This window comes from Diabrotica virgifera, chromosome 3 (assembly GCF_917563875.1).
Source record: "Diabrotica virgifera virgifera chromosome 3, PGI_DIABVI_V3a".
Lineage (NCBI taxonomy): Eukaryota > Metazoa > Arthropoda > Insecta > Coleoptera > Chrysomelidae > Diabrotica > Diabrotica virgifera.
The window spans coordinates 230,179,946-230,252,034 of NC_065445.1; the positions used below are offsets into that span (position 1 = coordinate 230,179,946).

Sequence of the window (72,089 nt, forward strand, 5' to 3'; positions counted from 1 at the left end):
TGTTGGTATACCCATCATAAAATACTGATGCAGATGAAGTTTAATGTCCTTTAAAATATACGGTTCCCTTAATCTGGCTAAAATATATCGACTATTAGAGTTATTGGTTAATCTAACTCTTGGTGGGGTCAATGGATCCAGATTAGTCGATGGTTCTAAAGTATCTTTCTTAATGAAATAAATATGGGTATGGAACGGATTCTTAGTTTTGCAAATTTCGATGGCCTGTTTGTCTATTTGTATGTTTGTGCTCTGAACTTCATTTTTGTTGTTTCATAAACTGCTATTTGAATTTTCCAGGCTAATAGGACTTCTGATATCCTTCGGATTCTTATGTGACGTTGGTTCGGAATATGAAGATTCGATAGACCATTTAATGTTTACACCAGGTGGCCAAATTCCCTTATTAAATAATAGGTTATTAGATGTTCTAGATTTTATACCTATTTTGAATGAAGAACCAGTTGTTGTGTCGGCATCTTTAAGGAGGGCATAACATCTTATATATTCCTTGACACCTAGCTTCTCTTTAATTTAGTGAACCACTTGTATAGGGGTGTATATTGGGCTCAAGTTACTAATAACTACAAAGTGACACTTATCTTCTGTAATTTTTGACTTTTGCTCTGGACTTGCTTCGAAATGTTGAGGCTATTCAGTTTGGGTACTTGAGGTGGCATAACATGTATTTTTCTCCAATACCTCTTTTTTCGTTGGTATGGTAGATAGACTTTTGGTAAGATTGCTCATTTGCTTCGATATTTCATTGATGTTTGAAGAGAGGCTTTCTAATCCCAACTTAATATCAGTTGAATTTGATTCTTGGATTTGAACCCTAATAGTCTCATCTAAACCCCCGAAAAAAAACTGACGATATATTGTAAATATCATGTTCCAACTGCCTAACAGATTTTAAAACCTTTTCAGGATTCAGCAGGTTATTTAGTTTATGGATCTCGTCAATTTTTTTCGTAAGATAGTCCAGGGTATCATTTGGTATATAGGGTGTGAATATATCGATCTAGTATATACCACAGATGTGTTGTTTAAGCTAGTCCGCTTTAGTAGAACTTCAAGATTGTTAAAGTTTGGAGTAGGGAGATCTTAAATAAACAAAAAAAATGAGCAAAATCGTTCTGCTTCTTTTATTATGCTTATTGTTAAAGCTAAATAAAATAAAATATAAAATCATTGATTTATTAATAAAACTAATATATAAATATTTACAAAAAATCTTATAACAAAAGTTATAGACCCAATCGTCTAATGAATTCCATACCAGCCGGTCCTCCATAATTTCTAGCTGTTTCTGTGATAATTGTCCTTGTAACTCCTTCCACAATTTGGCTGAAAATTTCTGCCAAAATATCATTTGAAGTGGGCCTATTAATAGGTCTACTGGGCCGATATATTGGGCGCCTAGGTGGAGGTGGTCTTGCCGCTATGTTATTGCTAGCACTGGACCATAAGGTGTGGGCATAATTTTCATTTAGCATAGGTGGAATATTGGGAGTAGCTGGTCTTGAAGCTGGTGATGGTGGAAATGGAGGTTGTGATATTGATGGACGAGGTATTGACAGTGGAGCACGTGGTAGTTTTTGCGGTGGTGGAGGTGGTAGAGGTATTGGTGGTAGTGTTGTCGTTGTAACAGCAGCCTGTTTGGTTGTCAACGGTGAAGGTTCATCGTCATCCTGTATTTCATTATCGGAGGTGTCTTTGTCATCAAAATTAGGATCAAACATTGCCAAGACATTATCAGGAATGACAGGTCTTTCAAAATCATCAAATTCTTTGCTATTTTTTATTCGTTCATTATCGATGTTCGAAAGTGATGTTGGAAATGACGGTTTTGTTTGAGTTAACACGGTTGATTCAGTTTGACTTGATAGTTTAGTCCCTTTATCTAGTGTATGTCTAATAGCGTCACTTGTTTTTGTTTTTAAATTATTTTTAAACGAAGCCGTATTTTCTACTGTTTTTTCTTTAACATTTAAAGGTTCATTATCTTTTTTGGAATCACTCTCCTTTACTGTATAACTTTTTACATCTGATTTTTCTGGAAAAGGCTTATTATTGAAGTTACCTTCTTCAGGAAAGCCTATTCTACTTCCCAATTTGATTTTGTTTGTTCTTAATTCAGAGTCTGTTTTAGTTTCATTTTCTATAGAATTTATTGTATCAAAATAGTTCTTTATAGTATTACTTCTAGTATTACCGCCTCCTTTAATTCTGACATCGATAGCAGGATCCTTGATTCTATCTGCTACTAAATAGTTATCTTTCAGCAACTTCATCTTGACGTCAGAGATGTCGTCGTTATCATATCTATATTTTCCTGTAACTACAGCTTTGTTAGCTTCATACACTTTTCTTTTATCTTCTGGTGAAAGTTTATTATACATCTTCCTACTCATCTCCAACCAATCGTCTATTAGAAGAGTATTTGGTTGACGATTCAAAGGAGCAGGTGGATTAGATGGATCTGGAGCCGTTAAGTAGTTGTTTTCTTTAAATCCTAGTGTAGGTGGAGCGGACAAACCATTTGGTATATAAGGAGGTAAATCTATCGATCTAGTATAAACCACAGTGGTGTTGTTTAATCTAGTCCGGTTCAGTAGATCTTCAAGATTGTCAAAGTTTGGAGTAGGGAGATCCTGATTTGACTGGGTGCCAATGAAGGGGACATTGTTTTGCGATGGAATGTTGTTGATTGTGTCCTTCAAAAAGCTATACACTGACTTGCTAGACTCTGAAACTAAAAATAAATAATTGAAACTATTTTATTTTCTTTTTTATACAGTGCGTCCATAAAGTAACGCATAAATTCATTATTTTGTAAACCGGCGACTTTAAGGAAAAATCCCGAACCAGGTCGATTTTTATTTTTAAATTACGATTTTTTGGCATATACAGTGGAACTTGGATATTACGGCCTCGGTAGTTACGTCACCTCGGTTGTAACGTCAATTTTTAATAGGTCCGGCCAAAAACTATTCGATAACATTATTAAAACCCCGGTTTTAGCGGTAAAAATAAAGTAACCCTCGTCTATAGCGTCATAAAATTTTACTGTAGGTTGTTGTTTTTCCATTTTATGAAGAAGAAAGTGCAATGTGTTTGCACTTTGCGTCGCAAAGCTTTGCAATGCAAATCTTTGCGACATTGCTCCTTCCAAGAATGTGAGAAAGGCCCATTGTCCCTTTGCATACAGTTATGTGAGCTTTTGGCAGTTTATGATTTCTTATTATTTGTCAGTGCCATCATAAAGAGTCAAATTTTCTGCTGTAATAAAATAGTGTAAATAATGCTGTAATAAAATTTTGCCTGGTTAAAATTTCATTTTTTTCTACCTCTTTTATAACGTCACTCTGATATAGCGTCATTTTTTTACTGGACCCTTCAATGACGCTATAACCAAGTTCCACTGTATATCATACCAGTGACGTCATCTATCTGGGCGTGATGACGTAATCGATGTTTTTTTAATGAGCATAGAGGTCATGTGATAGCTCATTGAAAAGGGTATTCAATTCAATTCTCTATTCAATAATATAAATATTAACATAATTTTTTATAGAGGGTGTTCAAGAAAAATTTTTTTAATTAAATTTATTGAGACAAAAAGTAGAATGTATGTAATTTATTTAATTCAAAATACATTTTACTGTGGTCAGAAAACAGGGAAAAAATGTTTATTTGACAAATAAATATTAATTTTCGCTTAAAATCAATGTTTAAAGCTGCCACCCACCTGCCTCTTAGCACCTTGAACATTTCGTTTAAGCTAAAATCAATGTTTATTTTTCAAATAAAATTTTTTTCTTTTTTCTGAAGGCAGTAAACTGTATTTAGAATTATAAATAAATTACATACATCCATTTTTTGTGTTAACTAATTTAAATAAAAAAATATTTTTGGACACCCTGTATGAATATGTATGTTAATGTTTATATTAATGAATAGAGAATTGAATACCCTTTCAAATGAGCTGTCACATGACCCCTATTCTCTTTTAAAAAAATCATTGATTACGTCATCACGCCCAGATGGATGACGTCACTCGTATGATGTATATGCCAAAAAATCGCAATTTAAAAGTAAAAATCGACCTGATTTGGGATTTTTCTTTAAAGTCGCCGGTTTACGAAATAATGAATTTATGGATTACTTTATGGACGCACTGTTATATTAAAAATTGTATACCTATAAAAAATATGAATATTTTTCTATCCTATGGGAGAGATGGAAGAGCAATGGGAACTTGTGGAAAATCACAAATATAAGCCTTCACACAATATTCAATGGTGCAAAAGAACAGAAATAAAGAAAATATGGATGACAGAGAAAATTCTAGACATGAAACAGGGTAGGCGCAAAATTTCGGGCTCCTAAATTAAAAATAAATTATCCATTTTTTTTAAACTCCTTTATTCTCTTCTTGATTGATATATTTATTTCTTTGGGTGATATTTATTTCTTTAGATATGAGGATGATCTAATATTAATACTGGATTATAAAGGTAACTATGGCATTCTTTGGTTTTAAATACCAAAATGAGAGAGTGATATTATTGCTGAGTGTTTACATTTTGGGAGAAATAGAAACTGTCAGGCAAGCCGCACACCAAAGAAACATGAAACGAAAAACATGAAACATGAAACGTGAAACATGTAAAATAAAACACTGCTACACAAATCTCAAAGTCCGCCTACCAATGAAACGAGTGTGATTCATGCTCATGACACATTTTTATTTTCGGAGAATTTCATAAATGGCCGGACGTATATTTGTTTAGCAGTGTTTTATTTTCATGAAACGTAATTTACGTTTCATGTTTCTTTGATGTGCGGCATGCCTAAGGCAGGCACATCAAAGAAACATGAAACGTGAAACATTAAACGTGAAACATGAAACAAATAAATTTTAAAAAAGTAACCGTTTCATGTGATAAGCTAATCGATAAAACAAAAATAAAATTTTTATAGTCGGCAATCGATAGTGACGTGGTCGTTGCTGTCGGCGCCGCTCTTTAATTGCTTTTTAATCGGTACCGCCCAAAATCCCGACAGCCAAAATCCCGACGGCCAAAACACGGACACGCCAGAATCCCGACAGGCCAGAATACCGACAGGCCAGAATCCCGACATGCAACAATCCTCGCATAAGTAAAAATTCCGACCACTACATTTGGTTTAGTAACAAAAATTAAAAAACAGACGACCATAAACAAAAAACAAGAACTAAATGTAATTATATGTTAAAAAGAAACTTATCAAACCTGTCGGGATTTTGGCCTGTCGGTATTCTGGCGTGTCGGGATTTTGGCCGTCGGGATTGTGGCTGTCGGGATTTTGGCTGTCGGGATTTTGGGGTAGACCCCTTTTTAATATCAAATAAACATGAAACATGAAACAAATAAATTGTGAAGAACGAAACCGTTTCATGTTATATAGTGTAGGAAACAAAGGTTGAACTTCGCAAATAAGTCCGGTTATATTTTTTTTCAGTATATTAAGGGGTGATTTTAATGAGACTAACTTTTTCTTAAAAGATTTCGCCCCCCTTTAAAGGGGGTAGTTTGTCGTTTTTGCGAAACTTAGCCCTTCCTGTACGTCATTACAAAAAATTCCTCAATAGAAATATGAAGAGGACTATATTTCCTACAATTTATTCCGCGACAGCATATATCTATCACACACCGTTTAGCCTAGGTGGCGCCCCAAATTTTTAAAAAAGATTTTTTACAAAAAAATTATTTTTCCCTAACCGTAACGGGAACCAAGAAGCAACCCAGCGGCAATTAATCACAAATAAATTTCTGATTTTTTGGTATAGGTTTCATTTAAGGGCAATTGTCCATTTTTTAATTACAGGGTGTTAAATTTTAAAAAGCCCCTTTTTATATATACCATCTGAACCGCTTATGCTAGTGTAAAAAAACTTTCAGCGATTATCCATGTACAAGTATTATTTACAAATTTGTATAATTCACCCCCATATTTTCCCCGAAACCACCCCAAAAAAAAGGAAAATGAATAAAGAAAATATGCAAAAATTCACTCTGGGCCACCACTGTGGCTTTAAGGCGCAAAGAAAGTTAAATATATATCGGTCATAACATGTAGCAGACAAAGTGTTCTTTTATTTGTCATAAGTGTATTATTAATAAAATGAATAGGTGACGAAAAAAAAAACAAAAACTGGAGCCCGCCAAAGCATTTCTGAGATTTGCGGCGCCATTGTGCCGTAACGGTTGCTTATACGAAAAAAATGCATAGTACCTTATTTGTAGAGCAACTAGTGATCTTTAATTCTGTATAAGTTTTGTTTCAAAAAAATATATAGGTAATGAGAAAATCGTAAAAACATGCTCGCCAAACTTATTTTCAGGGATAGGGGTAGTTTGCGCAGGGATGTTGCAATAACCATAATATATAAATGTATTTATAAAAAACCCTACTGATGGCGTAGGATTTTTCCCTACCCCCTTTAAAGGAATGAAACTGGGTGTTCCGGGGCAAATCTTTTAAAAAAAGTTAGTCTCATAATAAGCACCCCTTGATATACCAGAAAAAAAATAATACCGGACTTGTGTCGAGTTTGCGAAGTTTAATCTCTGTTTCCTACACTAATATACTAATCAAAGAAACAAAAATAAAATTTGTATAGTAAATAATGGAGAGTGCTGATGAGGAGGTCGTTGCTGTTTTGGCAACTTTTTTATTATTATCCAAAAATCATAACCATAGTACATAATATTTGGTTGCAAACGAAATAAATAATCATCTTGATAAATTTCAATCATTTTATAGAATGAGTATTCAAATATTTACATTGTTTTATTGTGGGTCTTGAAAAAAAACGATATTTTCTTGTTATTGTCTATTCGAGTACCACTTCAGGTTATAATTATTGTACAACCCTTCGTTCTGCTCCACCACAGAATCCAATACAATATTAAGTTCTTGGTCGGCATTCATTTTACGCATGTAGTTAATTAGTTAAAACAATGAAACTGATATCGAAAAATAGAACACGTCCTATTTCATGAAACAGGTTTCAAGAAGGTAAAAATATTCATGGGCATGAATCACAGTCGTTTCATAGATATGCGGACGTCTATTTGTTTAGCAGTGTTTTATTTCCATGAAACGTGTTTCACGTTTCTTTGGTGTGCGCCTTCGGAAGATAAAAATGTTTCACACGCATGAATCACACTCGTTTCATTGGTATGCGGAGTTCTATTTGTTTAGCGTTGTTTTATTTTCATTAAACGTGTTTCACGTTTTATGTTTCATGTTTTACGTTTCATGTTTCTTTGATGTGCGGCCTGCCTAAGGGAAATATTTCCATGTTTATATATTCGGAAATATTTCTTCCGAAGAAGAATAACATTTTTATCACTCAAAATAGAAACAATGTTAAAAGAAATTCAAACTTATTAAAGTCGATTTAGAATCATAATAATGACAAAGAAAGAGTAAAAGAATAATATGATAGATATATCTGATACAGTGGCGGCTGGTCAGAGGAGTCCGGGGTCAGAGGAGGCAAGGGAGGCTTAGCCTCCTCATACATTTTTTACACATGCTACACTGTTTTGTTTACTTTGCTATTTTGCTTCGCGTTGGAGATATCGGAAAAAGTTATTTGAACAAGTTGTTCCAAATAATATTCTAACCGCACATACCAAATTTCATCACAAAATTCGCACTTTTAGTTTTTTCATTATCTGTAGTCAGGATCCTAAAACTGGACCGGAGGCTGCTGTCCGGAAAGTCTCACTTGCTAATGCTCCGCGCAGCCCAGCAGCGGTTAAGGAGATCCGGTCTCGTTAGCGCTGCATTAATCGCACACGCTGCCCGGAGATTTAACAAGGGCGGCTAATCGGCCAGCAGCCTCCGCTCCAATTTTAGGATCCTGACTACAAATAATGAAAAAACTAAAAGTGCGAATTTTATGATGAAGTTTGGTATGTGGGGTTAGAATAATATTTGAAACAACTTATTCAAATAACTTTTTCCGATATCTGTAATGCAAAGCAAAATATCGGTAATTTACCGTGTTTTTGTATCCGCAGTAGGCCGCTTTTAGAATTAAAAAACTTCAGTTGAGTATCTTAAAAAATGTGAACCTTCAACCTGTATGGACTGCAAAACTTCAAATCTGTATTTATTTTGATATGCATATCTACTTAAAGAGATATAATTGTTAACAAATAAACGACACAAACTTTGGTAATGCACTTTTACAATTAGACTAACTATTTTTAAAATGATATGATATTATGAAATTATGAATTTGATGATATTATAAAATGTAAATAAAAAATGGTCAAAAAAATGAGGCCTTAAATTAGATTTTTTTGCGGATTTTTTTTAAGTGCAAATTTGTCTAGATATTTTACAGTTAGGTATAGCCTCCCCTATTGTAAAAATTACGAGCCGCCACTGATCTGATAAATATATAGTGAGGGGCAAAATTATTATGGAATAAATTCATTTTCTCTAGAATGGGCGATTATGGAGATGAATCCCGAAACCGAATATCATACCGAAAATCCCGATAAATATATATCACACTAGTGACGTCATCCATCTGGGCGTGATGACGTAATCGATGATTTTTTTAAATGGGAATAGGGGTCGTGTTGTAGCTCATTTGAAAGGTTTTTCAATTCTCTATTCAGTAATATAAACATTAACAGCATAATTTATACAGGGTGGCCAAAAAAATAATTTTTGAGTTAAATTAATTGGAGCAAAAATTAGAATGTATAATATAATTTATTTACCTCAAAATACAGGATGCTGCTGTCAGAAAATAGAAAAAATATTTATTTCACAAATAAACATTGATTTTCGCTAAACTAATTGTCAAACAGCTTACCACCTGCCTCTTAACAGTTTGAACATTTAATTTAAGCGAAACGCAATGTTTATTTGCCAGATAAACATTGTTTTCTATTTTCTGACATCAGTCAAATATATTTTGAGTAAAATAAATTCTTCATACATTCTTCTTTTTACGTCAATTAATTTAATTCAAAAATTATTCTCTTGGCCACCCTGTATCAATAATGATGTTAATGTTTATATTACTGAATAGAGAATTGAACAAACTTTCACATGAGCTACCACACAACCCCTATTTATATTTAAAAAATCATCGATTTCGTCTTTACACCCAGATGGATGACGTCACTAGTATGATATATGCCAAAAAATTAGAATTTAAAACTAAAAATTGACCTGTTTCGGGTTTTATCTCTAAAGTCGTGCATTTTAAACAAAATGAATTTATTCCATAATTTTGCCTCCCTCTAAAGAAGAGTATATATGATATCCGAAGGAAAAAGGATAGAGGTATTTAAAAAAAACTTTTGTTGGGGCAATAAAAAAACCAAAGGAAATACTGTACCTTCATTAGTATTCTCTACAGAATTAGTTGTTGCTGGATGATAATGTAATTTCGGAATCTGTATCCAACCCTCCTTGATATTGTCACTATTTTGAGTAAGTTTTTCATTATACTCATATACATTCGTAACAGTTTTTTCATTATTTGTTTGTGTGTTAACAGGAATTATTGGAATTACAGGGTTAACTTCATCATCATCGGATATTTTTATGTTAGTAGAAATAGTTTCTGTATTGGTTCCTTTTTGAAATATCTTATCTACTTCTTCCTTCAAAGCAGAATTGTCTTGAGTAATAGTTGTTTCAGAAGTCTGAATAGCAGGAGGAACTGAAATGTTAATATCTTGTGTATCTTTTACATATTCATCTGTATCTTTGGATATTGCTTTGGACATATCTGTAGATTCTTTGCTATCTACGATACTAGTTAAGGGAACTTTAACAGACATTGGATTATCATTGGTTAAAGTAGTTGTGGGACTACTTGTATATTTATATATTTTTCCTTTTTCTGATGTCACTAGATCGCTGTCTATTACTGTATCTTTAGACGGATACCTTGTTGGTGTTCTTGGCGGGTATGGAATAAACTCCACACCTTGATTAGGTGGACAATCCGGATCTTGATATACATTCAGAAATTTCACTTCTGCCTCCTCTTCAAAAGGAACGTGTAATATAAAATCACCATCTTGACTACGTTGGAAATTAATCTGGTGAGCTGGTGCTAAGAAAGATTGAATTAGATTGGAACCTTCATATTCTGGATTATAATATCCTCTAGATATTCCCATAAAAGAGTCCATGAAGCTTCGTTTTTCTCGATTTTTAGGTAATCCATTGAGGAAGTTTGGAAAGCACAATAACATAATGTATAACGACGTCCCAGCATTCTGCTGGATCTAAAAGAGAAAAAGTAGGTAAAATTCTAGTTAAATGATAGATTATTTATTTACAGGTACCCAATATTAGTACGCTTATGTACTTAGTATCTCATTCAAAAGAATTTTTTGTTTATTCTAATAGGCCCGAAAATAAAGCTGAAAAAATGGCAAAACCTCGCAATTTTTTCGTCCAGCATCGATTTTTACAAAAAATTTGGGTTACTTTACTCTTTAGTTAATTTTCTATATTGAGCCGTTGTACGCTTTTCGTTTTTTACGGGTGAAAACTACCCCTAATTGTAAAAAATTATAAAATAACATTTTGATCTTTAATATGGTCAACATTTGGTTTTTATTAGATAAATAATGATTGTTTTAAGCTTTAGGATATAATATCATAATATTTCAACCCTCAAAACCACCCTTGTTGGAGTTATATATGAAAAATTTATTTATCGTAAAAGAATGATTTCTGCTTGCATCGATTTGCATAAAAACTTGAGATTAGGATCATCTCACCCTGTACTTCATATTCTGTATCTTGCTCAAGGGCGTTGATTATTTTTAGGGGTGTAAACTACCCCTTATTGTCAAAAATTATATAAAAATTTTGTAAACCTTGATATGGGTAAAATTTGGTTTTGACTGGTTACATAGTGATTGTTTTATGCTTTAGGATATATCATAATATTTCAACCCTTAAAAACCACCCTTAATACCATTGCAATTTTTTTAAGTAATTTAATAGATCTATACATCTAGAGAAAGTAGAACATAGTATAACCATTGTATATCTAGACCAATAACGTATTATTGCCGAAAAGTCAGTTCTGTGGTATTATGTACATTGAAAATGATCTATTACGATTTTTTCCCAAGCTCCTTCATTTTTGGTGATAAAAAGTTTTTCAAAAACGATTTTGTAGCGTTTTTAAAGAGCTACAAGACTGTGTAAATTAAATTTCATTAGATGCCTTAGTTTTTAAGTGAGGTGAGTTTAAATAGCTCGAATAAGGGGGTATTTGCTCGTAAATAGAGGTTTTAAATAGCTATACCTCGCTAAATATTCACTGTAAAGAAAATCTCTGCACATGAAAACTTTAGTTACTAAAGAAACTACAATTTCGTACTGTATCATTTTTTTGGTATCTCCAATATTTTCTGATATATTTTGAAGAAAATGGTAAAAAATACGAAATTGCAAAAAATCAATTTATCTTTAAACTAAAATTTTTCTAAAATTATGCCTTTAGGTAAAAATAGGTCAAACTTCTTTTACGTATTGATAGTACATATTAGAATGAATTACAGAAGGGTGAAAATCAATTTTAATTGAGGGTTGTTAGGGGGTTATTTTCATTGATTTTTTCGTAGAAATAAGTAGATACCGACCTTATTTTGATCATAAGTCGCTCAATTTTTATGCTATATTCTTTTTTTCTTTTTTTTTAAGGTTTAATTCTATGCTTGAAAAAGATTTGGTAAGTTGTTCTCGAAAAATGCAAAGTTTTTCCGTTATTTGGCTTTACATATTTCAGATTGTGCATTTGACGAAAAAAGCTAACTTTTATCATGTCGTTTCTCTGTTTCTGTTGATCGTAAAAAAAATATTAAAAAGAGATTTTATTTGTGTTTCTAATTGATAAAATTTTGATATCTACAGGTTTTTTGATTAAATGCATGTTTTTCGAACAAAAGTCGATTTTTTCGTCGAGAAACTGTTACTTTTAACCGCGAATAACTCGAAAAGTTTTAGTTTTACCAGAAAAACGTAAAGAATATTTTTGTTTTAGAATTACATTTTCCATCGATTTCCATGGTTATATTGTAATGAAAAATTCCCACCCCCGAGATGGGGTGGCAACCACCCTCAAGGTTTTAGCCTACAGCGGCATGATATAGAAAATGATCCTTGGGTTATTCCCTACCCTCTGTGAAAATTTCGAGTAAATCCATGCTGGACGAAAAAATTGCGAGCCAAAATGCTTCATGTTCTGGCCTATAAGGGATTTTTGGCCCTCGGTAATAATGTAATATTTCATTGCGTTTAAATTTTTCAAAAATGTTTATTAGTTTTTCAGGATTAAAAAATTCATGCATTTAAAAAGCATTCGACTGAAATTCTGCGCCTACACTCTTAAATCGTTTGGGGTTAGTTAATACAGAATTATTTTGTTCCATTTTCTAAAACTATTTCATTGTGGCATCTCAGCTTTTGTCAAAGAAACTAAAATTATAAAATAAAATATTTATTTTTAACTTTCCAAACCAGAAGCCATTTTTAAACTAAAATTTTTTGTTTATATAATAAAGTAAGTTGTTTTTGTTATTTTATCCCTTTTGTTTCTATAGCTTAAGTTGTTCATAGCTCTTCCCATTTTTCCTGAGGGAAACGTACACAGGGTTAAGGATAACTGAGATATAGACATAGAAAGAGAGAAAAGAAGTACAGAAACCAATTTACGTCTGCTTTATATGTTTTGAAAAGGCGTTTGATAGGATTTAACATGATAGGCTGTTTGACTATCTAGAAATGATCGGAATGAATGATAAAGACTTTTATAACATCGATATTGGGATCCAGAAGCTGCTTCTATTCCAGTAGACGGCAAAGAAACAGACAAAATTTTCATCCAAAGAGGTGTCAGACAAGGTTGTGTGTTATCCCCAACTTTGTTTAACGTATACTCGGAAATAATATTTAACGAAGCTTTGGAAGGGCAATGTGGAGTTCGAATTGGGAGACAAACTATTAACAACATCAGATATGCAGATGAAATAGTAATCATGGCTGAAAGTATCGAAGGTTTTGAATTCCTTATAGAGAATGCTATATTGACTATATGCTCGACACTACAGAATGCTCCAATAACGGAGCAGAAATACATAAAAGACAAAGTTACTTGCAGTTAGTAAACAAGGCGTTGGCCCTATGCGACGAATTGTTGGGAGATATAGTAATGGATACAGAAAACAAATTGATGGTAAGTTACTTGCAGTTAGTAAACAAGACGTTGGCCTATGCGACGATTTGATGGGAGTTATAGTAATGGATACAGAAAAGAAATTGATGGTATGGACAAACTATATAGAACAGCTGTTTAACGACAACCGAGACACAATAGATAACGAATATTTCGTTGAAGAGACTGGACCAGAAATAACAGAAAGTGAAGTAAAACACACCATTAAAGAACTGAAAACTGGGAAAGCTGTAGAACCGGACGAAATACGGACATAAATATTTGAACTTATAGCCGACTGCAATATACATGTAATTGTCGAATTATTTAATATCATATACAGAACAGGTATATTACCTAAAGAATGGCTTCTACAACATTCGTGACTATACCGAAAAAGAGAAACGCCAGACAATGTTGCGAACACCGTACCATCAGTCTAACGTGCCACATACTCAAAGTATTTCTAAAGATTATTCATCGTAGAATATACAAAAAGTTAGAACAAGACATTGGACAAACTCAGTTCGGATTTAGAAATGCTCAAGGAACCAGAGAAGCATTATTTGCAGTAAATGTGTTAATACAGAGATGTTTAGATGTAAACCAGGACATTTATCTCTGCTTCCTAGATTATAACAAGGCATTCGATACGGTGAAACATAATCCATTAATAAAACTACTGAGAACAAAGAACATCGACACACGGGATATAAGAATAATAAATAATCTGTATTATGAACAAGAAGCTGTCATAAGAATAAATAATTTAAACACCAATAAAATAAAAATCAAAAGAGGTGTTAGACAGGGCTGTGTCTTGTGTCACTGTTTAATGCATAGTTAGAAGAAATATTCAAAAAAGCATTAGAAGATGAAGTAGCAGACATAAAAATAAATGGCCTACCCATATGTGAAATTAGATACGCCGATGACACAATACTAATAGCAGAAACTATTACAGATCTACAAAGAATTTTAGATAAGGTTGTTGCAACGAGTGAAGAATTTGGTCTGTCACTAAACATAAAGAAACCGAAATTCATGGTTATATCAAAGAAAAATATTCTAAGAAAAAGAAACATAAATCTACACGTAAATAATAAGACGATATAACGAGTTCAGAATTATAACTATTTAGGGACAAACATTAGTGAAACAAAGGATTATACCAAAGAAATCCGAATTAGAATAGAAAAGGCTAGAAGTGCATTCACTAATATGAAACAAATATTATGTAGTAGAGACCTCAGCCTAAATCTTAGAAAGCGAGCACTAAAATGTTATGTATTTTCTGTTTTTTGTATGGTGTGGAGACATGGACTCTCAATAAACAATGCCTTAATAGATTGGAAGCATTTGAGATGTGGACGTATCGAAGAATGCTGAGAATCTCCTGGACAAACAGAATAACCAATGAGGAAGTACTAAGGAGAATACAGAACAGCAGGGAGATACTGGATTCCATGAAAATAAGAAAACTTCAATACTTGGGTCATATAATACGTGGTGACAGATATGAACTTCTAAAATTAATTATGCAGGGAAAGATTCAAGGAAGGCGCAGCAGAGGAAGAAGAAAAATGTCCTGGCTGAGAAATCTCAGAGAACGGTTTGGATGCAGCTCAACTGAACTCTTTCAGGCTGTAGTGTCAAACCTTCGTCACGGAGATGGCACGTAAAGAAGAACGAATTGCTAACAATGAGCCTATTGCAAAAGTTAACCATTTTAAATACCTAGGATGTTGGATAAACGAGACACTAAATCTTGATGAAGAAATTAAAACTCGTATAGAAATTGCAAGAGTAGAAGTTACAACTAAGAATCATAGGTTCCTAAAATGGTATATGTATCCTGTATTACTATATGGATGTGAAACCTGTAAGTAACCTTCGTTTTCGAGCAGAGATATCCATGTTACAATAAGTTAATCTATTAACATCGACCTAGGGTTGTTTCAAAATTTAAATAGTATTTGTAAATCATGAACACTTCAGTTTTATAAACACAAAAGTGGGCTAGTTTCAAATACAAAATTAAAATTCTTCACTGAGGATGGTCTGATAAGACTGAATACGTTGTGTAGTTGTATAGTACATTTGAAGAGTCAGAGGGAAAAACGATGAATGTCAATTTTTGTTATTTTGCGATTTTTGTGCAATCCGTTAGCTTAAAAAGAGTACTATCAACCTGTGAATGGCCAAGGGGAAATAAAGATGATAATCGTCTTAAAAGCACGTGAGAAGATTGGACGCAAGTGGGAGAAACAATGAATATGTAACTTCGTTTCTCATTTTACCGAAAATTCTTGGAGATACACATTCATCGTTCTTCCCCCTCACCCTTCATTTGGATAATTTTTTAAAAGTCTCTAAAACATAAAATATAGCATTATACAGGGTGTCCCGAAAAAATTGGTCATAAATTATACCACACATTCTGGAGTCAAAAATAGTTCGATTGAACCTAACTTACCTTAGTACAAATGTGTTCATAAAAAAAGTTACAGCCCTTTGAAGTTACAAAATGAAAATCGATTTTTTTCAATATATCGACAACTATTAAAGATTATTTATTGAAAATGAACATGTATCGTTCTTATGGCAGGATCATCTTAAAACAAAATTATAGTGAGATTTGTCCACCCCATAAAAATTTTATTGGGGTTTTGATCCATTAAACCCCCTCAAACTTTTGTGTACGTTCCAATTAATTCATTATTGTGGTACCGTTAGTTAAACACAACGTTTTTAAAACTTTTTTGCTTCTTAGTAATTTTTCGATAAGCGAGTTTTTATCGAGATGCGGCTTCTTTTTTAATATATTTACATAAAAAATTGTATGGGAGTTTTATTCCTTTAAACCCCCCAAATGTTTGTGTACGTTCCAATTAAACTATTATTGTGGTACCATTAGTTAAACACAGTGTTTTTAAAACTTTTTTGCCTCTTAGTCTTTTTTGGAAAGTCACCATTTATGGTGATGAATCTTCTTTTTCAAAATATACCTAAAAATGTGAATTATGCAGGGGTTTCATTAATAATTGTCCATATAGTAACTGGAGAAACCTTAGCACAAAATACGAAGATGTAACCTAAAACACTTAAATAAAATATGGTTCCTTACTGAGTTACAGGGTGTTTTATCTAAAAATTTAAGAAGTATTTTTGCTTAGTATTTTTGCTTAGTGCTGTACATACTACTAAATTATGTTAAACAAACGTTGCTGTCTATTATCAGAGGCGTACGACGGGGGAAGTGAATGATTGACCCTTTCCAAATTCTACGCCACTGGTGGAATTGCTATCTTAATTCAATTTTTTAATTCTCGAATACTTTCTATGAAAATAATATACTCTTCATTCGTAACGATAAAGTCATTAGTTTTCGAGATCTTTGAAGTTAAAAATGAAACGACACGGTTATTTTGATTAATGTATTGTGTCGCTTCATTTTTAATTTCAAATATCTCCAAAACTAATTATTTTATCGTTACGAATAAAGAGTATATTATTTAAATAAAAAGTATTGGAAAATAAAAAAATTACACTGAAATAGCAATTTCGTCAGTGGCGTAGAATTTGGGAAGGGTCAACCAGCCACTATCCTCTGTCGTACGCCTCTGGTCTTAGCTAGAAAAATTTATTTATCTTAATTTAGTATGGTGTACAGTACCTACGCTTTCTGCCAAGTATGATAAGGGTACGCAAAATAGTTTTAAAGTACTGGGTACAAATCTTTTTTAAATTTTAATCATATGAATCATATCATAAATAAATCAAAATAACTGTGCCTTTTCATATTTAACTTCAAATATCTCGAAAACTAATGACTTTCTCGTTACCAATGAAGAGTATATTATTTACGTAGAAAGCATTGGAACATCTAAAAATTTCACTAAAATAGTAATTCCTCCAGTGGCGTAGAATTTAAGAAGGGTCAACCATTCACTATCCCTTGTCGTACGCCTCTGGTAGTATTCAGAAACGTTTGTTCATACTTTATCATAATTTCATCATAATTTAGTAGGGTTTATAATAGCCGCACTTTCTGCCAAGTATAAAAAGGATACGTCGAACAGTTTTAAAATGCTGAGCAAATATAGTTTTTAAATTCTTAGATAAAACACCCTGTAACTCAGTAAGGAACCACATTTTATTTACGTGGTTTAGATTAAATCTTCGTATTTTGTGCTAAGGTTTCTCCAGTTACTATATGGACAATTATTAATAAATAGAGAGCGGAATATATGCAACACAACATTACCAAAATATGCGCATATATATGCATTACTTTTACTACAAATATGCAGGTATTTTTTCTAAATTTGTCTAAATATGCAAACGCATATTAAAAATACTCAAAAATAAAACAATATATTAAGTCGTAAGATCTTCAGAAAAGTTGCCTTCAAAAATACGTACAACTTTCCTCAAACAATCGAAGCCCTCATTTTTTTCTAAGACATTTTTTAATTTATTTCTAATTGTAATCCCTGTATTTCCGGGAATTTTTTGACAATGAGCAGAAAAAATGTTAACAAGATTAACCGAATCACTTAATTGTAAATTCCTTTGTTCTAATGACTTTATTAGATCTGGTAAAAAAACTAAAATTAACTTTTATGAACATAAGTTCTTTAGCAATTTGTACGTTACTTAAAGAACAAAGTACGTTACTTAAGCTGAAGAACAAAAGCGGAATTGTCTACAATTTGATGGATTTTTGTATTTTGATGCTTCTCTCTATGTCCGTCTTTATAGAAGTAAAAGCGAATTTGTCGAATAAAAACACTCTTTCCAGAAAAATTTCTTTTGTGGGACATGATGCTTTTGTTTGTCAGTTCCTCATTTAAAAAATGAAATGTGAAAATGAATGTAACTTACGATTTTGGAACAGGCCTTGCCAAATACTTTGTCTCCACTTAGCTTTAACTCGGGAAAACACTTTATCCAAGCACTTTTTTGAATGGTAGACATATTTAAATTTAATATATACCAATCACTTCAAAAACACTAAATACGATACAACGTTTAATTTAAACAAATGTTGGCCGGAAACTGACAAAATAATTATTAGACCCTTAAAAGCAGGTAGGTACCTACGACTTGCTACGCTAATAAAATAATATTTTTCTGGGAACACCCATAATTGTTAAATTCAGGTAGTAATGGGAAAGTCCAGATGAGCGATAGATAGATAAATAACGAGCTCGTTCATATCGAAGTTATAAAATTCCAACTAAGAGAGGAAAATTTTAAACTTTTATATAATTTATTTTTAAAATATGCAAAATAAATCGTGTTTAGCTTAAATATGCAATGTTGTGTTTGTTGTCTGAAAATATGCAATATATGCATCTATATGCACTTTGCATATATTCCGCTCTCTATTAATGAAACACCCTGTAAATACATTTTCAGATTATTAAGAGGTCTCTATAATCGTACTTAACCATATTGAAATAAGTGGTGGATTCGATAAATATTCAAAATATCTCGATAAACACTGGCTTATCGAAAAAGTCCTAAGAGGCAAAAATGTTTTAAAAACAGTGTCTTTAACTAATGGTGCGACACTAATAATTAAATTGGAACGTACACAAAAGTTTGGGGGGTTTAAGGGAACAAAACCCACATAAAATTTTTATGGGGTACACAAGTTTCACTTTAATTTTTATTTAAGATGCTGCTGCCATAAGAATGATTCATGTCCATTTTCAATGAAAGATTTCTAAGAGTTTTTAATATATGAAAACAAAATTGATTTTCATTTTGTAATTTCAAAACTTTTTGTAACTTTTTTTGTGTGCACTATTGTATATAGGTAAGTGAGGTTTAATCAACCTATTTTTGACCCCAGAATTTGTGGTATAATTTATGACCAATCTTTTGTCGGGACACCCTGTAAACGAAGTTTTTATTTGTCTGTATTTTTCATTATATTCTATTCAACAACCAAAGTGTATTTTACATCTTCTAAAGTTCTTCAGTAAACACATTTTATTCCAAAGGAAATAAATGCCAAGAAGGTCACAGAAAATCGATTGAATTTTTGAATACATTTTATACGCCAACCTTCATAGACTGCGTACATAAATAACGTCTTGAACAAAGCGAGTCTTGCAGACTATTTTACTTTTTGCGACTGATATTTTTCAGACTCTTCCCTATTTAACCTTATAAATGTAATTTATATGATTTTATAAAGTTGTTTGTTTCTGTTTGTTGGTCGATATGGCAACCAGAGCACTGATTTATGATATCTGAGCAGACAATGTTGTTTTCTTCCGATTGGAATGATAAATATTTTTACAAATCGATATTTTTTATTTAAGAATGTAGAATGTAAACGGTTGTACTTGGAGTGTCCACAACATACTATAATTTTTACACCCTTTACTACACAGTGTGTCAATTTAAAAATGTATTACCCTTTATAATTTGGTCCCTATAGAATATCTAAAAATACCCTCTAGCGGGGGCGGACATAACTCGCAAAATCTGTAATAAAAAGGGGTTGAGTGATACCGCATTTTAAAGGTCGTTAAACTACCTTTGCAAAAATACTACATACATTTTTTTTCTGCACTTTTTGAAGAATCCATCGAGTATCGAGTCCAGAACTACAAAATGATTTTGAGTATTTTCTAATTGAGTCCAAGATTTTTTCAAAAGTACTGAAAAGAAACAAAGTTAATGTATATAGCCCAGTAAATGAACGGGAAATTCGGCGATACCGTGTAATTTTCAGGGGCAACTCCGAATTGCATGAAAATTTGGATTTAGGTTCTACTTACCCTCCACTTCAAAGTTGAAATTGTACCGTTGGTTGCTTTTACTTGGGAGGTGACAGTCACCCCTTCTCGGGGGTGAAAAAACATACGTTCAAGGTAAGACCGGAAATGGATAAATTGACTGATTTTAAGCAACTTTTGTTCTATAGAGGTTTTTACGTAAGTCAACACTTTTCGAGTTATTTGCCATTGAAAATGTTGATTTTTCGACAAAAAAACTACGTTTTCAGACGATTTTTCGCAAATAACTCAAAAAGTAAATATTTTATCGAAAAAAATATTAGCAAAATTGTAGCTTGTCAAAAACCCAAAAAAATGGCGTATCAGTAAAGTCTATCAATCAAATAAAAACAAAGTTGTAGCTCATGAAATATACGTTCTTATTCGTCTAATTCCAAATCGAATATTTCAAGGTGAAATCACCGAAAAATTAAGCACTTTTCGGGAAAAACCCATTTAAACTTTTTTAAAGTGTTTATAAAAAGCTTGGATTTAATTGTTATCAAAAGTTTTAGCATTAAAAATAAGCGAGTTACGCTCAAAATATAGTTGGCCCTCTTTTTTTTTGTAAAAAATCATGAAAATCTCGCCGTGTTTAGCTCCCCAAATGAAATTAATCGCTACCGCTTTACAAACAATTTACTTACCTATCTATTTTTTATATGATCTGTCAATCTCATCGGTTTAAAGTGTTTATTTTTGAAAGGGTTATAATTGAGAAAGCTTGAATGGGTCACTAACCACGATGTATTTTGTGTATGCAAATTTTGAACAGCCATATCTTAACCAATTTTTGTCTTAAGGAAAAACAAAATAAACTAGCATATTTATAATAGCAAAACCTACATTTTTTTACTCTTTAAGATTTTTCTTTTCACTAATATTTTTTAAGTTATTTTAAAAAAATGAAATTTTTAAAAAATTTTTAGAAAATTTTTTTTTACTATAAAACCAAATGTTTTCAAAAATAAGCACTTCAAACCAATCAAACTTACAGATCATATAAACAATACACATACAGTTAAAATAAATGGTAAATTCAAACGATTAATTTCATTTAGGGTGCTAAATAGAGGGAGGATCTCACGATTTTTTTTACCAAAAAAAAAGGGGCCAACTTTTTTTTTCAGTGTAACTCGTTTATTTTTGATGCTGTAAAATTTTGTAAAAAACAAGTAATAAGCTTTTTTTCGATACTTTAAAAATGTTAATAAGGTTTTCCCGAAAAACGCTTCTTTCTTCGGTGATTTCGCGTTGAATCATTCGATTTGGAATTAGACGAATAAGAACGTATTTTTCATGAGTTACAACTTTGCTTCTACTGAATTTGTAGACTTTACTGGTACACCATTTTTTTCGTTTTTTTATAGGCTACACTTTTGCTAAAAATATTTTTGTCGATAAAATATTTACTTTTTGAGTTATTTGGGAAAAAAACGTAGTTTTTTTGTCGAAAAATCAACATTTTAAATCGCGAATAACTCGAAAAGTATTGACTTACGTAAAAAACTTTATAGAACAAAAGGTGCTTAAAATAAGTCAATTTATCCATTTCCGGCCTTATTTTAAACACGTGCTTTTCACCCCGCGAGAAGGGGTAAATGTCACCCCCCAAGTAAAAGCAACCAACGGCACAAATTCAACTTTGAAGTGGAGGGTAAGTAGAACCTAAATCCAAATTTTCATGCAATTCGGAGTTGCCCCTGGAAATTACACTCCAAAACGGTCATTTATTGGGCTAATAGCGTATTTTTGAAAGCTAGTTGAACGACTTTTAAAATGAAGTATCACTCAACCTCCCTTTCCATTAAAGATATTGGGGGATGTGTCCGCCCCCGCTAGAGGGTTGATGTAATTTAGTTGGAAACTGACCTACAAAATGTCCTCCTCACAAATAGATTTGACGTGTTTTTGCATAAGTTTTAGATTTTCTGTGGGGACCAAATTATAAAGGGTTCTGATTAACATCCAGAAAACTAAATATAAGCTGGCTATATCAAAACCGCAATAAAATAACAGAAGTGCAACATGAAACTATAGGTTTGTTCGTAGAACGATCAGCAACCGTTGCCAACCGTCAGACGCAAGCGCGTTCGTAGTCTACGAACTCGAACTGTTAACTGCGCAGCGCTAACTGTTAACTGCGCATGCGTCTGATGGTTGGCAACGGTTGCTGATCGATTGGATCGTACTACGAACAAACCTAATAGAAACAGTCGAAGAAGTCTGCAAGTCTGCCAGTGTCACTGGTGGACTACAAAATCAGTGGCGTACTGAGCATGGTTCCGCGGGTTCCGCGGAACCAGGCCCCATGCCTCGCAGGGCCCGCTCTAATACGCTTTTTGTTTCTTTTTTTTATAATTTGATGGAGACATTTTGAACTACACAAGCACACGCTAGAAAATGTAACTGCTTAATAAATTTTTATTTTTGTGTAGGTAATTATACAGGGTGTCCCCGAAAATAGTGCGTTTCTTTAAGGTATGAATATAATGCACCATGTAGAACAAAAAATTCCTATAACATTTTTTTCTAAAGTTAACCGTTTCCAAAAAAAAATTGCATTGTTCTCCATATAAGCGAACTTTTATTTTCATAAAATTAACTAATCTGACATCACTGTACAAGAACTGTTTGTGACTTAGGTTATTGACACCAGCAATGTAGGTCAGACAGTAGACACCTGCAAAATAGTTATACCACCCTATGTGTGAAAATCAAACAAAATAAGAATTTGTTTGTTTGTTGAGGAGAAAGACAGGGTTTAATGTAAATACTAAAGGCCCATGGGGCAACTATTTTTGAATTGTGACTGTGTCCATCTTTAGATTTTGTATAGATAGTTGTCAGATTTCAATTTGCATACCAAAATGTATTTTCGTTTTTTGGCCAAACGGTTGAGTTTAGAAAAAAATGTTATAATACTTTGTTGGTTTATATGGTGCCGTCTACCTATACCTTTAAGGAACGCACTATTTTCGGGGACACCCTGTATATAAAAACGAATAATACCTATTTATTAAAGAATTTGAAAACAAAATTTATTAAGAAACATAGGTAACGCTTTTGTCAGGTTCTGTACTCTTTTTACCTGTTTAAGATGAAGCCCTGGCTTCAACATTTGTTTAAAGAATAACCGCCTGTACCTACTAACCCAAACACTTGATCTTATATCAGCACGATCCATGAATAGTTGTTGTAAACTACAAAGTTGTAGAAATTTGGAAATTGAGATATTCAATGTAAGTTTTATACGGGGGGTTATAAAAATAATCCCAAGACAATAAATTAGACGCTCGATGCTCCTTTTGTTCGTATTTATAGCACCTTCATTCTTCAGATTTTACCTACTTTTAGGTACCTAATTCGTATAAAATAACTAAAATTAAATTCTAAATATGGACAAAAATGAGGACAACCGAACTTACAGGTACGTATCAGAACTTTCGCCCTTCATGTGTGGAAGCAGTAACTGCAGTTAGTAAGTTTAATCTGTACAGTTACAGTTTGAAATATTTAAGAGCTAAGACCGTGATCTAAGGCTGTGGTCTCCAATACACGCTGTACGGCATCTATTGGATACCACCGACTATCTTATTACCACCAGTTTATTATCGAGGGCCCAAAGTCCCCTAGAATAAATAAAAAGTTTCTTTTGAATATGATATTTGAAATTAAAAATCACACTCAATTTTCTCTTTTAATTTTCACCCCTTTAACTTATTAAAATAAACATTATAGCGGTTTTCAGGGACTTTCGGCCCTGGGTAATAACGTGATCTTTCATTCTGCGTTTAAATTTTAAAAAAATACCAATTAGTTTTCTCAGGATTCGAAAAAAATGAACGCATTTAAAATACATTGGAGCCGAAATTTGCGCCTATCCTTAAATGTTGGCGAAAATTGCTTTATTAATTTCTTTTTATGAAAATCTCGTCGTTTGATTAAAGATATCTACTAGTCCTGTCGCCAGGGGGGGTACAACGGCCTCCTTAATTCAGATGGACTTACCCAAGTTTTTTTTTATATATTTTGACCCGTAGAATACGAATTTTTTGGGTAACAGTTGATCCGGATGTCGATAAGATTGTTATAGACAAAGAACTTGAGGAATTACATAACAGCGATTTCTCGCAAAACAAAACATCTTTTTGTATTTTTTTGGTCATTTTAAGCAAAAAATATACCTACAAGTTTTTTCGTAGAATGCATAGTTTTCGAGATAACCGCGGTTGAACTTTCAAAAAATCGAAAAATTGCAATTTTTGAACCCGAATAACTTTTGATTAAAAAATAAAGTAGCAATTCTGCTTACCGCATTTGAAAGTTCAAGTCAAATTACATCAGTTTTGATTATTTGCATTGCTAAAAATTAATTTTTTTATTGATAAACAAAGCTATAAACACATAGTGTTTCCGGTGCCTAATACATGCATTTTAACGCATGCTACGTAGAGATTGCCTCGCTTGCACTTGTAGCTACTCTACCTACTCGTTCAATTTTAAATGAGAAATCATTGAAAGCATCACTCACGCACTAGGTGTTTATAGCTTTGTTTAACAATAAAATAATAAATTTTTAGCAATGCAAATAATCAAAACCGATATAATTTGACTTAAACTTTCAAATGCGGTAAGCAGAATTGCTACTTTATTTTTTAATCAAAAGTTATTCGGGTTCAAAAATTGCAATTTTTCGATTTTTTGGGTAAGTCCATCTGAATTAAGGAGGCCGTTGTACCCCCCTGGCGACAGGACTATACCCCACATCCAAGGATTTATGATTTATCCAAGGATTTATTTTTGCTATTTTTTATTTAAGCGTTTTATCTCCCTACTCCTAGAGGTTTGTTTGTAATTATTTAACTGGCATCTAATGTTCATTTTTTAAAAGCTGTTTTCCGATATTCAGGTTTTTAATTATGACTGACGCCAGGGCCGTCTCAACCCGGGGGTGCAAGGGGTGCGAGGCACCCGGGCGCCAAGTCCAAGGGGCGTAAGCCAAACTCTTGCTAGGCTAAAACTTGCGCTTCTTGACCTTAAAAAAACTACAAATACCAAATATAATATATAAGTGCACTTTCGATATTTCTTACAAAGACTGTTAATGCTTAAAAAAAGTTAAAGCTTAAAGCGAAAAAAATGGTGTACGTAATATGATGTCTGTATACCCTGTAGAGGCAGAGTTGTACCTAATGAAAAGTAGGTTCTTATTCGTTAAATTCCAAATCGAATATTTCAACGTGACATAACCCAAAAATGAAGCACTTTTCGGAGAAATCTCATTACAGCTTTTTTAAACTTAAATAAGCTTTATTTTTGTTATCTTTTATTGTCTATTTGGCATTTATAAGTAAGCAAGTTACGCTCAAAATAAAGTTTGTCCCTCTTTTTGGTAAAAAAAATCGTAAAAGACACCTCCTAATTAGCAACGCAAATCAAATTAATCGTTACCTCTTTACAAGTTATATTACTTATTATATTACTTATTATATTACTTAGATATTTGTAAAAAAAATTGAAAAATTTGGTTTTATTTAAAGTGATTTTTCTTATTTTGCAAAAAAAGGCTTTTTTCAAAATTATTTGAGATCCCAAAAATCTCATGCTTATTTGAATATTTTCCATTTTTTTATTTTTCTGTAGGACAAAAAGGATATAGCTGTTCCAAATTTACATACACTCGTGATTATTAGTTTACTATATTGTTGTTAGGTTCGTTTATTTGAATTCGACAAACAAAGCTTGCCGAAGTTTTCTAGGAGAGCATTTTCTAGGATTTTTTACCGGTTACTGATATTACCGGATAATGATTAGCAAATTCTTTGTTAGAATTTTTGAAATTAATGAATTATGATTTAGATGATTACGAGGCCATGTATATGATAATGGGGAAAATACACTAAGCATCAAAATTAACGCACCACCTTAAAAATGGGACATTTTTTATGTCTCGTATTTTCTAAACCTGTTGTCCGATTTTAGTGATTTTTTAAATATGTTATAGCTTTATTCTTCAAGAATATCGATGTAATAATACTGTTGCTAAACAGATAAGTGTCATTGTATACCGGGTGTAACAATGATAGTGTGTTTTTTCCCCAAAATTTGAAACACCCTGTAGAATATTCTAGCTTATACAAAATATTTAAATTAAAACTCAACTGTAGCCTTAGGCTTTCTTAACATTTTTCTTTTTGACTCATTCACTTGTGTTGGATAATAAAAAAAGTTAGGTACTTTTACAACTAGCAACGTTCTTGATCGTTACAGGGTGTTTCTAAATAAGTGCCACAAACTTTAAGGGGTAATCTGAATGAAAAAATAATGACCATTTGCTTTATGCACATACGTCCGCAAATGCTTCGTTTCCGAGATACGGGATGTTAAATTTTTTCTTACAAACTGACGATTTAGTTATTGCTCTAAAACCGGTTGAGATATCCAAATGAAATTTGGTAGGTTTTAAAAGATAGTTATTGCGCATTTTTTAACATACAATTAAGAATTTTATATTCACCATTGGCGTGCATACGGGACATATTACCCGGTCATATTACCCGTATGCACGCCAATGGTGAATATAAAATTCTTAATTGTATGTCAAAAATGTGCAATAACTACCTCTTAAAACCTACCAAATTTTATTTGCATATCTCAACCGGTTTTAGAGCAATAAATAAATCGTCGGTTTGTAAGAAAAAATTCAACATCCCGTATCTCGGAAACGAAGCATTTGCAAACATAAGTTTATAAAGCAAACTGTCATTATTTTTCATGCAAAATTACCCCTTTAAGTTTGTTGCAGTTATTTAGAAACATCCTGTATAATTTAGAACGTTGCTAGTTGTTAAAGTACCTAACTTTAAGCATAAAACTTTAAGAACTTTAAGAATAAAAAAAAGCAAAATGTTAAGAAAGCCTGAGGCTACAGTAGAGTTTTAATTTCAATATTTTATATACGCTAGAATACTCCACAGTGTGTTCCAAACTTTGAGGACAAAACACACTATCATTGTTACACCCGGTATACAATGAAACTTATCTACTTAGCGACAATATTATTACAGGGATATTCTTGAAGAATAGAGCTATAACATATTAAAAAAATCACTAAAATCGGACAACAGGTTTAGGAAATACGAGACATCAAATGTGTCCCATTTTTAAGGTGGTGCGTTAATTTTGATGCTTAGTGTATGAGGTGAAAAAAAATTTTTTTGACATGAATCCTCGAGCGTTTTATGTTCCTTGTGCAGGTTAGAGCGGTAAATAAGTGCTAAATGATGCTGCTAAATGCTCATTGGAAATAACAATTTGTTTTTTCAATTGTTCAAGAAATTTATGTTATTTTCGGATCAATATTACAATGGAATGCCATGATGAATGAGATACCCACTATTACATTAAAACCGCTTTCAAATACGCGATGGGAGAGTAGAATTGACTCATTAAAAATATTTCGTTTTAATATGGGGAAAATTTACGATGTATTTATACTTAATTTTTGATAACAAGTACGACAATGGCACAAGAAACATCGCAAGCTCATTGATGACAAAATTAAACAACTTAAAGTTTATCTGCTATGTCGCGACATGGAACAATATTTTCAGCAAAACTTTGCAAATGAGCGATATTATTATTTCGGAAACTGTTAAGATGCTTGATCAAGTTAGTAAATATTTAGCCAACAACCTCACTGACATTGTGTTTGAGCAAATATTAATTGACTTAGTATCAATTGCTAAAGAACTAGATTGCAAAACTTAATTTTGTGTACTGTTCGTCCACATCCCCGAAAAAGACATTTCAATTACTGAGGTTGTTGACGAGCCACTTTTAGACCCAAAATAATATTTTAAAATGAATTTCTATTAATAGTTACTGGACATTACCATTACAAAATTAAGTGAACGATTTGAAATGTCGAGGGAACATATTTTTTGTTTCTTGAAAAATATATTGAGTTGGAGAAACTCCGAAGAAAACTTAAAAAATACAATGTTTACAAAAAAAACTAGCGCATTAAGAAAGCAAACATATTTAGTTTTAATTTTAGCGTTCCTACAACCTATACCTAAAATCTTCTGACAAAAGGGGGCGCAAAGATGAGTCTTGCACCCCGGCGCCGTGTATGTTAAGACGGCCCTGACTGACGCAATAGATGCCGCGTACCAAAAAAAAGTTGATTAATAGCAAGCTGAAAATTTGTTAATAGCTTAACGGTGTCTAGTCGGACAAACATTGATGTATGGGAACACTGGAACAGGGGAAGTTTTAATTGTGGAACAGGTTACAGGTTTCGAACGTCAGACTACGAAAATGTCAAATGTATTTTGTCGGAGAGAATTTCCAATTGATTTGTTACCCTTTCATTAAACTCTCATGCAAAAATGAGACTGCTGTCTTGCTATCTATCATCAACATAATTCTTGCCATTTGACATGTTCTACGTGTCGGACTTATTAAAATGCCTAACATATTTGTCGGACAAACATGTTTTCGTATACTGTATAAAGTTTTCTATTGAATGAACGTAAAAACAACCTGGACCTCGGTTTATGACCCTTCGCTTCGTAAACTAAACAGATACGAAGCGAATACGTTCGGTAACGAAGCGAAGGGTCAAAAATCGAGGTCCTACTAGTTTTTACAATCATAAACGTATCAGGATGACAAGTTCCACATTTAAAATCACGTTCCACAATGAAAACTTCCCGTGTTCCCATATATCAAAGTATGTCCGAATAGACACCGATAAGCTATTAACAAATTTTCAACTTCCTGTTAATAAACTTTTTTTTGGTACGCGGGATCCAGGTCTTAGATGTAGAAAATTTTTGAGTTTCATTATTTAGGTTTAAAAACGGCTGGAGTAAAGTGATGAAAAACGATAGGATTAATATTATTTTTTGCACGATTGATCATTTTTGACTGTTTACCGTGACAGATTTTACGTCAGTAGGTGACATTTACTAGCAACTCGACGGTAAGTAATCCAACTCGACGGTAAGTACTCCAACTCGACAGTAAGTAATTCACTTACCGTCGAGTTAAAAAATCTCTTAATTTTAATTTATTTTTTGAAAGAATAAAGAAAACTAACGAATTATTTATTAATATTGAAACTTATGGTACAATTTGTTAAATTATTTAATGAAATCCCACTTTTTTGGGCTATGGTTTCACTTCTAACAGAAACTCCTGCAGAATCGCATACATTAGTAGTATCCAACATTTTTTCTCTTCAAATACGCGATCAAAGTTGAAAACTTGGAAATATCAATGCCATCATAAAGAAAAACGGTGGATTTAATCATTGAATATTCTGCCCAGAGGCTTCCAGGAGCTTGCAACTGCATATGTCTTTGAACGAAATATGCCAATAGAGTCTTTTCTTCGATTCTTAAATTCTTGCCTTCGCACCATTTTTTAAAACTTTGGTAGGTATTTTGATAACGGGTTTTGGATTTTTCGGGAATAATTGCGGAACACCCTTCTTCCCAAGCCCGTTCAATTTCTTCAAATTCACTTTCGCTCATATTTTAATTTATAATAATCAAAATTGTACTTAAAATTATTGACAACTAAATAAAAACTCAATTCTCCATTGTTGTTATGCACACTAGTTACTACCTAACAACCAAAGTATCTATCTTGATAAAATGAATGAAACTAGTCAATATGACGAAAATGTTTAATTTTATAATTTATAATGGTATCAATCGTACAAAAAAACGTTATCAGCATGTCGGACGTTAAGGGTAACCGATCTCAGACAATAATTGGAGTCGTCGTTCTGCTCCTCCTCCAAACAATTGTCTTCGATCGGTATAAAATCCTTACCGTTCTCCATACTTAATATACTATTACTGTTTTAAATTAGCTTTAGTTTTTATATGTTGATTTATATTTATATTAATGTTTATATTAATGTTTATTAAAACTTTTGATATACAACGTGTGTTTTTATTGGGAGGGTGCCCGCATTCCAACTGGAACCAGGGCCAGCTGATTTATCAGTACGCTACTGTTCAAAACCAACACATCCAAAGAAATAAGAAAAAAATATGCGCGGATAACCACTATTATTTTGGCCCAGACCTTCAAAGAAGAGCGAGATGTACCTATATCAAGAGCAATAAAGAGCAAACTTTATAAAACAAATATATGCCCAATGCTCATTTATAGATCGGAAACATCGCAATGACGACTAGAGATAAAGAGTTACTACCAAGGTGAAAAGACGAGAAGAACGAGAAGATATTATAATTTCGAACGCTATAGACTTTTTAGTGATAAAGATATCGTAAACACCATCAAAATAAACCGCCTAAGATATGTGAGCCCTGTTATGCGGGTAGATGAAAATGATCCTGCAAAAATAACTATCCCAAAAAGGCAGGTCAGAATAAATAGAATGGCGCTACCTAAACTCAGATACCTAGACGAGATGCAGGATATTTAAGAGATAATTAAAATTAGACTAAGGAGATGGAGAAGATAGACACTTGACAGGAAAGAATAGAAGAATTTTTTGAGAAAGATTAAAGCTAATGAAGGGCTGTAGTGATGATGAGAGCGATAATACTTCCAAGACTATTAGCATGAGAGCTGTTAGACATTTTTGAGTAGGTATTTTAGGCAATCTGAAAAATTTTCAGGTAACTCTTCCATGATAGCATAATACAAAAATGCCGGTCTGGCTGGAGGGTAGCGGTTATTTTCCCCAAAAATCCCCCCCAATTAAAAAAAAAGGGTAAAAATAATTATTATTACAAAAAAATATCATTGACGTGACTTTAAAGTGAATTTAAATATTCAAATATAAAGAAAATAAACAGACCAGGCGTTTTCCGAGAGATCTTAACTCTCCAAGATGCTTGTATGGGCGTCCCAGGATTATTTTCAGGGGGTGCATCTGAACTTCAGAAAATTGCATCTGACTCTGTACATACTATTAACCAGTATAAAAAATACAACTAAGCATTCATAGTTATGTACTTTCTCCGGACAGGGGGGTGCAATTGTTATTTTGACAGGGTATTTCTTAATGCTAAAAATAAATATTCTAAAAAATACAGATTTTTTTGGTGAAATTTTCTAACTACCAGGTGATCAAACAAATTACGCGTGCATGTGAATGAAAAGCGCTATAAGTAAGCAGCAGTGTGAGAAAGAGAGTATACCGATAGCTGTTTGAGTCCTCTATCTCAGCGAGTCCCTTCGCTCGAGCAAATTCAGGTGACCTGGCGATGGCCATGTTGTTGTGCCTCAAAATGTTGGATTAATTATTATATACAGTCGGAAAAATGAAAGAATACCCATGAACGATCACATCAATCACTTATTTTGTATTTGCTGTCTTTTTCTATAACAAACGTTTGTTATTTATAGAAAAGACAGAAAATACAAAATAAGTGATTGATGTATCGTTCATGGGTATTCTTTCATTTTTCCGACTGTATTTTAGATTTTTAAGTAACTTTTTATTAACTAAAGGAAAATAATACGTACTGTAAGTACAATAGATTTTGCAAACATAATAGGAAAAGATAAATTTATTATTATAACTAGGTATATAGGTAGAGGATATAAAAATATAAGCTAAATTAATTCTGTGTCCAAATCTTGTACTTCTTCTTCAAACTCTTCATTTGAGCTAAAATATTTATTTTATTCTTCTTTTTAGTCGGACTGTCTTCGAGACTCGGATTTACCTATATGATCTATAAGTAGCTTTATGTGTTTATAAAATTAATTTAACCTTCTTCTTATTCGTGTACCTCATCCTTTCAGGACAATGGAGATCATCACGGTCAGAGGCGTGCGGTCCATGGAAGCGGGGGAAGCACCGCTTCCCTATACTTCCATATAAGAAAATACATATATTATTAATTAGTATTTAATTATCAACAATGTTTTCCTAATCTAAGTACTCTACATATTATGTAGGCAATAGGTATTGAAATATTATTAAAAATTGATCACATACGAACGGACTCAAATATTCACACAATTCAACGACTCAGTCCGCTCCTGACGGAAGCGCATCTCAAAATCGCTGCGTGTCATGCATTTGTCCCGTTCAAAAATTGGTCAGGGTTTAATACCTTCACCCGCTAGTCATATTCTTTTCACGCGAATTTTGAAACCCTGTGGAAGCGATCGTCCGACCGCCTTCCGATTCCGAAAACGAGATGCGGAGACTGTTACTGCTGCTATAAGGGGTAGGTATTTAGGTACAATGGCTTAAAGAAAATTTCGATTTAAATGTTTTGCTTAATATTTTTACTAATATTTTATTTGACATTTTGAGATTTTTCCTTTTACTGATATTTTATAATACCTACGAAATTTTACAGACGAAGTCAAGTGACATTGCATTTTGTATAAGACAATTTGATGACTTATGATGATTAAAAAATGAGCTGTTTAAAAATAATTTGGATAAAGCTGAAAATATGGGCTTCGGACCTAAAAGGAAAATAATGATGATTGATAATGTCGCCGAAAGAGAGACCTATCGACGATTATACATCGAAATTTTTGATAACATTCTATAACAAATGAATTATCGCTTTGAAAATTTTAAAGAAATAAAATATGTAGAATTATGTAATTTTAATATGTCTAATTATAATTCATCAAAATCTCCCACAGAGGTATTTAATTCAGTACGATTAAATTTTTTTTGATATTCTAGCTTTGCATTCTCAGTTAAATGTCATTTATAAAACACCTGAAATTAGTGATAAAGAAATACTTAGGAATCGGTTAAATTTTTTGAATACTACTGGTTTAAATAAGTCTCTGTGTGAAGTGGTAAAGTTGTGTGAATTAGTAGGTACTAACTATCCCAGCTACAAGTGCATCAGTTGAACGAAGTTTTTCAGTATTAAAACGCATTAAAAGTTTTACAACAAATGCGAAGACAGAGTGTCCAAGTTAGCCCTATTATCCATTGAAAAAGAGTGCATTAAACAATTATCAGAAAATCCAAAATTTTATGACGATGTTATCGACAAAGAACTTGCATTGGTTGGTAGGAGGATAGGACTCACGTATAAGTAAATAAGTGTCATATTGTTAAAAGTTGTGTGTTGTGGAAGGTGATTCGAAATCGGAATATAAAAACAATTTTGAATAGAATTCTTCTTTTTAAGTTTAAAGAAACCAAGCCTGGAGCAGGGACTCGAGCCTGAGCAAGGAGTACAGATCTATGATAAGTCACGAGATATACGATATACTGTCACTAGAGTCGCTAACCTGCATTGATTGGAGTAGGATTTCGTTTGTGAGTCCTTGTATCCAGGACTCCCACATAATAAGCACTTTGCTGATAGAGAGCCGCTATAGCGGATCAGAGTGCTCTCGGAGGGGAAGTGGATAGTATGGAGCATTGGGGCGGGATGGAGTGACGCCCGCTTATGAGAGTAAATCCTCCTCATTGTCCTAAATCCTCCTCCTAAATCTCAATGAATTTGTATCACCCGAATCTCATTCTCAAGGCGTGTGCATGTCTCTCAGACTGGGTTAAACACTATACCTAATTTTTTGTAGTTTTTGTTTTTAGTCGATATAAGTTAACAGGTAATATATTAGGTATATACCTATTAAGTAGGTATATATTTTGATCTCGACCCTCGTAAGAAAATATCTGTTAGACCCTTATTGAATCGCTTCCTCTTCCGAAAATGTCACCGCACGCCATTGATCACGGTACATTTTATTCTGTCTGCAGCGGTTCTGAAGAGTTCTATTGTTGTTTTTACACTCAATACTTTAAATTTTTCAACAAGGATATGTGTCGTCTGCCCGGTTGTCTTTTTTCTTCCACTTTTACTTATACAACGAAACTCATGTTTTCCATTTTTTACTATGCGACCTTTTTCCTTATTCATATTTCTTAATGTTTCCGTGTGGTGTCCATGATATTTTTTACATTCTTAGATAACACCACATCTCAAAAAGAGCAAGTATTTTTCAGATGCGCACGAGATTGTCCAGGCTTCGACTCCGTATAAAAGGACAGAGAATACGTAGCAACTCAATTAATTAATTACCAATTAATTTTTAATTAATTCTAAACACATATTATTACAACTATTTACAGATCATATAGAAGAGCAATCTCTGACGAAGAAGAAAATGAATATTTTAGCTCAGATGAAGAGTTTGAAGAAGAAGTACAAGATTCGGACACAGAATTAATTTATTTTATATTTTTATAATTTTCTACCTATATATTTGTAATAATAAATTTATCTTTTTCTATCATATTTGCAAAATCTATTGTATAGTACGTATTATTTTTCATGAATTAGTAAAAAATTACTTAAAAATCTAAAATATATAATAATTACTCCAACATTTATGCCCGATTTCACCAACGATACCTAAACAATTGCCTTATTAAGTAATTCTTATCGATAGGAACTTCCTAAGTCAATACTTAAAAACAATAGCGTTTCATAAAGAACTGCTTATCTATTCTGCGTTCCGCAGTCACTTTGCAGTGTGGGCAGCATATCCCAATATAAAACTTATGGAACCTTGCAGCTCAGTGTTGCCGGTTTTAAGCAGACGAACTTAAAGTCCGTCTAAATAGAATATGCCAGAAGTCCAAAACTTCTTGATTTGAAAATCTGTGGGTTTTATTATTTTTAAATAATTCATGGATAGGTACTATGAAAGATATTTATACGATATTAAAGATATTATATCATTTGAATATTAATTCTGTGGCTTGGTTCTAAAAGGGACAATATCAATTTTTTTTTTGTACAGCTTTCTTTTGAATTTAATATTGACCAAACAAAATGCAAAAAATTGAAATTGCCCATTTTAACAGCAAGAGACATAATGTGGCCTAATGCTAAAAGGGCCAGAGTCAATTTATATATACATATAAAAGTAAAGGTATAAAAATACTTTAAAATTTATTTAATATAAATATTAATATCTCTTGGCAACACTGTTCTTCATAAGAGTATGTACTGAAAGGTGACCGTGGAACGCAGTATAGGAAATTCTTTCCTAGGTATTAATTCGGGTACGTTTGAACTATTTTTGATAAATAAAAAGAAGAATAAGATGACATTTTCTTACTTTTTCGATTATTGGCCATTATTGTTTGTTTGCCAATTTGGTTTTATTCAGTTTTGTATTGTTATAGTTGTTTTATTTAGTAGTTAGTTATTTGTGAATTAAGTTTGTATATAATAAATATAGTCTTGAATGTTATTTGTATATGTACAGTGAAATGGAGGAAAAGAAAAGAGTTGTAAATTTCACATACGACGAAAAATTAAAGTTAGTTGAATTGTCATTAATGAAATAATTTTAAAATAAATAAAATGTTGAAAATTGCTTTTTATTATTAATTAATTTTTAATGACACACTTTTAGTGATATCATGAATGGGTTTTTGAAACACAACACTAGTTTGTTAGGTAGTAGATAGACTACATAATTTTGTCAATAGACCTGTAAAAAACTCAAAATGATTTTCTATATTTTCTAACACATATTATATTATTAATATAAAATATAATACAAAATTACAACTAACTTATCTAATATTACAGAATGACAGAAAAATTAAGGTAAGAAGCAAATTATTGACAAACGTCACAAGTACATTAGTCGAAATTGTAAAAATATAACCTGACTGTCAACGATAAGTAATACCTAAAGTTTAGGGAGATCTAAAAACGTATCCTACCGTAAGGTAATGCTTAAGCGGTTAAGGCAATTCTTATCGTATGGTGAAATCCGTTTTAGAGTTAGGAAGTACCTAAACCCACTTAGGTAATTCTTAAATATTTAGATATCGTTGGTGAAATCGGGCATTAGAGTCACATGGGTATCGCCAAGTCACTTGATTTTGCTCGAGCGAACGGACTCGCTGCTATAGAGGACGAAAACAGCTATTGGTATAAGCTCTTTCTCACACTGCTGCTTACACGCTTTTCATTTACGTGCACGCATAATTTGTTTCACCTGGAAGTTAGGAAATTTCACCCAAAAAAACCTGCCTTTTTTAGAATATTTATTTTTAATATTAAACAATATCCTGTCAAAATAAAAATTGCACCTCCCTGTCCGGAAAGACAGTGCATATGTAGGTATGCATGTACATATATTTGTATATTTTATACTGGTTAATAGTACGTACAGATTCAGATGCACCCCTGAAAATAATTCTGGGGCGCCCATGCAAGCATCTTGCAGAGTTAAAATCTCTCGCAAATCGCCTGGCCTGTTTATTTTCTTTATATTTGAATATTTAAATTTTCTTTAAAGTCACGTCAATGATATTTTTTGTAATAAAAATTTTTACCCTTATTTTAAATTGGGGGGGGGGGGATTTTTGGGGAAAATAACCGCTACCCTCCAGCCAGACCGGCATTTTTGTATTAGGCTATCATGGAAGAGTTACCTGAAAAATTTTCAGATTGCCTAAAATACCTACTCAAACAGCTCTCGGACCATATAAAAAGAGTACATTTTGACTCAACTGGAACTTACGACAAAGAAATATAAAAATAAATATAAATAGATGGTTTCATTTTGATTCAAATCGAGTCTCTTGCCATCCCCTGACACGTGTTTCTAGGTTTACCCGTTATCAAAGAGGCTTTGCAAGAAGACTGATTTGAACCAAAACGCACCGACTCGATTGGTCGGTAAGGATATGCCGGAGCATGTTTAGAACGACCTCTAAAGGGGACAAATAAAATGAGTGTCGACTCAATTTAGATATGTAGCATTTATGGAATAAAAATAAAGCAAATAAGTGTAATGTATATGAAACTTTAATAAAAAGCAGTTTATTGTATAGATTTGAGAGTAAAGGACTAACAGAGAAATATAAAAAAGATTAAAACTGTTAAAATAGATGCCATCAGAAGATCCTTAGGATTGGTATAATATAGCTAACGTATGTAAAAAATATTGAACAGTGAAAAACAAAAGACAATTGCCAATAAACGACAAAAATTGGTTCCAAAATACAAAAAATTTTTAGAGAAGCATTAGCAAAAGGGAGTAGAGTTTTGGACAGCAGTGAAGAAGGTTGTCTGTGTGTATCGGCGATAACAAACTCGTTGATCGAGCCTTATCACGGTATAGCAGACAAAAACTAAATATCGGTAATTAGGTTTTCGGATTTATTTATTTACTAAGATAATTGAAAGTGTTTAAAATTTAAAAACAGTGTGGTAATTACACAGATAAAATTTAGCAAATAGTGGAACATTAAAAGTGGAGTGAATAGTTATACTAAGATAAACGAAAATAGCAACTACAGAAAAGGTAAGATTAAGATAGATAGACTAAGTTAGATAGGGTGAAAAATAGATTAAGATATATAGGGTGCAGCCAAGAAGAATAAACCCTCCGCGGAGTCGATCCGGGGTAATTTCTTACCGTGGTGACCCCAAACAGTTAATAATAATAATAAAAAAATAAACATTATTATAAATATTTTCCATCAAATTATTTTCCAGTTATTTCCAACAAATTATATATTATATTCAAAGCAAATTAGTAATGGAGGAAATTAAAGAGTATTTTTGACAGATATTATGGCAGGTTTTAAAGAGAATATCAAGGAAATGCGAGAGCTTTTCAGTGAATACCGGGAAATGATGAAAATACTCAAAGAATAAAATAAAACAATGAAGGAAGAAATTCAAGAACTAAATAAGAGAGTAATGAGTTTAGAAAAAGCCAATGAAACGATGGAACAACTAGAGAAAAACAGCAAGGGAAATAACATAGTGATAAGCGGACTTAAAATGGAAGAGAATAAAGAAAAGCAAAAAGAGGGAATTAAAACTTTTATCAAGGACACATTAAAAATCGAAACAAACATCACGAAGGTAACGAAGATAAACGAAAATATGTGCATCGCAGAAATATCAAACTATGAAAAGAAGACAGAAATAATGCGAAACAAATACAAATTAAAAGAAATTTCAAGTAGTCCTGTTTACATAAAAAATGTCCTAACAAAACAAGAGAGAAAAGTGCAAAAACTACTTACGGAAAAAGCAAATGAAGAAAGGCGTTTAAACAAAAATGTAGAGATTGGGTACCAGAAAATCACAATTAATGGAAAGACTTTTAAATGGAATAACGAAACAAATAACATAGAAGAAATGAAAAACAAATTTTTTTCAAAAAACTAGAGGTACAAAAGGAAGGAAATAAGATGACGACCAGGCGATGGAAAGGGAAAAGAAATAAGATAAATAACCAGAATAAGATACAATTGGAAGAAAAGAAAAATTTAAGTAAATAAATGGTAAAAAATGAAACAGTTTGGAAAATAGGGGCATGGAACGTTAGAGGTATTAATGGTAAGGAAAAGTAATTGGAAATATAAATCGAAAAAGCAAATATGAAAGTACTAGGGATAACAGAAACAAAGAAAAAGGAAAAAGGGTGCCTAACAGTAGATAACGAACACATATTATTATATAGTGGAGTACAAGAAAACATCAGGGCAGCTGATTAATTAAAATCAGAGTCACTGGCATTAATAGATTTGGAGAAGGCTTTTGATAAGGTGAAGACGGATAAATTGTGAGAAACACTGAAGAAAAAAGGTGTAGAGGACAAAACATTAACTGTGATTAAGAGCTTGTATAAGAACAACAAGAATAGTGTCATTTGGAGAAACAACATCTCGGATATATTTGTAACCAGTGAAGGACTGAAGCAAGGAGGAGGGCTCAACCCACTATTATTCAATATATTTATGGACGAAATCATCAGAGCCTGTTCAAACAAAGCAAAGAAATTAAAAGTAGGGTACAAAAATTTACAAATGGTGAGGATTTCGGAAGGAGCATTCGCGAACGATGTGATGGAAAGGTATCGCAGCGGTGTAGAAACAATATGACGCCACAACAGAAGAGCAATGTTAGGACTGTCAGATAAAAAGAGACTGGGTAAGGTCAGACTGGGTAAGATCAAAAACAAAAGTCGAGGACATAACAACAAAAGTTGCGAAACTTAAATGAAGCTTCGCCGGCCACATGCTAGACAAAAAGACCAACGTTGGAATGCAACAATAGAATACTGGAGACCTTACGAAAGTAAACGATCGAGTGGAAGACCACAGATGAGGTGAGTTGATGACAGTGGCGTAACAAACTCCGTCGGGGCCCCCACGCAGGATTGGAAATGGGGCCCCCTTTAAAAAGTTACTAAATATACGACTTGTGAACAAACCGGTCAAACTTTTGAAGAGGTCAAACTTATAGATCATAAAAACAATACATATACAAAGTAAATGGTAAAGCGCTAACGATAAATTTTATTTGAGGTGCTAAACAATGGGAGATTTTCACGACTTTTTTTACCAAAAAAAACGGGCCAACTTTATTTTGAGCGTAACTCGCTTAGTTTTGATCATAGAAACGTTTATAAAAAATAAAAATAAAGCTTTTTTACACATTTGAAAAAATTTTTATGAGTTTTCCCCGAAAAGTGCTTTATATTTTGGTTATTTTGACGAACAAGAACTATTTTTCATGAGCTATAACTTTGCTTTTACTGTGTATGGATTGACTTCATGAATAGACCATTTTTTTATAAGCTACATTTTTGCTAAAAACATTTTTTTAATAATATTTAATTCGAGAAAAATTTTTGAGTTTTTTTTTTGTTGAAAAAAAAATTTCACTCGAAATATATATAACTCGAAAAATATGAACAAAAGTTGTAGTCCAACAGTTGTTACTGGGCTATCGGTGTATACATGTACTGTTTATGACAGCTTACATTTTTCATCTTTATTGGTATAGAATAAAATAGAACAAAAATTAATAAATTATTACATTATTATAGTATAATTGATGAGAGGAACAACTTTCTTCGTGCACTACTATCAGCGAATATATCTACAATTTTATTATTTCATAATATATCTATCTGATGGACAACTTTATTTTCAATACTACACTACTTAAAAAAAACGTTGCGTATGTATGCGTAAAATAATATAAAAATGACAAATTTTTACATATCTTAGACGACAAGATGGGGCCCCCGCAAGCTTCGAGACTTAAACATGTAATCCATCTCCTGTATAATAGATTAGGTAATAGAGAAATTCCTGTAGAATAGATAGACAACTTACAGAACCTGTAGACATACGCAATGGAATAAGGCAGGGGACTCATTGAGCAGAATTCTCTTCAATTTAATCATGAATGAAATCGCCAACAGCATCAACAAAGGAAGAGGATGCAGATTGAGAAACAATGAAGTAAAAATACTCTGTTATGCAGACGACGCAATATTGATAGACCATGCTGCGAGGGCCTCTGTTACACCTCTGTAAACTACTACCGATAATAATTGTATCGAAATACTAAAATTTAGCATTTAATGTAAAGAGAAAGCCCATTTCTAGATTTAGAAATATTGTTCTAAAAATTTTGAAAATCGCAATTCTCAAATCTTTCAATGGTCACGTACAAAGCATTACAGTTTATTGTCGTCACCATAAAAGTTTCGGAAGACCGAAAAGGATTAAGTTTATAGATGGGAGATGATTCACTTGCCGAACATGCCTATTGAGAAATTTACGTTCTTAAATTAAACACACAACGTAAAATAATATAACAATAACAGATGTTTACCTAATATCAGACGACACGATGGGGCCCATGATCGATTGGGGGCCCCTCCGCAAGCTTCATGCTGCGGGGGCCTCTGTTACTGTATGTAAATAATACCACTAAATGTAAGAATTAATAATGTGGTTTCGAAAAAATTAAAATTACCTAATATCTGGAGTTCGGCAGGGATGTATAATATCCCCAACTCTGTTCAATATATGTATAAATCTAGAAAACAGATTATGCGTCAAGTTTTTGAGGAATGGCAAGGTGGAGCCACTGTTGTAGGAGGAACAAAAATTAAAAACCTACGATATGTTGATGAAACTGTTATGTTGGCGTCTTCACCAGAACTGGAACAAATTCTGAATAGGCTGAGCACGGTGAGTACGGAATATGGTTTGACACTAAATATACAGAAAACAAAAGTAATGATCATAGATGGAATCAGAAACAACCAAACAGACATAAGAAACGTGGCAATTACGAAGTGGTCAGATAATTTAATTACTATTAGGCTTCATCATAACTAACAGTGGATACGAAGTCGACGCATCACAATGACCAGATCGGCAACAGTCAAACACACAAAATATGGAAGAACACCGACATTACAAAAAAAATAAAATTACGCCTAGCTAGACCGTAACCGTAGAATGTTGAGCATACAGAGGCGTGCGGTCCATGGAAGCGGGGAAGCACCGCTTCCCTATTATATATTTCGATATAACAAAATATATTATTAACTAATATTTAATTATCAAAAATTTTCCCCAATACCAGTAATCTACATATTATTACCTAGGAAATAGGCATTGAAAAATATTAAAAATTTATCGCATAGGAAGGAACTCAATATGCACTATGCACACAATTCAACTATTCGGTCCACCCCTGACAGAAGCGCATCTCAAAATCGCCGCTTGTCATGCAGTTGTCCCGTATAAAAATTGGTCAGGGTTCAATAACCGCACCCACTAGTCGCACGAATTTTGGTACCCTGCAGAAGCGATCGTTCGATCGCCTTCCAAGAGTGGGATGCTCTGACTGTTACTGCTTCTAAGGGGTGCTTAGTCTGCTTAGGTACATACATTCGCTTAAAGAATATTTCGATTTAAATTTTTTGCAGAGATTTTTCCTTTTACTGATCTTTTATTTGACATTTTACAGATGAAGTCAATTGACATTGCATTTTGTATAAGACAAATTGATGACTTTATTAATACGATAATTAAAAAACGAGAGCAGTTTAAAAATATTTGGGATAAAACTGAAAATATGGGATTTGAACATGAAAGAAAAAGAATGAAGATTGATAATGTCGACAGCAGAGAGACCTTTTGATAACATTCTACAAAAAATGAATTTTCGCTTTCAAAATTTTAACGAATTAAAATTTGTAGAATTATATAGGGTGTAACAAAAATATAGGTCATAAATTAAACCACATATTCTGGGACCAAAAATAGTTCGATTGAACCTAACTTACCTTAGTACAAATATGCAAACAAAAGAAGTTACAGCCCTTTGAAGTTACAAAATTAAAATCGATTTTTTTGAATATATCGAAAACTATTAGAGGTTTTTTGTTGAAGATGGACATGTAGCATTCTTATGGAAAGAAAATCTTAAAGAAAAATTATAGTGAGATTTGTGAACCCCATAAAAATTTTATGGGGGATTTGTTCCCTTAAACCCCCCAAACTTTTGTGTTCGTTCCAAATAAAGTATTATTGTGGTGCCATTAGTTAAATTCAGTATTTTTAAAACTTTTTTGCCTCTTAGTATTTTTTCGATAAGGCAGTTTTTATCGAGTTGCGGCTTCTTTTTTAATATATTTACATAAAAATTTTGAGGATTTTGTTCCTTTAAACCCCCCAAATGTTTGTGTACGTTCCAATTAAACTATTACTGCGGTACCATTAGTTAAACACAGTGTTTTTAAATCTTTTTTGCCCCTTTGTATTTTTTTGATAAAGCATCTTTTATCGAGATGTGGCTTCTTTTTTAATATGGTTCAAAATATACTTAAAAATGTAAATCATAAATCAATTTTCATGTTATTACTAAGTCTCCATAACCGTACTTTACCATATACAAATATGTGATGGATTTGATAAATATTCAAATCTCGATAAAAATTGACTTTTGAAAAAAGTACTAAGAGACAAAAAAGTTTTTAAAAACTTGTGTTTAACTAATGGCTTTACAATAATAATTAAATTGGAACGTACACAAAAGTTTGGGGGGGTTTAAATGAACCAAACCTCCATAAAATTTTTATGGGGTGTCCAAATTTCATTATAATTTTTTCTTAAAATACTACTGCTATAAGAATACCACATGTCCATTTTCAATAAAAAATATCTAATAGTTTTCGATATATTGGAAAAAATCGATTTTCATTTTGTAAATTCAAAGGGCTGTAACTTCTTTTTCGTGCACATTTGTACTAAGGTAAGTTAGGTTCAATCGAACTAATTTTGGTCCCAGAATATGCGATTAAATTTATTACCTGTAATTTTGTTACACCCTGTATAATATATTCTTATTTAATATTTCTAATTATAATTCATCAAAATTTCCCACAGAGGAATTTATTTCACGACTATTAAATAATGAAAATATTTTGATATGCCAGCTTTGCATTATAAGTTAAGTGTTGTTTATGAAACAACTCACATTAGTGATAAAGATATACTCAGAAATCTGGGTATTTCTTATAACTACTGGTTTAAAAAAGTCCCTGTGTGAAGTGTCCAAGTTGTGTGAATTACTACAAACTATCCCAGTCACAAGTGCATCAGTTGAACGAAGTTTTTCAGTATTAAAATGCATTAAAAGTTTTACAAGAAATTCAACAAGCGAAGACAGACTTTACAAGTCCATTGTAAAAGACCGAATTCAACAATTATCAGAAGTTGATAGGAGAATAGAGCTCAAGTATAAATAAGTGTCATATTGTTGAAAGTTGTGTGTTGTGGAAAATGCCCCGGATTTAAAAAAAACATTTAAATAGATCTCTACTTTAGGAAACGAAGCCCGGAGCGAGGACTTAAGGCCCGAACAAGCAATACAGATCAATGATAGGTCACTATAGTCACTAGAAATAGCGGCAATAGAGTGCCTCACGCATTGATCGGGGTAGGATTTAGTGTGTGACTCCTTGTACCCAGGACGTCTCACATAAGCACTTTGCTGATAGAGAGCCCCTATAGCGCATCAGAATGTTATCAGGTGGGAAGTGGCTCGACCCTCGACCCTTAAGAAAATATTTTTATATCCTTATTGAATCGCTTCCCCTTTAGAAAAAGTCACCGCACGCCACTGTGAGCATACCATGGACCGCACATCGCACAAATAATTCAATACATACTAGAAGACCTTAACATAAAAACCAGACTCACCAGAATTATCAACCAAAATATACTTAGAGATTTTGGACATATAACTAGTATGTAGATGTATGTAAATCTCAAGAAACAATGTATTTATAGAAATACACACCAAACTGTGAGTCATATCTTAATAGTAAAATAGTTTAATTTTTTTACTCATTTAATAAAACTGGATAAAAATACAATCAGTAACTAGTACGTTCTTTAAAGGTAAAATATTGCAAAACCTTTAAATTTTAAAGAACCGCTTGGATTGACATGAAATTTAGCATACACATAGCTAACAAGTCAAAGAAAAAAAGTGATATTGTGCCGATTTGTGCCTTTTGCCCTAGGGGTGAGTTCACCCCAATAGGAGGTGAAAAATATATGTTCGAAATAAGTCCGGAAATGGATAAAATGACTAATTCTAAGCAACTTTTGTTCTATACCATAATGTTTTTTCACCAAGTTAATACTTTTCGAGTTATTTGCGAGTGAATATGTTAATTTTCTACAAAATAACCACGTTTTCAGACGGTGTTTCGCAAATAACTCAAAAAGTAAGTATTTGGTCGAAAAAAAAAATTCATGTCAAAAATATAGCACCCAAAAAATTGAAAAAAATGGTGTATATATTAGGTCACTATACCTAGTAGAAGCAGAGTTATAGCTAATGAAAAATAGGTTCATATTCGTCAAATTCCAAATCGAATATTTTAATGTGCCATAACCAAAAACGAAGCACTGTTTTGGGGAAAACTCATTTTAACTTTTTTAAAGTTTTTAAAAAATGCTTATTTTTGTTTTTAAAAAAAAAAATTTAGCATCAAAAGTAAACAAGTTACGCTCAAAATAAAGTTGGTCCCTTTTTTTTGGTAAGGAAATCGGGAAAATCACCCCCTAATTAGCATTTCAAATGAACTAAATTGTTACCACTTCACAAGTTTTTTACTCGCGTATGTAATGATATGATCTGTAAGTTTTATCGGTTCAAAGTCCTTATTTTTGAAAGAGCTGTAGTTAAAAGTGCTTGAACGAGTCACTTATTACGAGTGTTTGCAAATTTAGAAACACCGAATCTTAACCAATTTTTGTCTTATAGAAAAACAAAAAATACAAAATATTCAGAAAAGTAAAGCCGACTTTTTTTATTGTTTAAGATTTTTGGTATCTTTAACATTTTTTAAGTTATTTTGAAAAAAGCATTTTTTTCAAAATTAAAATTTTTAAAATTTTTACTTAAAACCAAATTTTTTCAAGAATAAGCACTAATCGATGAAACTTGCAGATCATATAAATACAACATAAGTGAAGTAACTTGTGAAGCGGGAACGATTAATTTCATTTTTAAGTTGCTAATTGGGGGGTGATCTTCCTGATTTTTTTTGTCAAAGCAAAAGGGACCAACTTTATTTTGAGCATAACTTGCTTACATTTGGTGCTAGAATTTTTTTTATAGAAACAGAAATAAAGCTTTTTTAAAACACTTTAAAAACGTTGTAATGGTTTTTCTCCAAGAATGCTTCATTATTTGGATATTTCACATTGAATTATTCTATTTGGAATTTTTCGAATATGAACCTATTTTTCATTAGCTATAACTCTGCTTTTGCTAGGTATAGAGACCTAATATATACCCCGTTTTTTTCAACTTTTTTATAGGCTATAGTTTTGTTAAGAATATTTTTTTCGACAAAATGCTTACGTTTTGAGTTATTTGCGAAAAAACCGTCTAAAAACGTGGTTATTTTGTTGAAAAATGAACATATTCACTTGCAAATGACTCGAAAAGTATTGATTTGGTGAAAAACCTATAAAACAAAAGTTGCTTAAAATTAGTCAGTTTATCCATTTCGGGACTTATCTTGGACATATATTTTTTCACCCCCGAGATGGGGTGAAACTCACCCGCAGGGCAAAAGCACACATCGGCACCATATCACTTTTTTTCTTTGACATGTTAGCTATGCGTATGCCAAATTTCATGTCAATCCAAGCGGTTCTTTGAAATTTACAGGAAAAACCGTGAAAGAATGTACTAAACACCAATATTAAAGAAAATTGACAAAACTTACCTTCAATATCATTTTGATTAACTTTGTCGCCTCTTTTTCACGTAAACAAAAACTTTGAAACGCTAACTAGCATATCTTTGACCTGTTTCGTCTTTAGTGATGTCTTTACTGGTAAGGTCATTAATAAATTAACTATATTTTAATAGCTCGTCAAGTTTATTGTTCATTAATTGACGCATACCTAGTTTTCTATCGAAATTAGGCTTTCGGAAATTCCAAGTATCTGAATGAAAGTTATAAATAATAATATTAGAAAAATGTCAGATAATTTCATTGTTATAGTAAAATTATGTTTAGCTGATATCTCGAAGTTTTCACTGATATGTTATTATCAAAGTCAGGCAAATATGCAAGCTAAAAAGTAAGATATATGCGCATATATATGTATATGCATATTATTTCTGTCAAATAGGCATGCATATGCATTTATTTATGTAAAATATGCATATAAATGCATATATTATTTGTGTCAGATATGCATTTATTTAAACAAAATGTGCACTTCATAAACCGTTTAAATATAATAACTTTATTAAATATTAGTTGTAAAGCTTGATATTATAAAATAAAATAAAACAAAACTTTTAAGCAATTATTTTAACTATATAAATATATATACACGATTATTTATTCAAAAAACAATATGAGAAGAAATGTTTTTCAAAAATTTCCAACAAAAAGTTTGTCGCCTATCTGTATACATATATGTTTGTATATAGAAAAGCTCCGTTCTACATCCATCGAAGTTATATAGCCCAATAAATGACCGTTTTGGAGTGTAATTTCCAGGGGCAACTCCGAATTGCATGAAAATTTGGATTTAGGTTCAACTTACCCTTCACTTAAAAGTTGAATTTGTGCCCTTGGTTGCTTTTACTTGGGGGGGTGACATTTACCCCTTCTCGGGGGTGAAAAACGCGTGTTTAAAATAAGGCCGGAAATGGATAAATTGACTTATTTTAAGCACCTTTTGTTCTATAAAGTTTTTACATAAGTCAATACTTCTCGAGTTATTCGCGATTTAAAATCTTGATTTTTCGACAAAAAACTACGTTTTCAGACCGTTTTTCCCAAATAACTCAAAAAGTAAATATTTTATCGAAAAAAATATTTTTAGCAAAAGTGTAGGCTATAAAAAAAAACGAAAAAAATGGTGTACCAGTAAAGTCTACAAATTGAGTAGAAGCAAAGTTGCAGCTCATGAAAAATACGTTCTTATTCGTCTAATTCCAAATCGAATAATTGAACGCGAAATCACCGAAGAAATAAGCGTTTTTCGGGAAAACCTTATTACCATTTTTAAAGTATCGAAAAAAAAGCTTATTATTTGTTTTTTTACAAAAGTTGACAACATCAAAAATAAACGAGTTACATTGAAAAAAAAAGTGGCCCCTTTTTTTTGGTAAAAAAAAATCGTGAAAACCTCCCTGTATTTAGCACCCTAAATGAAATTAATCGTTTGGCTTTACCATTTATTTTAACTTTATGTGTATTGTTTATATGATCTGTAAGTTTGATTGGTTTGAAGTGCTTATTTTTGAAAACATTTGGTTTTATAGTAAAAAAAAATTTCTAAAAATTTTTGAAAAATTTCATTTTTTCAAAATAACTTAAAAAGTATTAGTGATAAGAAAACTCTTAAAGAGTAAAAAAAATGTAGGTTTTGCTATTATAAATCGACGCTGTCAAGCCAAAACGGCATAAACGACATTAACTTGATTTTTCAGGAAACACAAAAAACTGATTATTTTTATTTTTACCAATTCTGCTTATCTTCACAGTGATTCAAAAAATTGGTGATTTTTTTTTCAAATTTTAATATATTGTGAACATTAATGTGGCTGAAAATACTGCCTGAAATAAATTAAAAACTATAAAATGGCGCTTATGTCCAATCAAGATATAACATTGGTGAATATGCCAAACTTACCTCTGGCATTTGTGTCGATCGCATCGTTGAAAGGTTAGTCAATATGGCGCTTAAAAGGGATATATGCCATTAATGAAAAAAGAAACGAAAATCAAAAATTGTCGTTTATGCCAACAAGAAAATTGACGAAATTACGAAGATTTTTGATAGGGTTTATTTTTATTAATCAAAAATACATTCTAAGTTAAAAACAAAACCTTAAATTCTTTAAACATGTTTTGGTGCTAGGATGAAATACTTAAAAGTAAATATGAAATACTTAAAACTGGATATCTAATAATAAGTAGTGGATTCTAATTCATAATCACTGTCAATATTTGGTTCAACATCCGTATTGATTTGATTGCTTGTATTTTCCTTATTTTGATCACTACTTATACCGGCATCCAAACCATTATCTGCTGCTAAGTTGAAACATGATGTGAGATCGTGACTAAATATTTCTTCTTCTACTGCAACGTCTGGTGGTTCCTCAAAGATGATAATGTCATTGCTAAAAGCTTCTGCAATGTTGGCATTATAAATGTCGTAAACCTCTAAGGGAAATATAGGGGGATTATTGTCAGTCATATCATTTTGTACTGATTCGGTATATGTTTTATTTTCATTTAGTAAGGCCATTATTTTTTTACTTCTGCTATTCATGTGCAACAAAAAAATGGCATAAACGCCAAAAATCGATCGCCATTTTTAGCTATATAAAATTGATTTGAACTCTATGCTGTAATACAAAATGAATTGTTCATCACACTAGTCCAAAGTTACAATAGAATATTTTAAAATAAACTTTTTATTTGCGCAATTTTTAAATAAGTAACCTGCATAAGAATACCATTGAGGAATGGCACTTGTGTCAACCACGATGTAAATATGTGGTTTTGGCATAAACGCCTCATAGTTTTTAAAGAAATTCAGTGTGTTTACGCTTCAAAAATCAATACAAATTGAAAATATTGCAAAGGTAGATAATACCATGTTACTTATCCATAAAAATTGTAAAAATACATACCTTTACTATTATTACTGGACCGAAATGTACACAATGATAATCTTACGGGCACTGGCGATTATGTCAATCGGTGTTCACGTCGGTGTTCACGTGCGTGACTAGACTGGCGTTTATAAAAATTTTAAACCTATATTACACCTATTTCAATTTTTCTGCGGTTATTCCGCGTTGACTGTCTGGTGCGGAAATTAAAATCCTATTTTTTAGTGCAGCTAACTAAAAACTGGTCATTTTGGCGTTTATGCCGTTTTGGCTTGGCAGCGTCGAAATATGCTAGTTTCATTTTGTTTCTCCGTAAGACAAAAATTGGTTAAGATATGGCGGTTCAAAATTTGCATACACTCGTGATTAGTGACCCTTTCAAAAATAAACACTTTAAACCGGTGAGACTGACAGATCATATAAAAAATAGGTAGGTAAGTAAATTGTTTGTAAAACGGTAGCGATTAATTTCATTTGGGGAGCTAAACAAGGCGAGATTTTCATGATTTTTTACAAAAAAAAGAGGGCCAACTTTATTTTGATCGTAACTCGCTTATTTTTAATCATAAAACTTCTGTTAACAATTAAAACAAAGCTTTTTATAAACACGTTTAAAAATTTTGAATGGGGTTTTCCCGAAAAGTGCTTAATTTTTCGGCGATTTCACCTTGAAATATTCGATTTGGAATTAGACGAATAAGAACGTATTTTTCATGAGCTACAACTTTGTTTTTATTTGATTGATAGACTTTACTGATACACCATTTCTTTGGGTTTTTTATAAGCTACACTTTTACTAAGGATAGTTTTTTCGATAAAATATTTACTTTTTGAGTTATTTGCGAAAAACCGTCTGAAAACGTAGTTTTTTTGTCGAAAAATCAACATTTTCAATGGCAAATAACTCGAAAAATATTGACTTACGTAAAAAACTCTATAGAACAAAAGTTTCTTAAAATCAGTCAATTTATCCATTTCCAGTCTTATCTTGAACGTATGTTTTTTCACCCCCGAGAAGGGGTGACTGTCACCCCCCAAGTAAAAGCAACCAACGGCACAATTTCAACTTTGAAGTGAAGTAAGTAGAACCTAAATCCAAATTTTCATGCAATTCGGAGTTGCCCCTGAAAATTACACGGTATCGCCGAATTTCCCGTTCATTTACTGGGCTAATAGGAGTGTATTAAAAATTATTTAAAACTTCAGCCTCTACATTTAGTGTTTCATCAAACACCATCCCTAAAATATTTGCAACCTTAGATAGAAATATAAAACCAGTATTTTTATCAATGACTGAATTAAATTTTTTTAAAACGTCTTTGCCAATTTAGCCCCAAACAATTTTGAAAGATAGTTCAAATTTTTTTATTAGTTTAACTGCTTCAATTAAAGATAACCTTGTATCCTGTAGCTGAAGGATGCAACTTGGCACAAAATCATAGTTTGATTTTATGTATGAAAGTTGTTGTGGTACTATTTTATTTTTCAGCAATTCTTTGGAAAGTGTAGGTGGTTCAGAAGAATCGTCAACTAATTCCATTATTACTGGTTTTTCTTACTTAAGGGGGAACTTTCTTACTGGGGAAATTAATAAATATTTTTTTCATATTTGAAATTAAATTATTAACAAGAAGAAATTTAATTCTTTTCTTCTGCGACCCTATTTAAACCATGTGCTAGGAAAGTTGTATGTACTAAAGGTGGATAAAAAAAATTTCAAATTCTGAAAATGCCGCATCTGAAAGAAAAAGCAAACATTTTTCGTTGGGAACAACTAAAGGAAGAAAAAAATTAGCTAAACTGTCTTGCAAAAACCTTGAAACAGTGCGTTGGTTGGGCATATACTAGTTCGCTCCGGCGGTCAGATTTGAATACCCTATAGAAAAGGGGCATAGGTAAATTCGCTCCGACCATATATTTCTTAGAAAAGATAGTTTAAAAATGCCTTCACTGGGTACATAATGAATAATAATGAATAGCCGGGTCAGCGTATATAGACAATGTTTCCTTCATAAAGCAGGTTCTTTGATACATTTTATTAATAGAATGTTTAATAAATATTTCTGAAACTTTGTATTTACCTAAATATAAAACTACTTCTTACTTAAAATTACATATATTAAAATTATAACCATATATGTATCACTACAGTAGTATGATGTTAGAGCTCATATTCCCTTGTTCAATATTTGATTGGGTTTTTTCCTATAAGAAATTGCAAGGTATATACTCCTTTGAAAAGATTGGTAATTAGTAGTCACCTGAAATTTTATGATAAGATACAGGGGGGTGGAAATTTCAACATTATTAGTTCAGTTACATACGTTTTGAATGTCTTTAGTTCATGATAGAGACATCTGAAATTAGTGAAATGTTAAGCGAAAAGGGCAAGTCTATGTCATTTATTGACAATTACAAGTATAACTTCCATAAAATACTTGCTAATAACGTTGACAGTGTGTAGAAAGAAGTTGCAAAGCATTTATTACAACTTTATATATTTGTAACAGTATAGTTGAATATATTGATAACCACACCCCTGAAAGTTTATCAAAAACAGCGTTAAACCGGCAAAAATTCAGTAATGGTGTTAAGCGGAAGACAATGGACGATTTGTGTGAAAAACCATTGAAGTTGATACACAGTGAAATTAAACAAGCTGTATTTTTGCTAAGCATATTCTTTTTTCAACAAAATACTTTTTTTTCAGTTATTTGAGAAAAAACGCTCAAAAACGTGTTTTTTGTCGAAAAATAAACATTTTTACTCGCAAATAACTCGAAAATTATTAACTCAGTTAAAAAACTCTCTAGAATAAAAATTCCTTAGAATTAGTCAATTTATCCATTTTTGAACTTATTTCAAATGTATGTTTTTCACCCCTCAAGTAAAAGCAACCAAAGTCACAAGTACAACAACTTTGAAGTGGAGGGTAAGTAGAACCTGAATCCAGATTTTCAAGCAAATCCGTCGTAACGAGTAAAATTACACTTTAAAACGGTCATTTATTGAGCTAAATCTAAATAATCTAATTGCACTGTCTCATATTATGTATTTATATAAATATGTAACAACCAATATTTTATAAAAATATTATTTCTATATAAAATACAAAAGTCACAGTACCAATTTTTCGGATATTAATTTTCCTAGAACTTAAAAGATAAATACTTAATCCGCTTAACCATGGGAGCGAACTAGGTTATGGTTTTTGGAGCGAACTAGTATGTAATTAAGAGGGTTTTTTGACCTTGGGAGCGAACTAGTGTGCTCCGCGTTGGTTTTATCGTTGATTGAATACACGTATATTCAATCAACGGTTTTATCCACTGCTTGGAAGCAATTAAATGCGATTTACAAGCTTGCTCATTTTTAAGAGATTCGATTAATAAATGTGCGATGTAACGTCCAAAAGAGTCAATTGTTTCATCCACACATACAAAAAAATAATTATCTCCTATATCTAATTTTATTTTACTCAGTACAGTACCGCAGAATATATAGAATCAACCTGGTTTCTTCTTAAGCTTCTTTCATTTGGAATATTCCATTTGCAGTATTTTATTCCAAGAAACATTCGCAATTCGTTTTGAAAACCTATTATATGCACCGTATTTTTACATATACCACTATATGCAAAATTCAAAAGAAAATAAAAAAATATGCAAATGCATATGCATATGCACTCTTGCATATTTGCCTGACTCTGGTTATTATCATTGTCGTGCTTACAAGATGTCTCTCACCTAAGAGCTATAGCTGATTGTAATATAAAATTTGTAACGGAGATTGGAAAATTTTGAGAATTATTTACAATTTTTGACTCGTTTTTCACTATCTCCCTCTCCCTCCATTACTTCATTTGTATTACTTTCTCTCTCATTAAGGGTCGATTTCTCATACCTGCGTTAATCTATGGTTCAGTCATTGGTTCAGTTGAACGAGTTCACCGGTGAACTTCGGTTTTGTTGGGAATGCGTTTCTCATTGTGAGTGCACGTTCTACAGCTTTCAAGAAATGCCAATAGATGGCAAAAGGTAAAAAACTATCGCCATTTTGTACGACCTTTTTTATGCTGTTTTTGAATAAAGTTAAATTTAAGTATTTATAGTCAAACAGTCATTTTAATAATTATAAATAAATGTAATAAAAACAAAAATAATGTTAGCGTTTATCGTTAGGCTTAATATAATAAAATAGGTTATATTTATAATGACAGCGTTTCGTGTTAATACAACGCATGCGTAATCCATGAAATAATCTGAACTGGTTTCTGAAATCTTTGAAAGGCCGAATTCCAGCGTTCAAGTTTAAACTGCCATCGGTTGAACGTGAATTGAGAAATACGATTTTGACTTTAAACTGACGTTCACTAAAAGTTCAGGTTAAACTGGAGTTGAACTCGATATGAGAAATTGGCCCTAAGTATGGGCCCACGATCTATAACAAGACGACAGGCAGCCATAAATAGAATATATATAAATATATAAGAAAGTATTGTTTTTGACGGCGGGTGTATTTTCCTCACCAAAATAATTTTTTACCTGCGTTTGGAAGGGTATGTCATAATCCCACAGGTATTTTCCTCACCAAAACCAAAATGGTTCTTTCAGGTAGATTTTACTAAAAGGCATTCAGCGAATTATTTATCTACTATAAAATTACAGTAGGTACCTATAATAATAATTAGTTAATTGATTATAGTATTTTATTTTTAGTGGAATTTTGACAAAAATGGCATGTTTAATAGAAAGTAATTGCGGTAAACATTTACTGATATTTGAAAATTTTATTTTTTATAAAATGAAAGTTTTAAGAAGCGAAGAAGTGTTCTGGAGGTGTAATAAAACAACTTGTAGTGCGAAATTGTTTACTATTGGTGCAAATTTTACAATATCTCGAAGTAGCCTACACCATAATCATGAACCAGATCGTCAGAAGATATATCTAAAAATTGTTTCCAACTCTGGTAAACGTAAATCCGAAGAGAATCTAACTGAAAAACCAGCAAAAATTATACGCCAAGAGCTTGCAGGTAATTTGACTGAAACAAATACTACGATTGATGTCAGTTACATAAGAAAATATATTTATATATTTATCGACGAAAAATGATGCCTGGTCAACCTCCTTCCAATATTGATGAGGTTCAAGAATTTGTGAAGAGCTGTGCTCAAAAAACAAGCAAGGGGGAAAATTTTCTCTTTATAAACTGTGTCAAAAGTAAGATAATTGTATTTAGTTGTGAAACAAATATAAGACTTTTAGCCACATTGAATTTTATACAGAGAGGGTAAAAATTATGGAATAAATTCATATACCATATTCTCCCCATATTTGTGAGCAGAGGCAAATTCTTCTGTTATTCGTACTATGAATGCTTGCGAATCTTTTAAGTCGCATTCTAGTTCATTGTTTTATAATACGCATCCATCCATATATATCTTCTTAGAATAAATTAAAGAATTTCAGATATATACGTACCTATGTTAAAATTTAAAGTTTGCATATTGCCAAACCTATCAAAGATAAAGAAGTTAAACTGAAATTGAAAAATAACTGTAGAAAATTTATTAATATCAGTCTAATCAAATGAATTTTGTATGGATTTTGTAAAGTGTGTCTCTTAGTATAATAGTAAGTATTAAATAATAATTTATACATTTTGCTTATTATCTATATTATAAACTATTATTATAATGTAAGGAATTTAATGTCTTTTATTCGGATTTTGGATGCTTTCATAATAATCATTCTTAAATTACATCTATATTTTTATTTTATTACCTGAGTGAGTTGGTGAGGAAAATACCTACGGGATTAATAGGAACCCTTAAATTTGGTGAGGAAAATACCTGTCGGATTATATGTTTTTACTGGTTGGTGAGGAATTTACCTCCGCCCATTTCTATTGACCTTACTTTGCATTTGATTTTCATCTTTGTTTTTTATTTACCTCTTACTATCCTCCTCATTTACCACCTTAATTGAGGTTAACGACCAATACGGCAAAGTCTTGCCTTTTATTATAAGTTTATTTTTATTTGTGTAAAAAGTTAAATACTCCATTTGACTGCTCTTCCTATATTTACTAATTAGTTAAATTTTTTTATTTATCTTTTATCAATTTAATAACACTGAAATGATATTAAATGTTTCATATTTTTTCCTATAATCTGAACCTGAATGGGAAAGTAGTAATAAAAACAACGAAATCTCTTGATTCAGTTTATTCAATTTATTGTTCATGCACTTGAGACACAAAAATAAAAATATTGCTATACATCAATTGTTGATAACATTTCTTTTTGGTATTTTGGCACACTGAAAGATTTCATCGGTAATATAAATACAACTCATAATAAAATAACCTTCACTAAATTTTTTGATTTTTTGGAGAAGATTTTAAAATAAAATCTTAAATGTATGTGTTTGGAAAAAACTCTGAAGTTGTTAAACTGAATAACTAATATTCAAATTGCTCTGAACGTATTTACAAGTAACATCTTACGTTTTAAGTATTTTATATTTTGGGACTTGGTACTTAAAACTATTTTATTTGACTTTAGACGTAATTTACATTAGTCACATCAAATCCTATACATATAATATTATGTCGGATGTGACTGCTTTGAGTTTTCAGCTTTCTCTATGGAGCTATATTTAGGGGTTGGTATTTTATTTAATTGTGTTTGTTTTTTTTTAACCACTAAATACAATATAAAGATCTGTGATAATCAAGAAGTTCTGAGGATGACTCTAAATTAGAGTAGTGGTTTTTTTATGTTGTTTTCACCCAATTTTAAAAAAATGTGAAAACTTTGAATTATTATCCACGTCCGTCTGTCCGTCTGTCTGTCTGTCTGTCTGTCTGTCTGTCTGTCTGTGAACACAACTCCTCCGACATTATACTAGGTAGAATGACAAATGAGGTGTCAAATGAAAGCTTATAATCCAAGGATGGTACTAAAGGTGAGAAATTTTACCTAGACTGTCTGTCCGTCTGTCCGTCCGACCGCGAATATAACTCCTCCGTCATTATACCAGATAGAATGACAGATGAGGTGTCAAATGAAAGCTTATACTCCAAGGATGGCACTAAAAGTGAGAAATTTGACCTAGGCTGTCTGTCCGTCTGTCCATCTGACCGCGAATATAACTCCTCCGGCATTATACCAGGTGAAATGACAAATGAGGTGTCAAATGAAATCTTATAATCCAAGGATGGTACTAAAGGTGATAAATTTGACCTAGGTTGTCTGTCCGTCTGTTTGTCCGACCGCGAATATAACTCCTCTGTCATTATGCCAGGCCAGGTAGAATGGCAAATGAGGTGTGAAATGAAATCTTATAATCCAAGGATGGTACTAAAGGTGATAAATTTAACCTAGGTTGTCTGTCCGTCTGTTTGTCCGACCGCGAATATAACTCCTCTGTCATTATGCTAGGTAGAATGGCAAATGAGGTGTCAAATGAAAACAGACGGTAAAGACTTAAAGGACGGTACTAAAGGTGAGAAATTTGACCTAGGACTTCCGGTTTTAGAAATGCGACCAGAAGTACTGTTTTAAAGTGACCGAAATAGTACAAGCGATATATTATTCGACGCGCCTTCGCAAGACGAGAACACATATATACTTCCGGTTTCATGACTGTCTGTCCGTCCGCGAATACAACTCCTCCGTTATTAATACAGATAGAATGACACATGAGGTGTCGAAGGAAGGCTTATAACCCAAGGATGGTACTAAAGATGAGAGATTTGACATCGGATTTCCGGTTTTAGAGCTGCAACAATGACTCAAAATTAGTAAAATCGTATCAAACGACGCAAAGTGACACGAAGAGTTTAAATATAGACTTCCAGTTCTACTTTCGATTACTTTGGGTGCAAACCTAGGACATACGAAGTCCAATTACTTGTTTACCAACGTTTTTAAATTCATAAACACCTTAAATATGTATGTATAATATACCTTTACTTTTTACTTGCTGAATTCATTTAAAATATTTTTGTGAACTTCATAATAAATTTTATTTTTGTAATACCATCTATTGCTCATTCTTTTTTTTTTTACTGAAAACTTTATGATTTTTCTAGGTATTTTTTTTTTCGACTTGCTTTGCAGAGTCATTCTCAGGACCAGTTCTTAGTGAGTTTTTTTGTATTGTTCAGCATGTAATCTGAATACTGTAACTTGTAAACGTCAAGAAGATCTGAAGATGACCCAGAAGACAGAATGTAAAACCTAGAGCTTTATTTTATAAAAAGGATTACAGTTATTTGACAACACAGAATAATTTGCAGAGTATTTTATTCCATAGTCACTTCTCGTTTAATTTTCCTGATATCTATCCTAATACCCATAATATATTAAATAAATAAATCTGAGAAATGTATAGGGTGATCCGTAAATAACTAGAATTATTTTTCTGGCAAATTATCTAACGGAAAATATAATTTTTTATTTAACAACTTAGCAGTCACATATTAGTACATATTGATGGGCCGGGTGTTAAAATTATAAAAATAATTCCCTGTTATATTAGTTAGCTTTGATTAAATAACAAAATTGAATTGTATCTTATATAGAATATGTCCTAAAAGTGTATTGTTAACTTAGGTTTGGCTTTAGCAAATGTCATATTAATCCGTCGTATAAAGCATCCTAAAATAATCACCAAATGTTCAATATTTGACGAAAAATAGCTCCATTTTGCCTCAATAATGGTAGAATACTTAGAAATGTATCAGATATGACCATTAGATTAACTGAGAACTAATACAGGCAGTCTTCAAGATTGATAATATTGAAAGGTGTTTTGTTCCTTTTATTTTATGGCCGATTAAAATTTACTTCCACTGGATTAAACTACCACAGTTAATTTTGTTGCAAAAAATCAGAAATCAAAATAATGACAACTTTTTATTACACAAAACCTTTCGACTTCTTTTGTGGAATCATCCCCAGCACCAGATGTTATTAAATTGTGTTTGTAACATGAGCCAGAAAACCAGTAAACTAAAATCTTGTGATGGACATCTGAAAGATCTGAAAAAAACTCCAAAGTATAGAGTCCAACGCAATCAAAATCGACTCGGTTAATTGATTTTTTATTCCAAATATCAGTTTTAAAGATAATTCTACATTTACGAGACAAGAAGTTTTTGACGAACAAAATGGTATTTTTTAAGGAAGGGCACATTCGTTGCGCATTTAAAATGAATGTTTGGTGTGTGGCTAGAAGGTAATTATATTTTAGCATAGAATTGGACTGGATCCAAAGACTTTTGTCTCCCCGTCATGTCTCGGTGCTATACATGATTATTGGTCCAGCTACTGATTTAACGACTGCCGTTTTTACTTTCTCCGGTATCTTTTTTTCCCCAAAAATGTTGTTTTTATAGTGTTAAATAATCTTCCTGTTCGTCCCATTCTCTCGTTTATTTCCATGTCTTGTTTACCATTTGATTCAATTATTACTCCTAGGTATTTAAAATATTCCACTCGATCTAGTTGTTTACCGTCTAATAGTCTAATTCTATTGGGTTTGTCTTCTTCGTATTTGAAATTATCATGGTTTTTGTATTCTCTGTATTAACTGTCATATTTATGTTTAATAGTTCAAACAGATAGCTTTATGTAACCTTTTCAAGAAGCCAGTTATCAGAGATAACTGTATGACACCAGGCGTAAAAAAATGTGGGAACACGAAGAATGGAGCACCTTTACATTTTCTTCTTTTATTAACAAGTTACTTGGATGAATATATTTAAAATCACTTGATAGGTCATTGGAATAGTACATTTATAGCCCAGATTTTATTTCAGTGAAACATTAGACTTGCGATCACATGAAATTAATTTTTTCTACTGCCGTGCTTAAACAGCTACTTTCCCGCACGCATTTTGTTTCCGAAAGTTGCACTTTCCCGCACTAGTGTGGGAAAGTAAATTTTCCCGCACTAGTGCGGGAATGTAGAATACCTTGTAATATGGCATTAAATCCAAAGAGAAGTATCAAAAACAATTTGTCCATTTTGTGAACTGGTGCGAATCCATGAAAGTAAGGAGCTATAAAGAGGAAGTATTTTTGGCATACTTTTTAGAATTGAGCAAAGTGCTTAAATCAAACACACTTTGGTCACGCTATTTCATGATTAAAATTTTAATGAAAATAAAGCACAATATTGATATAAGTAAGTTTTATAAACTAACAACTTTTTTGAAAAAACAAAATATTGGTTTTCGAACACAAAAAGCAAAAATTTTTATTAAAGAAGATATAGCCAAATTTATGTTAGACGCACCAAACGAGATAATATCTTATGATAAAAGTAGTTACCATTTTTGGTTTATCTGGGGCTTATCGTAGAGCCGAACTTACGAAAATCACTCTCGACGATATTGATGACAAAGGGAATCTAATAATCGTCAAAATTACGGACTCGAAAAACAACTCTGCGAGATCATTTGTTGTTTCAGAAGAAATAAACAATGGAATGTTTTTGAAGCTATACAGAGAATACGTCAGTTTACGACCTTCAACCACATCTCATCGGCGTTTGTTTATAAAATACCAGAAAGGAAAATGTACAGTGCAATGTGTAGGAATTAATACATTTGGAGAAATCCCCTCAAAAATTGCAGCCTTTTTGCATCTACCCAATTCTGAAAGTTACACAGGACACAGCTACAGACGCTCATCAGCAACCTTCCTAGCCGATTCTGGAGAAACGATTACAAATGTAAAACGTCTAAGAGGTTGGAAAACAACTTCTGTAGCCGAAGGTTACCTAGAAGACTCTGAAAAGCAAAAAAGAGATGTGTGTAACAAAATTTTAAGTATCGATCCTTTAGAACCATCTACATCTACGTCGAGTGATCACAGCGAGCACAGGTCGAGGGAGAATACACAGTGCCAATTCAAGGATCAGCTTGCGTTCGTTATAAATTTTCAGAATGCTGCGAAGTGCACATTTATCTTTAATATTACGAAGCAATAAATAGACGTTCTTCTTTTTCCACTAAATATTTTGTTGTATTTATTTGTAAATAGAAATTTATATAACTCTATTTGTTGTGACTTTTTTCCAAATAAACGACCGTAGGAAAAATATTGTTCCTAACTCATGCGGAAAGTGTCTTCCCCGCACTCGACTGCTTGCCCGAACTCCGCTATCGCGTCGTTCGGGTCAACGGCAGTCGCGTGCGGGAAAGTATCACTTTCCGCACTACAGTCGAACCCGCTTATTGGAATAGCCTTCGTGCCAAGCAAAAATATTCCTATAATCGGGATATTCTAATAACCGATCATTGGTAGCTAATAGAAACGTTTCGGGACCTCAAAATCTTATTCCTTAAACCGAGATATTCCTTTAACAGGTATTCTAATAAGCGGGTTCGACTGTAGTTAGGAAAATAACTATTTTATTGCAACGGCAATATAATATATTGGAAAATATTAGTGGTGAAGTGTTCGAGCAGCTGCCGATACTGCCAAAGCTAAACAAGTCTTTCATTTTTCGGAAAGAAAATTCTTTCCAAAGTAACTTAGTAACTTAGAGCATGTTCCCTGAGCTATTATCGAAATGTTCACGCAAATTGTATCTACTTGGATAGAATACTCAGGTCACTGCCTGTCCACCCTATATAGTGCCAACTTTCTATTTTTGTAATAGTTTTAGTTGAATCTTTCATAACACTATACGTTTTTACCTGCCTTGCTAGGAAATCTATCGTTAGAATAGGCACCCCACGATTTGTAATTTCAATAATAGTGCATTATTATCCCGTCAGCAAATCTATCGCTCCACCACCTAGTAGGAGGCAGGTCATGTCAAAGTTAAAACGAAAGAAGCAGGAGAGGGATCGAAGACAATATTTGTATGACCACCAGACTCAGCCAAGTAGACCAATATCTCGGAAAAGCCTTCTAAGAATATCAAGATCCATCCCCGAAACTCCAGAGACGCAACGAATTCACCTATGGCAAGCGTCAGCTACCCCAACACATTTTTCCTCCTCAGAGGAAATGGCTGATGGACACAATTTACCGTATCCGACATGGACGGAAGAAAATAGCAAATCCATTTTTAAATTTAAGGCTGCTTGGCAAGGTTCTTTCTGTAAGCTATTCCACTCAGGCGTCCACATTCAAAGAGAAATATTAAAAACTAATTTATTTGTGTAAATGTATAAGATTTTTATTAACAATTTAAGAAGAATTTTACTTATGTGTTTTGCAGAACAATATTGAATTATTTTTATAACTTTAATACACTAGATCTCAGTAGGTAATAATATTGACCCCAAGTTATTAAAAAATGATTTTCCAATACAATCTGCAAGTCAATTAATACACACTCTTTACTTATCAGCCTATATTTTAAAGCTAATACTCTGTACATTCTTCCGTGCATTTATCATCATCTTTCAGTCTGCAAAATATTATAGACAGTATTTGGAAATATCTACATCACATTCATAAAAATATCTAAAATTTTTAATAACTACATTAAATCTTATGTACAATTATTACCAAGAATCGTCATCATCACCTTTTTCGTTGCGTATGTCGTCGTGGAAGTATTAGTCTTTCTGTTTATTGGGTACTGGCTCGGGTTCTGAGGGAGCTTCACGCTTGTAGAAGAGTTTGCTCTCCGGGTGCCATCTTGGGACGTCGCCCATTTCTTCTTTTTCTAACTCACTTTCCAGCAACTGGAACAAAAAGTTAAGGGAATTGTGAATGATGTTGAAATAAGAACATTGTTTTAAGACTATGAATGATGTGCTAATAATATGCATTTGATGTAGACGAAGAATGATGGGTGGCATTTCTACAAAGATCAATAAATGATTTAAGCAAAATGAAAGCGAAAGAGCTGGAGATCTAAAGATCTCTGGTTGGTCTGTGTCCATTGAACTGGCAAGAACCCAGGCTCGGATCCAAGGGGGGGTCAATGGGGTCAATTGCCCCCTCCTTGAGACTTCGCGTGGTGTCGCCTTTTTTAAGAAATATATAATTCGGATTGAAAATAAATAGTGAGTTTTGTGTCCTGCTGACAACTGAATAACGGAATGAAACATAAAACATAGTTCCTTCTCCAAAGTACGTGTTCTCGGTCTTACTGTATGGTGTCGAGTCTTGGACTGTGAATAAAATCGATCTACTCGCCTAAATCGCCTTGAGGCTTTCGAAATGTGGTTCTATAGAAGAATTTTAAAAGTATCTTGGGTGAAGAAGATTCTAAACTCCACAATACTAGAACGTCTCAGCAAGACTACTGAGATTATAGAAGGCATCAAGAAGAGAAAAGTGGAGTATTTTGGACATGTAATGAGAAGTTTCAAATATAGGCTGCTACAAAATATTATGCAAGTAAAAATAAAAGGCAAACGCAGTCCAGGACGAAAAAGCACTTCGTGGTTAATTTAGGGTGGCAGTGAATAAAATTAAGATAGCTATGATAGTAACCAACGTTCTGAAAGGACATGGTACATGAAGAAAAATAAAGTAACAGCCCATACCGAAAAAGAATCCTGAGTACGCGAGTGGCGAGAAAAGTTGTATTTCATTGCCCCCTCCTTGCAAGGTTGCTGGATCCGCCGTTACAAGAACCACGATTTTTTATCGAGCAGGGAACCATGTTGCCCTTTGAGCACTCCTAACATATTTAATCTTTTAACATCGACATGGAGTCGCTATAAATATTATATAGTTATCATGTAAACCATATTTCTCGATGTTACCTATTTCATAAGGTTGCTAGTTCCATGTACTAGGCAGAACGCACTGAAGATGATCTAATTTAGATTGAAAACGTTTTGCAAATCCTTTTGGATGACTTTTAATAGTTTTTAATAAACTTTTTTTATACCATTGTACAAACGAAGTTTTTTACTTCTGTATGATTTTTTAATTATAGTAAGGTATGCTTTATTGTCAAAAAATTTTACCAATTTGTTGACAAAGCTTATACAAAATAAAAAAGTACAATAAAAAAAATACAATAAAAAGCAAAAAATAATAAAAAACTACAAACAAAACAAAAACAGAAACATACACCAAGTAAATGGCGTGAGTAATACTACTTAATATAATTTTATAGTTATTAAGTACACAATAAAAAATTAAAAATTTTGCAAACAATATGTATACAACGTCAGAGCAAAAAGAAGGCGAACAAGGAAAAGGGAAAGGGAAAGTAAATCAAAAGTTCTATGCCGCTGCAAATATGTACAAAAGTACTCGAAAGTAATAATCCTGCAAGTCAATTTGCTAAATTCAAATCGTTTATAAAAAAAGTCATTTACTGTATAAAAAGCTCCCTCTAGCAAATAAGCTTTCAAGGCCTTGCGAAAAGCGGGAAATTCTGTAATAGATTTGATGATAGATGGCAGGTGATTGTGCATTTTTCTCGAATTGTATAGTATAGAGCACTTAACCAGCTCAGACCGTGGGGTTGGCAGATAAAGATTATGCTCCACGTTTCTAAGGGGATAGTTGTGAGTGGGTCTCTCTGGACCTTCTGATGCATGTTTGCGGATTAAACAAACGGATTCAAAAACAAACAAAGAAGGAAGAGTTAATATTTTAAATTTTTTAAAGAATTCTTGGCAATGAACTCTGCTATTGAGTCTCAGGAAGTAACAAAGAGCTCTCTTTTGTAGTTTAAAAATACGCTCAAATTGAGTCGCAAAACACGTACCCCAGAATGGAAGGGTGTACCGAAGATGAGACTCAAAAAGGGCATAATAAACGGTCCTAGATGTTGACAAATTCATTTCCGTAGCAACTGATCTTAGCGCAAAACAAGCTGAACTTAATTTTTTGTGTAAGGCATCAATGTGCAAGTTCCATTTTAGAGACTTGTCCACAATAAGCCCTAAGAACTTCACCGATTCAACTACCTGTAGACTGTTGTTATTAAGTATTAAAGGTTGCATCATACTGTTGTAAGGTAGGACTTTGGTTTTAGAAACGTTAAATAACAGGAGATTCGAATCGCACCACGATTTAGTGGTGACTAGGTCTGTAGCTATGGTATTGCGAAGATCCATAATATCCGTGTTACTCCAAGTAATACTAGTATCATCTGCAAAGAGACATATTTTACCTTTAATGTTCAGACTAGAGATATCATTTATGTATATCAGAAACAATATAGGGCCTAGAACTGAACCCTGAGCCAGTTATGGTATACAGCCAGCTACTGGGTATTTTCCCATTGATTTCATCTAAAGATTTCTTACGTTGGAAAGCAAATTCTGGTAACAAAATCTTTCTGTTAAATCAGAGCTTTCTACAATTTACAAAGCAAACCAACGATAAATGAATAGACATAAGTAGGGAGCGGATTTTATGCTAAATGCATATTGCTTGCATATTTCTCATATTTGAGAACTTTACCAAATTTTGCATATTTTTAAAGAAACGTGCATATTATGTGTCTATTATTTAGAAACATTTTTGTCCAAACGAAAAAATTCTAAAATTTTTTAATTCGACACAAAATGTTCCTTCGCACATGCTGTCACCTTTTCGAGTATATTTGATTGATATATCCTATAGATTGGTATTATACAATGCTGCTTTAGTTTTTGCTACCGCTACTTTCGGGTCCTTTCGCATTTTAAAGATCTGCGTTCGACCAATGTTTTGCCACTGTGATATATTATATCCCTTACATTTAGTTCGTTCTTTAGCGGTAAAATATTGCAAAACCTCTAAATTTTAAAGAACCGCTTGGATTGACATGAAATTTGGCATACACATAGCTAATAAGTCAAAGAAAAAAAGTGATATTGTGCCGATATTCTTGGGGGTGACAAAATATTCGTCCAAAGAAAGTCAGGAAATGGATAAACTGGCTAATTTTAAGTAACTTTTGTTCTATAGAGTTTTTTCACTAAGTCAATACTTTTCGAGTTATTTGGCAGTGAATATGTTCATTTTTTCAACAAAATAACCACGCTTTTAGACGGTTTTTCGCAAATAACTCAAATATTAAGTATTTTGTCGAAAAACATTTTTAGCAAAAATATAGCCTGTAAAAATTTTTAAAAAATGGTGCATATATCACGTCTTTACACCTAGTAGAAGCAGAGTTATAGCTCCAAATTCCAAATGGAATACTTTAACGTGAAATAACCAAAAATGAAGCACATTTCGGGAAAAACTCATTACAACTTATAAGCTTCATTTTTGTTTTCTAAAAAAATGCTAGCATCAAAATTAAACAAGTTACGCTCAAAATAAAGTTAGTCCCTTTTGGTTTTGGTAAAAAAATCGAGAAAATCACCCCCTAATTAGTATCCTAAATGAACTTAATCGTTACGACTTCACAAGTTTCTTGACTCGTGTATATATTGTTTATATGATCTGTAAGTTTCATCGGTTCAAAGTCCTTATTATTGAAAGGGCTGTAGTTAAAAGGGGTTGAACGAGTCACTGATCACGAATTTATGCAAATTTAGAAACACCAAATCTCAATCAATTTTTGTCTAACAGAAAAACAAAAAATACATGATGTTCAGCAAAGGAAATCTGACTTTTTTTGTTTTTCGAGATTTTTGGTATCTCTAACATTCTTTAAGTTATTTTGAAAAAAAGCATATTTTTCAAAATTTAAATTTTGAAAAATTTTACTTTGAAACCAAATTTTTTCAAAAATAAGCACTTTAGATCGATGAAACTTACAGATCATATAAACACAACATAAGTAAAATAATTTGTGGAGCGGCAACGATTAATTTCATTTAAGTTGCTAATTAGGGGGTGATCTTCCCGATTTTTTTTGCAAAAACAAAAGGGACCAACTTTATTTTGAGCGTAACTTGCTTAAATTTAATGCTAGAAACTTTTTGTAAAAACAGAAATAAAGCTTTTTTAAAACACTTTAAAAAAGTTGTAATGGGTTTCTCCCAAAAAGTGCTTAATTTTTTGGATATTTCACGTCGAAATATTCTATTTGAAATTTGGTGAATATGAATCTATTTTTCATTGGCTATAACTCTGGTTCTACGAGATCCAGAAACCTAACGTGTACACCATTTTTTTTACTTTTTTATAGGCTATATTTTCATTAAGAACGTTTTTTCGACAAAATACTTACTTTTTGAGTTACTTGCGAAAAACCGTCTAAAAATGTGGTTATTTTGTTGAAAAATGAACATATTCACTCGCAAATAACTCGAAAAGTGTTGACTTGACGAAAAAGCTCTATAGAACAAAAGTTACTTAAAATTAGTAAGTTTACCCATTTCCGGACTTATTTTGGACATATATTTTTTCACTCTCAAAAGGGGGTGAAAGTCACGCCCAGGGCAAAAGCACACATCGGCACAGTATCACTTTTTTTCTTTGACATGTAAGCTATACGTATGCCAAATTTCATGTCAATCCAAGCGGTTCTTTAAAATTTAGAGCAAAAACCGTGAAATAATGGACTAATTACATATCCCTGTAGCCGTCCCTGGCTAAGCTAGTTTTATATTATATTACGACACCAACTAATTTTTCGATCCAAGAAACTGACTGTTATAAGCGATGACATATCATCTCTCACATTTGACAGCATTTTTTGAACATTTTAATGATTCGTTCATGGCGGTACAGAGCAATTAGATCAGGTGATGTCTGCGTTGTCTATCAAATAGAAGACGAGAGAAAGTTTCTAGAATTAACCTCTGGTTCCTTGATACATCTTCATTAACACGAGTTACCAAATATTTAAATAACATTTTTTTAAAGTTACAATTTAGGTTTGAAAAAGTGTAAATTAATTTAAATTTTGATATATTTTTCATAGTGTAGTCAATATTCGGACATCTTCGATATTAGCGCACCCTAATATGTCTGTGTAGATATTTAGGCCAGGGTAATAAGACAAAAATATACCCTGTTCGTGACACTTCAGCAGCCAGGGTACTGAAGCGTTTTTTCGACAGGTAATACTTATACTTAGGAACAAATTATAACTATTTCCTGCGTAGGATCTGACGCCCATTTTTATTTATAAACAATTAACTGTCAAAAAATGGCATTTTCCCCTTTTTTTTTCAAATGAACGGAAAACAGTGAATCTTATGATTTTTTTAGTACAAATATCTTCGAGATTATGGAAAAAGCTTTAAAATGACGTATTACAACGTTTGATATACGCATTTATTGTTAATATACCTAATTGCGAAAAAAGATCAGCATTGCAAAAAAAATATTTTCTCAATAACTGTTGTAAAAATTAGTGGAGAGCTTTGAAATTTTTATCAAATGAGGGTTCTTTGGTGCTTAATATGTGATAAAAATTTCAAAGCGATTCATTCAATTGTTTAAATTTTATTTAAATTGTTTATCCCATAGAGCATTTTTTTTGCAATAAGTCAGAAAAAAATGACCTTAGAACCATTCCACAGGTGTCAAATTAAAGAGCATGAGCTACATTTTCAATATGGTTTAAAAAAGTGAATAAAAAATGCATTTATTAGTAATAAATAATTATGCAAAAGTATCGTAAATTTTTCCTTATAACATTTTTGAATAACTTTTTTCAAAAAATTTAACTTTTTTACCCTGATTTAAGTGCACAACTACCAAGTAATGTTATCTATATCATAGTTGATAAAAAATTGTAATAAATATGTATAATTTCTTATATAACAAAATAAAAAGTTAATAAGGAAAGATTTACGATACTTTTGCATAATTATTTATTACTAATAAATGCATTTATTATTCACATTTTTAAACCAATTTGAAAATATAGCTCATGCTCTTTCATTTGACACCTGTGGAATGGTTCTAACGTTATTTTCTTCTGACTTATGTTATTGCAAAAAAATGCTCTCTGGGATAAACAATTTGAATAAAATTTAAACAATTGAATGAATCGCTTTGAAATTTTTATCACATACTAAGCACCAAAGAACCCTTATTTAACAAAAATTTCAAAGTTTTACACTAATTTTTTACAACAGTTATTGCGAAAATATTTTTTTTGTAATTCCGACCTTTTTTCGCAATTATACATATTAACAATAAATGAGTATATCAAACTTTGTAAAACGTCATTTTAAAGCTTTTTCCATAATCTCGAAGATAATTGTACTAAAAAAACCATAAGTTTTCCTGTTTTCCATTGATTTGAAAAAAAAAGTGAAAAATGCCATTTTTTGACACTTAATTGTTTATAAATAAAAATGGCCGCCAAATCCTACCCACGAAATAGTTACAATTTGCTCTTATAGGTATTGCCTGTGGAAGAACCGCTTCAGTACCCTGGCTGTTCAAGTGTCATGGAAAAAGCCTTATTACCCTGGACTAATTGGCATTGGATCCGACCGTCACATGTAACACCGTTGCCGTATCCTCTATTTTTTTCATACTATCACGTTACAATTTTTTGTGATATTATATTTGTGTGTGAAATGTATCATCTTTGTGTATTTTAGGTATGTTCTATTATGTTATGTATATATAGGTTTTTACTTGATTATTTTAAATAATTATTTTTACTTGATTATTTTAAATAATGTATAATGTATAATTGTCATTATACCTAGTATAATGACGGAGAAGTAAACGTTATTATTCTATTATTCTTGTAGGTACATTTAACGTTGATTGAAATTATGAAAGAAATATATAGAACACAACATGGCAACACTGTGACGCACAAACATAAAAATTCAGCCACATTCAGCTGTGCGTTACATAGGGTGCTTTAATACCCAAGATGTCCCAATATTCATACTGGATGTCGTAAATAATCTGAATGATCATCATTGATATTATTATCAAACTCAATTTTCCTATTGTTTTTTTTAACTTGGTCACATATTGTGTAGCTCAGCGCATTATATCAACAAGGATAACGAAAAACTACCATAGAGGCTCAACAAAAAAAATTGCTAAGGACTCCATCGGCTGTAAAGAACAACTTATAATCGACGCAGTAATCTCTAATTGGATATCCATCAAGAAAATAAGATTTGAACTGCCTCTATTGATAAAGAGAAAGCTTTTGATTCAGTACCGCCTAAATAGCTTATAAAAAGGTTTAGAATTAAAGTCAATAATTATATTATTTTCTTCTTCTTCAGGTGCCGTGTCCGTATTCAGACGTTGGCCGTCATCATGTTTACAAGTTCCTGAAACCTCTCTCTCTCTCTCTCTCTCTCTCTCTCTCTCTCTCTCTCTCTCTCTCTCTCTCTCTCTCTCTCTCTCTCTCTCTCTCTCTATCGGCTGCTGCGCGAAATAATTCTTCTACCGTGGAACCACGCCATTGTCTAATATTACGCAACCATGAAAGTTTCTTTCGAACAATCCATCTTTTCCCCTTCACTTTTCCTTGTATTATAAGGCGAATTAGATTGTGTTTAGGTCCTCTAATTATATGGCCGAAGCATTCTGTTTTTCTCCTTTTTATGATGTTTATGAGCAGAAGTTCTGAATTCATCATTTGGAGAAAATGTTCATTGGAAGTGTGCGAAACCCACGACAGCTTTAGGATTCGTCGATAGCACCACAATTCGAATGCTTCTAGTCTATTTAGCATTGTGGTTTTTAACGTCCATGTCTCACAACCATACAATAATATAGACCACACGTAACATTTTAGGACCTTCTTGCGAATATTTATCGATATTCAATTATATTATTAGCTTAGCTTTTCTTTTAGTGTATGTGTCAAGTCTTCATAGAGGTGCTCTAACAAAAGTAATATGCATATTAAACATAATAAGAAGATCGTAAAATACAGAGATCTTGAGACAAAAATAAGATAATAAGAAAATGAAGAATGAAAAGTACCCGAACGAAACCCATCATCCTTCTACCAAGAACCTTCTAGCTAGAGAATAACAAACACAGCTGGTATTGTGTAAAACACGCAATCTTTGATCGATCCTGATTGTAATCTTTTCACACAGTGAAAATCTCTATTTAGTCCAGAAAGCCACTGCGCATCCGCTAGTAAAAATATTCCGATTCGGATTGTTTGCACAATCTTACTCAAAAAGAACCCCTTTTAACAAAGTTGCATGTTGCCAGGACCAAAAGTGGGTCAAAAATTTTTTAAACGTTTTTTTTTTGTTTCTAAAGTTGATAGTTTTTGACATATAAGCGATTAAAAATTGAAAAATTGCGAAATCGGCCATTTTTAACCTTCAAAAACTATGTGAAAAACTTAAAATTTGAATGTTGCCAAGGTAGGTAAGATATTCTTTAAACATCGATTGGTGAAACCCCGAAGAGTTTTTTGCAATACAGTATTCAAAACTCCTTTGTTTTTTAATTTCTATGATTAATTAGTTATATGGGAAATAAGCCACAATTAAAATGAAAAAAATAATTTTATTAACGTTTCGACGCCCAAATTTTAATTTCTAATCACGCGTGCGCGACACTATTTTCCACCGTTGCATGTGTATACAGTATGGTGCAAATGAAAGGAATAAATTCGTTACTTTCTAAACCGCCGACTTTCGGGAAAAAACCCGAAACAGGTCGATTTGTATTTTTAAGTTATGATATTGCATATATTATGGTATACTAGTGACGTAATCCGTCTGGGTGTGATGACGTAATCGATGATTTTTTTAAATGAGAATAGGGGTCATGTGGTAGCTCATTTGAAAGGTTCTTCAATTCTCTATTCAGTAATGTAAACAGTTACATAATTATTTATACAGGGTTACCAAAAAATTTTTATGAAATTAAATTATTTGACAAAAAAAGAAGTAGAGGGACACCCTGTATAAATAATTATATAAATGTTTATATTACTGAATAGAGAATTGAAGAACCTTTCAAATGAGCTAGCACACGACCCCTATTCTCATTTAACAAAATCATCTATTACGTCATCACGCCCAGATGGATGACGTCACTAGTATACCATATATGCCACAATATCATAACTTAAAAATAAAAATCGACCTGTTTCGGGATTTTTTCTTAAAGTCGCCGGTTTACGAAATAACGAATTTATTCCTTTCATTTGCACCATACTGTCGGTGGAAAATAGTGTCGCGCACGCTTGATTAGCAATTAAAAAACAAAGGAGTTTTGAATATTATATTGCAAAAAACTCTTCGGAATTTCATCAATCGATGTTTAAAGAATATCTTCTTATCTTGTCAACATTCAAATTTTAAGTTTTTCACATAGTTTTTGAAGGTTAAAAATGGCCGATATCGCAATTATATCGCCGATATGTCAAAAACAATCAACTTTAGAGAAAAGTCACTAAAGACCTTTTCTATTTGGAATGATCCAAAAAACCTAAGAAAACTTTGTTCCATGCAAAAAAAAATAATTTTAGGAAAAAAACAAAAAAAAACATTTAAAAAATGTTTGACCCACTTTTGGTCCTGGCAACATGCAAATTTGTTAAAAGGGGTCCTTTTTGAGTAAGATTGTTCAAAAAATCCGAATCGGAATATTTTTCCTATCGGATGCGCAGTGGCTTTCTGGACTATATAAGGCCATTCAAAAAGCAAGTACCTTACCTATTGCTCTTGATATTCAGATGCGTGCGAATTTTTTTGAAAAATACTTCAGCATAATAGGTCACCTAGGTCTCGATAACATAAATCAGGTCCACCAAAGATGATCTTTTCCTAATACTGCAGGTATCTGAGATTAATAATTTTTTCACATAGCGTGAGTGAGTTAATATTATTAATATGGAGGCACATCAGAGGCGTAATAGAGGTCCCCGCAGCATGACGCTTGCGGGGGGCCTCAATATGTCAGGGGCCCCATCTTGTCGTCTAATATAATATGTAAAAATGTGTTCGCATATATACGCAACGTTTTTTGAGCAGTGTAGTATTGAAAATCAAGTTGCTCATCAGATATGTATTAATGACATTGTACTCGCTGTAGGTACACTAGAGAAGAAGAAGAAAGTTGTTCATCTCATAGAATAATACTACGTAATAATTTAATACTTTATTAATTTTTGAACTGTTTTATTCTATACGAATAAAGATGAAAAAAT

General features: G+C 32.3%; 1 protein-coding gene across 1 annotated transcript; it reads right to left on the reverse strand.

Annotated features, from left to right (window-relative positions):
• Window positions 1-1,167: 1,167 nt before the first annotated feature.
• Window positions 1,168-46,287, reverse strand: LOC114332580 (uncharacterized). The gene is made up of 3 exons (XM_028282403.2): window positions 46,162-46,287; window positions 9,422-10,322; window positions 1,168-2,755 (listed from the first exon to the last, which is right to left on the reverse strand). Exons 1-3 carry the CDS (start codon window positions 46,171-46,173, stop codon window positions 1,248-1,250), a joined length of 2,421 nt encoding a protein of 806 aa, XP_028138204.2. The 5' UTR covers window positions 46,174-46,287; the 3' UTR covers window positions 1,168-1,247.
• Between the last annotated feature and the right edge of the window lie 25,802 nt (window positions 46,288-72,089).

Bases quoted from the DNA above. Each gene is read 5' to 3' on its own strand.
- LOC114332580 (XM_028282403.2), bottom strand. The intron at 2,756-9,421 runs GTACAGTATTTC...ATTTATTTTTAG, and splicing joins TGTAGAGAATACTAATGAAG to TTTCAGAGTCTAGCAAGTCA.